Source organism: Phaseolus vulgaris, chromosome 4 (genome assembly GCF_051622355.1).
Source record: "Phaseolus vulgaris cultivar YP4 chromosome 4, ASM5162235v1, whole genome shotgun sequence".
Taxonomy (NCBI): domain Eukaryota; kingdom Viridiplantae; phylum Streptophyta; class Magnoliopsida; order Fabales; family Fabaceae; genus Phaseolus; species Phaseolus vulgaris.
The window spans coordinates 46,488,790-46,560,089 of NC_143501.1; the positions used below are offsets into that span (position 1 = coordinate 46,488,790).

General features: G+C 30.5%; 7 protein-coding genes and 1 long non-coding RNA gene across 21 annotated transcripts; 1 reads left to right on the forward strand and 7 right to left on the reverse strand.

The window, feature by feature from the left end:
• Positions 1-7,782: 7,782 nt before the first annotated feature.
• On the forward strand, positions 7,783-14,235 carry LOC137837856 (dehydrogenase/reductase SDR family member FEY). 2 transcript variants are annotated; one of them, XM_068647006.2, is made up of 8 exons: positions 7,783-8,185; positions 9,276-9,396; positions 9,666-9,783; positions 10,047-10,183; positions 11,305-11,406; positions 12,086-12,178; positions 13,535-13,607; positions 13,761-14,235. In XM_068647006.2, the coding sequence occupies exons 1-8, from the start codon at positions 7,953-7,955 to the stop codon at positions 14,018-14,020; spliced, it is 1,137 nt and encodes a 378-aa protein (XP_068503107.1). In that variant the 5' UTR covers positions 7,783-7,952; the 3' UTR covers positions 14,021-14,235. The 2 variants fall into 2 exon arrangements, with proteins under 2 accessions (XP_068503107.1, XP_090157706.1); XM_090301580.1 differs by lacking the exon at positions 7,783-8,185 and adding an exon at positions 8,437-8,849.
• Positions 14,236-14,861: 626 nt separating this feature from the next.
• Positions 14,862-16,133, reverse strand: LOC137838896 (Cupredoxin superfamily protein). The gene is made up of 2 exons (XM_068648106.2): positions 15,907-16,133; positions 14,862-15,247 (listed from the first exon to the last, which is right to left on the reverse strand). Exons 1-2 carry the CDS (start codon positions 16,085-16,087, stop codon positions 15,045-15,047), a joined length of 384 nt encoding a protein of 127 aa, XP_068504207.1. The 5' UTR covers positions 16,088-16,133; the 3' UTR covers positions 14,862-15,044.
• A 1,179-nt stretch (positions 16,134-17,312) lies between these two features.
• On the reverse strand, positions 17,313-21,825 carry LOC137837857 (kinase-interacting family protein). 2 transcript variants are annotated; one of them, XM_068647009.2, is made up of 3 exons: positions 21,547-21,825; positions 20,539-20,697; positions 17,313-18,615 (listed from the first exon to the last, which is right to left on the reverse strand). In XM_068647009.2, exons 2-3 carry the CDS (start codon positions 20,672-20,674, stop codon positions 17,660-17,662), a joined length of 1,092 nt encoding a protein of 363 aa, XP_068503110.1. In that variant the 5' UTR covers positions 20,675-20,697; positions 21,547-21,825; the 3' UTR covers positions 17,313-17,659. The 2 variants fall into 2 exon arrangements, with proteins under 2 accessions (XP_068503110.1, XP_068503109.1); XM_068647008.2 differs by lacking the exons at positions 20,539-20,697; positions 21,547-21,825 and adding an exon at positions 18,805-20,027.
• Positions 21,826-26,023: 4,198 nt separating this feature from the next.
• LOC137837858 (uncharacterized) lies at positions 26,024-28,679 on the reverse strand. Of its 9 annotated transcripts, XR_011085529.2 has the most exons (6): positions 28,371-28,608; positions 28,044-28,258; positions 27,843-27,937; positions 27,386-27,472; positions 26,654-26,769; positions 26,024-26,243 (listed from the first exon to the last, which is right to left on the reverse strand). It is a non-coding gene; the product is annotated as an uncharacterized LOC137837858 (long non-coding RNA). The 9 variants fall into 9 exon arrangements; XR_011085523.2 differs by having other exon boundaries at positions 27,386-27,937; positions 28,371-28,610; XR_011085526.2 differs by having other exon boundaries at positions 27,386-27,940; positions 28,371-28,610.
• A 4,085-nt stretch (positions 28,680-32,764) lies between these two features.
• On the reverse strand, positions 32,765-36,925 carry OCT1 (organic cation/carnitine transporter1). 3 transcript variants are annotated; one of them, XM_068647011.1, is made up of 3 exons: positions 36,715-36,925; positions 35,584-35,997; positions 32,765-34,349 (listed from the first exon to the last, which is right to left on the reverse strand). In XM_068647011.1, exons 2-3 carry the CDS (start codon positions 35,990-35,992, stop codon positions 33,115-33,117), a joined length of 1,644 nt encoding a protein of 547 aa, XP_068503112.1. In that variant the 5' UTR covers positions 35,993-35,997; positions 36,715-36,925; the 3' UTR covers positions 32,765-33,114. The 3 variants fall into 3 exon arrangements, with proteins under 3 accessions (XP_068503112.1, XP_068503111.1, XP_068503113.1); XM_068647010.1 differs by lacking the exon at positions 36,715-36,925 and adding an exon at positions 36,359-36,593; XM_068647012.1 differs by lacking the exon at positions 36,715-36,925 and adding an exon at positions 36,104-36,385.
• Positions 36,926-45,461: 8,536 nt separating this feature from the next.
• LOC137837860 (uncharacterized protein At4g15970) lies at positions 45,462-49,604 on the reverse strand. The gene is made up of 5 exons (XM_068647013.2): positions 49,140-49,604; positions 48,293-48,574; positions 46,570-46,935; positions 45,970-46,451; positions 45,462-45,827 (listed from the first exon to the last, which is right to left on the reverse strand). Exons 1-5 carry the CDS (start codon positions 49,251-49,253, stop codon positions 45,776-45,778), a joined length of 1,296 nt encoding a protein of 431 aa, XP_068503114.2. The 5' UTR covers positions 49,254-49,604; the 3' UTR covers positions 45,462-45,775.
• A 7,210-nt stretch (positions 49,605-56,814) lies between these two features.
• On the reverse strand, positions 56,815-60,662 carry LOC137837861 (uncharacterized protein At4g15970). Of its 2 annotated transcripts, none has more exons than XM_068647014.2 (3): positions 60,202-60,662; positions 57,692-58,054; positions 56,815-57,317 (listed from the first exon to the last, which is right to left on the reverse strand). In XM_068647014.2, exons 1-3 carry the CDS (start codon positions 60,409-60,411, stop codon positions 56,832-56,834), a joined length of 1,059 nt encoding a protein of 352 aa, XP_068503115.2. In that variant the 5' UTR covers positions 60,412-60,662; the 3' UTR covers positions 56,815-56,831. The 2 variants fall into 2 exon arrangements, with proteins under 2 accessions (XP_068503115.2, XP_090158052.1); XM_090301926.1 differs by having other exon boundaries at positions 57,059-57,196; positions 60,202-60,629.
• A 4,048-nt stretch (positions 60,663-64,710) lies between these two features.
• LOC137837862 (uncharacterized protein At4g15970-like) lies at positions 64,711-71,081 on the reverse strand. Its single transcript, XM_090301544.1, has 5 exons — positions 70,499-71,081; positions 66,515-66,880; positions 65,817-66,292; positions 65,312-65,411; positions 64,711-64,901 (listed from the first exon to the last, which is right to left on the reverse strand). Exons 1-4 carry the CDS (start codon positions 70,715-70,717, stop codon positions 65,351-65,353), a joined length of 1,122 nt encoding a protein of 373 aa, XP_090157670.1. The 5' UTR covers positions 70,718-71,081; the 3' UTR covers positions 64,711-64,901; positions 65,312-65,350.
• Positions 71,082-71,300: the final 219 nt, after the last annotated feature.

Consider the following 71,300-nt stretch of genomic DNA (forward strand, 5'->3'; position numbering starts at 1 on the left):
TGTGGTTGTTGAACAGAATATGATGTGGGTGTGTGCGAGATGTGGTGCAAAAAGTAGAAGAAATACTAATACACATTGGGTCAACAGAAGCTGTTTGGATGATATTGGCCCGTGAGGGCTAGACAGAACCAGAACCATAGGTCTCAGGATGCTGTTGCGGTTGCTGGAGGAGTCTAACGAGAGCTTGATATTGGGCCTGTGACAAGTGAATACCAGGTCCATTAGAAGCAGAACCCTCAATGCTGGTGGTGTTAGAACCAGAACCCTCAATGTTGGTTAGATCGTTGATGACATTGTTGGCGAGATTGTTAACGGCACCTTCACGCAAGTTGAATCGTGGACGACCCGGGTATCGGGGATGACCTGGTGGGTAACCGTGTTTCGCATAGCACGCTTCGATGGTGTAGCCGGTGCGGTGACAGTAAACGCATATCTTACTGTTGTTGCGATTACTGTTTGTTGGATGAGATTTTGGAGGTCCGCCGTCGCGCCCCTTATCGGAAGGGATGAAGCTGGAATTGATGAATGCGTTGGGTTCTACGTCAACAAGAGGAAGAGAACGTTAATCCTCCTGCTGCACAATCATGGAGAAAACATGAGAAGCTTGCAGCAAGGGTTCCATGAGAAGGATTTGGGAACGAACGACGGAGAATCGATCATCCAATCCTTTGAGAAAGCGAATGATGAAGTCTTGTTGATGATACATCTTGGCTGAATAGGTACATGGAAGGAAATGACGGTAATTATCAAGCTCTTCCCATAAAGATTTGAGGGAGGTGTAGAATTCTGGAACTCTGCAATACGAAGAAGGTCACCCTGAGAGAAACGTTCTTTAAGGTCATTCTAGATGGCTATAGCACTTTCAAAGAAAATCACACTTTGGGCAATAGGTTGAGACAGAGAGTTGAGCAGCCAAGACATGATTAATGTATTGCAACGTTCCCATGTTGGATACAAATGATCAGTGAGTGCAGGTTCAGTAACAACACCTGTCAAAAAAACCCATTTTGACCAGTGAGGACAGGGGTAATGGATACAGAATTGGGTCCTTCACTGGGATGGATATAATAAGGGTTGGAGGGATGAAGACTGGAATTTGTAATTCCAGGATCAGTAGAGTGAACCTCAGACATGGAGAAGGTATTTGCAGAGCTCTGATACCATGTGAGAAAACAAGGCAAACACAGAAAAGCACAGAGCAAAAGATGATGGAAAGGTTTGTTATATTATTCTGCAAACAATGTTCAGAATATATACACATTGTTTGTGTAAAGAAAAAAACAAAAGAGAATAACAGAAAAATACAGCTCATGGTACACCTCATTCTCCTTCTAGAAAGATCTAAAAAATTAGAAAACACTGCATAATAAATTGGGCAGAAATTATTTTGTTTGGACTGCTATAGAACTTTCTTTTACATTCCTCGATCCGTCCCTCTCCTCATGCCACGAGGATGGATGCTCTCCCTTGTCGTCATTCCCTTCCAACCATCGCGCCCGCTCCTGACTCTTCTCCCTCATCCTCTTACCGTTGTCCCGCTTCACCGTTAACACTCTCCCGTGAAACTCTACGCCGGGTCACAAACAATAAAACTACTGGGCCAGCTGAAACCGACATAAGAAACGTGGTGCAAATAGCGAAGTTGTTGGGCAAGCCGAATAGGTGCAGGTTTTTTAGAAAAAGAACTAGAACCATAAAGTAGCAACAACCGTGAAATGATGCAACAAAGTAATAAATAGAATATAAAGAAATCATGAAGTTTTGCAACCTCTTACACAATTTAACTAACATTAATAAAACTCATTATCATTAAAAACTTCATAAAGATCTATCCTATTATCTTTCTTCATAAAGATCTATCCTATTATCTTTCTTCATAAAGATCTATCCTATTATCTTTCTTATTGTATAGAATAAATTATGCGGTATCATTGCTTCCAAAACAGTGTAATCGTGGTTGAATTGAACACGAAGCCGCACAATACATGCTTCCATTGCTCGAAGTCTCTCATGTTTGATAAGCTGTCATCGTTTTTCAAACACCTTCGAAGGTGTCGTTTAACAAATGCACTATCTAAGACGAGGTGGTTCATCCATTTTGAAGTGCACCTGAATCACATGAGATCCTTTACTGGAACCCTTGACAAAATCTCCATCATCACTTCTTCGGGAAGAAATGCCAAACATTGAGATGATGAAGACATTTATGTGATGAGATGCACACAAAGAAAGAAGGACAAAAATCCTAATTTACACAAACGTGTCAAAGTTAATTTGTTCAGAGAAAAATTGCAGATCCTATAAGCAAAGAAACAAAAGATCTGGGTCAATATATATATTAAGAAAAAATATATCTTCTAAGTTTAGAAAAAATAATTTATTAAAAACACCAGAAAAAATATTTTTTTAGATAATCCGTTATAATAATATAATGATATATATTAAATTTAGAAATAAAATATTAATTTATTGAATTTTTGGGCAAGTGTAACTACTACTTGATTAAAGTTGAAGTTTAAAAAAGAGAGAAAAAATGTCAGTACAAAAATATTTAAAGAGAAAATAAAGTGATCTGAAGATATACTCAACCACATATATTAAAATCAATACCTTAGTTATCATATTGAAATATGTTACGTTACTTTTTTTTTTTTTACTAAAATTTGTTATAAATTACAAACTTATATGGTGTTTGCATTTTTTTATTTAATTTGTTTTATTAAAAATTCACTTCAGTTAAATATAAAAATCAAATAAGTTTTTGTTTGGTTTAATTTAATACAAAATTCAAAAATTAAATTAAAATAAAATTTCGGAGCTCTGTTTGAATTAGTTTTAAGGATTTCAGTTAATAACAACTTATTATTCTTTAGTAATTATTGTTATATAATTTCAAAAAAAAATTGTATTTATATATAAATGATATAATCCTATAAATATATTGTAATTACAATATAATGAGTAAAACTGCCTTTAAGAAATATGAAATATTTGTTAGTTGTACCGGGTAGGAGCTCGGTCCTCGAGTAGGTAGGAGTCAGCTCGACCATGGACCTGAAGTTAAGGTAGCGGTGTTGGGTCTGTTTGGTTAATGGGCCTATTTTTCTAATGATGTGCTATGATTTAAATTCAAGTTTATGTGTTTAAAGATAAAATACAAAAAGATATTTTCTAAATATATAAGATAAAATATAAAGAGATATTTTATAAATATATAAGATAAAATATAAATAGATATTTTATTTGTTTGCGTAAAATACGGATAGATGTTGCTAACCCTAAAAAGATAAGGAGACTTATTTTCAGTTAATATTTTCTTATATCAAGTGCAATTGTTGCATGTGCGGTTATAAAAAAAGGGTTGAAACCCTAGGTGAAGGTAAGCTGTTTTTACACACTACCTTGAGAATTATTGAGAATTATTGTTGTTTTTGTGAGCCTTTACTGACTTGAGCATCAGAGTGTGATCGACCGTTAGAACACCCTCTGTCTTAACAGGAACAACATCCAAACATTAAAGAAAGCACAAGTTCCACCACGAGATTCGCCCGCAGAAGTTTACCGCCAAGAACATTAGTTGTTAATTAACTTTTAAATATAACATTATATTTAGATATAGTAAGTAATTTGGTTTAGTTTTTAATTTTGAATCAAACAACTTATTTTCAAATAAGTTTTTGTGTAGTTTTAATTTAAAACAAAATCCAAAATTAAATTAAATCAAAATTTTGGAGCTTGAATTAGTTTTAACGATTTCAATTATTAACAACTTTTTAAACACGGTTTAAATGTCAAACATTTTATAATGAAAAAGTTATCAAATAAATAGAAAAATTATTCTTTTATATAATTATTGTTATATAATTTCAAAATTTTCTTGTATTTATATATAAATTATATAATCTTATAAATATATTATGACGTGTTTCTACATTAAAATACATATTGATGCAAGTAACTACAAATGTTAATATTATTGTTAGTAGAATAAATTAAAAAATATCTCAAAGTATGTAATTTTTTTTTGAAAATTCTAATTAGCATTGTTCTACCGTAAATGTAGGCAGTAATCATTCTTCCCTTGATTGTAGTTTCATGAACCTTTTATTACTTTTCAAAATTTTCAAAGATTAAATCAATATAATTGGCAACATATGGAGTTCAATATAAATGCTTCCTTTTTTGCATCAATAGTCTCCAACTGTCTTGAAATTTGTAGCATTATCAGCAACTACCTGCACTATATCTTCCTCACCAACAAATTATACTGCATCATCTAATATTTTAAATACTTTATCTACAATTTTTGAGATGTCAAAGGTATCTAATGAATAGAGAAACACAATTCCTTTAGGATTGTTCACCAAAAGTTACAAATTGAACGTCTTTTCTTGTCTATCCATTAATCTTTATACTCTTGAAGTTGTATATTAGTTTTGTCCTCTACTTGTTTCATAAGCTTCTCTTTGATATCGTGATATGATGGAGGTTTATAACCAATGTTATATCTACCAAACATGTCACACATTTTTGCAAAAGTTGGATTTCTAATAATATTGAAAGGGATGACACTTGTGTAAAAAAAATCAACAACTTGAGCATCAACTTTTTCTTTATCACCTCTCTTGTATATTTGATTTATAGTAGCTTGAACACCGTTAGTGGATTACTTTTAAATATCTTGCTAGTGCTACCACTTTGTTAACTCTCTTTCCCACCATCAATTTGTCAAAGGTTATTGAACTTTCTTTTCTTCAGTGAGACATCTTTAGCATCTGAGACAACTTTCAACATTAAAACTTTGATTTTTTTCTGGTTGATACACAAGGTTCAAAGTCACATCTAGTTCCGACAATATGATGTTTGAATCTGAAAATGCCTCCATTAAATATCTTTGAGTAGTAATTAGATTTCACTTTTTTTTCCGTTCCTTGAAACATCATTTTCATAATTCCATCCTATGTCTGTTATATTTTCCGCAAAATTCTTACTTTTAGTTGGTAGTGGAAATGTTGAATTTGTACCACCATGACCAGAATTTGAATCACTTCGAGAGATCTTAATTTTTTTTACTATAATATCAAATCAATAAAAAATAATTTATTCCCAAATAAAAAAATCTCCAACCAATTTGCCAAAAATAATAAAAACAACAATCTGCCCAAAAATCCTCAAACCCAACCTAAAAATAATCCTAAACCCAATCAGCTAAAAAACCCAACCCAATTTAAAAATCCTCAACCCTAAACCCAATATGCCAAAATTATGTTATTCTAACCAATATAATTTTAATTAATACATTTGTTTTCATCAAATGATTAAATTGTTTTTCAATCATTGTAACCTTATATAGGGATGTAATATAATTATTTTAAAACAACAAATTTCATAAGAGAGAAAAATAGAAAATTTTAAAATCTTTAGTAGAGATTGAGTTTGCTTTTTAGATAATTCTTGTGCTATAAAGAATGTTTATGAGTTTGTATTTCTATTGTGCTTCATTTGTAACAATTCAGGTGTATTCAACCCTTATTATTGTATTTTGTTGTAAAGTAGATTCATATAGGGTTTATGAATTGTGTGGCTAAGAGCGTGTGTGTTCTTGTAGGATTCAAGATCAACACTCTTGATTGTTTATTGTGTAAACCTTTGTGTTTGGTTTAGTGAATTCTCAGTAGTTTGGTGAGGACTGCATGTAGCTCTCGGTGTGAGAGTGAGCCTATAAAATCTCCTATACAATCTCTCTCTCACTATGATATCTATTATCTATTTTATTTATTACTTTATAATGTTCTGCATTTAAATCGATCGGTTAAATTCATGTAACAACTAGTTTATATTTTGAATATATATTTGTTGTGTTTTTTATAATCGATTGAAGGATAAATTAATTAGTTGATTTTATTAAGTTTTCAATCTGACTTCAGATTTTGCGAATTTTTTTGGAAAACAATTTCTAGGCCACCTATTTTAACACTAAGAAGGTTCATAGATAACATTGTTACATTTACTAACAAATTAGTAAAGAGTACTTAAGTGTGTAAACATCGAAATATGTTATCCCTCATTAGCGAGCCACCCTATGATCAATTGATTAATACTTATGATTTATTTGCCTAAGCTAGGAGTGACTTTTTAATAAAAAATACTTGCTTATTAGCCAAGAGTGAATTTTGTTCAACAAATAATTTTAAACGAGTTAGGAAAAAGTGACTATGATTCAAAATAATACTTGATTTTAGCTAGAAGTGACTAAGTGTCAAAGAATACCTAAACGAGGTTAGCTAGAAGTGATTACATTCCCAAAGAATACTCAAAGCGGTTAGTCAAAGAATGCTCAAAGAGGTTATCCTAAAGTGACTATGTTCTCAAATCATACTTGAAGGAGTTAGCTAGGAATGACTATGTTTCCAAAGAATACTTGAAGGGGTTAGTGAGAAGTGACTACGAGCTAATCAAGAGTTACTACTATATGAAACAATACTCGTATAGATTAGCTAATAGTGGTTACGGGCCAAAATATTACTCATTTTGTATTTCATATATTAGTCTGTTTAATGAAACTTTTGTTTGATTGAAAATTAGACATAGTATACTTTGTTAAACGAGTTAACATAGAAATATATTATGTATTTCTCTCTTATCTTTTTTATATTATATGTTATTAAATAAAATTAAATTAAAAAACATTTTCAAACAATTGAATTTGTTAAACTTAAAATGTCTTATTAATCTCAAAGAAACCATCCTTATTAAAAGGTCATGACAAATTGTTTATTCTATAAAATTATTATTTAACTACACAATATTAGATAATACCTACGAATTTTATTTATTTATTTTTAAATATGATCCAACTATCCTATTTCCTACCTAAATGCATAAACAATACAAATAGAAAACAACTAATATCAAATAAAGCTAAATTAGTTAAGAGAGTCACTTTTATCAATTTTTTTTTTAAATAAGAAAGAGTTACTCTAATTTCATAGCATATAACTAATTATTACGTGGAAATGTTAAAGAAATGGAAAAAAAAAGGAGAGATTGTGTTTTTTTTTTCTTTGCATGCAAATGTAATAGGAGACAAAGAAAAGGCTTTTATACTTTCAAATTGACTTTATATTGATCCCTTAAAAACCTTTTTAAATTATTCCTTCATAACTTGTAAGGAAATACACTATAACAAAAAGAAAGAAAAGATAATGTGAATTTATAACTTCTTTGAGATCTTTGTAGCTTTCTCTTGTAAAATAAAAACTTAATTTATCAAAACTCTTATAGTAGAAACACAAACTTAATTTATTTCTATGAAAACTCTAAAATGTCATTATTTATCTTTTGTTTTAATAATATATCTACCTTTTTATTCTGGTCAAAAATTAATGTTTGGTCTTATCTTATTACCAAACATATAAAAAAGAGAGTAAAACACTCATAGTAAATAAAAGAATAAGAGGGATGAGCTAATTAAAAAAAAAAGTGTAGGAAATATATGTAGTATCAAACTGAACAAATTTAATAAAAAATGTTCATTTAAGAAAGTTAATTTGGAGGATTATATGTAATTTTCCATTTTTAATAGAAAATTAAAGATTAAATTGAAACTATAGATTTTTTAATTTTAAATAACGAAATAATGAAAAACTATAAAATAAAATTATAGACTGAAACTTAATTAAAGGTATATTATGTTTATCTATGAAAATCTTCCAATTTCAGTAATTATTGAAAAAAAAATTTCTCAAATTAAAAAAGCCGGCACCGGAGTCATTTTGGAACTCGGGCGAGTCCACTCACCCGAGCCAAGTAAACAGAAACTCGTCTCTCACTCACGAATATACAAAGCGAAGCAAAAAGTAACATCATCGTCTCCTCCTGCTAGAGACAGATCTCAGATTCTGTACGCTAACGTAGAGAGAAGAGAGAGAGAGAGAGAGAGAGAGAGGGAGATGGCAACTACGACGTCGTCTTCAAGTAATGAAACGCCGGAGACGAAGAAGAAGAAGAAGGAGTGTTTGGGTTGGATAGAGTGGTTAAGAGGGTGGTTCTATTTGGTCTACGAAATGCTCTTTCAGCGCATCATGGCCAGCCATTTACACAACCCCATGCCACTTCCTCCCATCAACGACCTCACTTGCATTGTCACAGGCTCAACCAGTGGCATTGGTCTCGAAATCGCAAGGTTCAATTCCCTTTTAATTCAATTTGATGCTTTTAAATAATGGGTTTTGTTTTTGGCAGTAAAAACTCGAGCTTTGGAATTTTAATGAACTGGGTTTATCTGGGGTGGGCAGTTGTTGTGTGATAATTGGTAAAAGAGTGGTTTTGGGAAGTGGGTCTGTCTTGGTTTTGTGGTTGTAAAGGAAAGACCTTTGATGTTGGTTTTGGTGATAGGTTATAAATGATGTTTAACATTTTGGTTACTGTGAGAACTGAGCCTTATTTAGCATGGCTAGGTAGGTAGGCCCACTGTGGACTGGCTTGTAGTGGTTGTATAAGAGGTTCTCAATTGTTTCTTCGGGAGAATCTCCATCACTTGTTTGTCAGGTTCTCACTTGAGAACCAGGTGATCGTTTGGAGGAGGGTGACAACTTTCAATTGCAAGAATTGGTTCTTATTCAAGCAATCTGGTCCTATGATTTAAAATAGTTTAATTAATCTTTTGGTCCTTATACTTGTGCCAGCTTTTCGGTTTAAGTATTATTATGTTTTAGTTTCTATACCCGCAATTTTTTTATGTTTTAGTCCTGATGTCTCCATTTTGTGGCAGTTTTATACTGCTAGAAAACTAACAAGGACCAGTGCAAAAAATGGTTGGTACGGGGACCAAATCGAAAAGCTTTTAGGTACAGAGACTGAAGTTGACACAGATATAGAGACCAGAAGATATTAACCTTTAAAAAGTCATTTTCTGACATAATATAAGACAAGTGCTTAAATGATTTCATCGTTGGAGTAGAAAATTCTTAAATCTGATGAAACATGTTAGACCTGCTAAAAGTGAGTTAAGAACCTTCACTTTAAGTGTATAATTGGAGATACTGTAACTAGCGGATAACAATTCTATATTGATTTTAGTTTATGTGTATAGTTTGATTTATTTTAATTCAATTATTTTCTTTTTGTAAGTAATTGTTGAAAATAGGTAAGGTATATGAGTTTGGGTCTCTTCTTGGTTTAAATTCTAGATTGAACATTATGAAGTGTGAGCTTTTAAGTTTAGAAAAAAATGGATATGATGCATTTATTTCGTTGTTCTTCACATCGTGCAGGCAATTGGCACAGTCAGGTGCCCATGTTGTTATGGCCGTGAGGAACACAAAGGCAGCTCAGGAGTTGATCCAGAAGTGGCAGATTGACTCTTCAGGACTGAGTATTCCTCTTAATGTCGAGGTAACTTGTATATCCATTACTCATTATTGTGTGAGGAGCATTATATCAGCACTCTTGGAGCATGCTTTGCTAAATCATCTATGATGATTATGATCCATGGAATTTCTTATGTGTTTAACTGTGTTTGAATTAACTTATTCTGTTACAAGCTTTTATACATGACGCTCTAAAGAGGGATTTTGGTTGAATATTTGTTTTAAATGCTAAATAAGTTTAACAATGTGTTTCTGGATACTTATTGTCATTGACATTTCTTTTGGTTTATGAAGGTAATGCAAGTTGATCTTCTCTCGTTGGACTCTGTTGTGAGGTTTGCTGAAGCATGGAATGCACGCTCAGCACCCTTGCATGTTCTCATCAATAATGCTGGAATTTTTTCCATTGGAGGTTGGTATTTCTGATCAATCAAAGCCCGTTTCTGTATTTTAGCCTTTCTGTTAATCATTCTTAACCTGAAACAGCACCAAGTACTGGCTCTATCCTTTAATGATTTGAGTATTTTTGCAATAATTTTTTGGATTACCTGTTGAATTATACTCATCCTTTTCTTTTTCATCATTTGTATTGGCAAAATTATCAGAATTAACAATAATAACTTCTTCATTGATCACAAATGTAACTAATCCACTCACTTTTTTGTTCATATTCAGAGCCACAAAAATTTTCCAAAGATGGTTATGAACAGCACTTGCAAGTGAATCATCTGGCTCCTGCGTTGCTTTCTATACTTCTTTTGCCATCCCTTATTAGGGGTTCTCCTAGTCGCATTGTTAATGTGAATTCCGTTGTAAGTCTTTCGCTATTTGAGCATTATTATGTGATAGCCCCCATAGGGTTCAACCTGAATTATTGTCAATGGCGGACGGTGGGAGGCCAAAATTCAACCATTTAAACACACCACTGTGGTTTATGGCACTGCCATATAATCCATAAGTTTTCATATTATTATTGCCTGTGATTTATATACTATACTAATATGCATGAAAAATTATTTTTATTTGGGTAGATGTTTGTTTGACTAATTCAACATTTATTACTTGTTGGTTTTTTATACTTGATCTTCTTAAAATATAATCAGTAATCTAGAGCTATTCAGTTTGCAATGATGAGGAATTGAGGATTAATGCTTTCTAGAATTCAAATTTAGTAGCAAATTACTTATTATGAATGGTTAAGTTAGTTTAGAAGACATCTTTCTTCTGTTTAGGTGCATTTCTCGGGGTAGTGAATCCTGGTAGGTATGTGTTGACTCACTGTTTTGTAGTAAAATTTGTTTTACAGTTAAAAAAATGAGACACATGTAAACACTATAATATGTAATTTCCTTTAATTCCGAGTTACTTTGTTTTCTTGTATTTTTTCAGTATATTAATGTCACAAGTTAAACTTTCTATTTTGGTGTATTATCAACTTTTGCATGACTTTTTAATTAGCTTGAGACAACATCTTTGTATAATACTCTTGCTCAAATGTATCTTGCTATCCAATGCATAACTATCAGCGGTTTAGTTGCAAAAATATGTGTGTGATTCTTGCTCGATGAAATAATTTTGTACCAAAATTCCAAATATAAAATAAGCCTTATAAAATTGTTGATAATTGATTAATTGGTGTATTCCAAAGAATTAAAAATTGGATGCTTAATAAAAAGGAAACATATCAGATACGAAATGAGTGCAGAAATAAAGACTGTACATTGATGTTTGGCAGGTATTTAATATTCTCTATAATGTTATTATCTTTCTGTTTAACTGTTCTATGATTTTTAACTGTTGAATATTGATCACTTTTCTGTTGTGATCAATGTAAAATAATTCCTAGAAAATAAAGAATGTATTTTGTCATGATCAATATGACCCTAAGAAAATATCAGAGTGCTTTATTTTCTATTCCCCTCTTTTTCTGTAGATGCATCATGTTGGTTTTGTTGACACTGAAGACATGAATGTCTCATCTGGAAAAAGGAAATTTTCTAGTATGGTAGGGTACTCAAGCAGCAAGTTGGCAGAGGTAACTTGGTTTAAATGTTTTTGTCATTTCGATGGCTTCGTCTAACGAACTTTAGTGGAATTATGTGTAGTTATTTTTGTCCTGCTAAATCTTATTTACTTAGCTTTATAAGTTGTCAGCAATTAATTATTACTAATGTCCTTCTTGCATGTTAATATTCTTAGAATTAAAGCAAAAATAAGTATGCTATTGAATGAGTTTACACACACGTGTTTAACAACTACATGTATAATAATGTACACTAATTTTAGGATACTGAAGTACAAAACATTTATGGATTTTTTTTTTCAGCAAAACAAAACAATTATGGATTAATCAGAAAATTTGTAACATTAATGGGATATTTATTCATTTGGGAATAATTCTGTATTGTATTTTCAATGCTGCCCATCACTAATACATCAAGAGACTGGATATATATTGCATACTTAAAAGATAAATTTTCAGCATTTTTTACCTTATTATATTTGCATTTTGTTTAGTTTTTGATAGATGGAATCCATGTTCTTCCTGTATATTTCCTTTTGTGTTGATTCTTATAGTCTGGTTATTGATATTGACTTCTAAAATTTAGTCTTACCGATCAATGTTGCAAAATCACATGAAGAAGATGAATTGCTTGGTTTACCACTCATCTCGAAGTTGTGAATGAAACGAGACTTGGCATTTTCTGTTGCAGATTATGTTTAGTAGTATTCTTAATAAACGACTCCCTGCTGAATCTGGCGTCAGTGTATTGTGTGTATCACCTGGAATAGTCCAGACCAATGTTGTAAGTCTTTTGACAACTTTGAATGTATCTGGATGGAACATGTATGATTTTACTCTTAATCTTTCAATATTTATTTTTGTTTTTGTCTTTACAAATATTTGTCAAATTGAATATAACTTCTACAGAAAACCTTCAGAAATCATCTTTTGCAAGAGATTAATTCCCTGTTAATTTTCTCATGTCGTTTGCCAGAAGGAAAAAGGATCAGGAACATGATTGGTTATGAACATGATACTCATAGATGTATTGTGTTGATTATCTACCTATCATTGCGTTGAGCTAGAGCTAATGCAACTAGCAGTCTTATGGAACATATTGGCTTTTTTTGTTGGGTTGATGTTCATTTTAATGTGCATATGTATGTAGATGAGCAAAAATTAACTAGGGATGAAAATATTTCTTTAATAACTCAACCATTTGTTCTTTGGTAGAACAATCTTTATGTCGATTAGATTGCAGAGCTTGTATGTAACTTGAGGTTGGATAAATAAGACTCTGAGAGAACTGTATACAAATACCTAAGTCTAAATAAGTAAATTATATTATTCATCATAATTAGTGTTATGTTTTTGTTGCTTCATTTTCGAGTTCAGATTTCTGCTAGGGTTGTTTGGAAAAATTAGCTGATAAACAAAGTTGATAAACTAAATTTTAATTGAAAACTGTCTGGTTAGTTTATTTATTTTAAGTATTTGATCAAACTTACTAGTAAATTACCCGATGAATGTAAAATGACAAACATACATTAATGAGATTATATATATATATATATATGTATATGTATATATATGTGTGTATATTTTAATTTTGTGTACAAAAATATTCTTCTGCATAATTATAGTTTTAGATTTGTTAAATACACTCTAGGGCCCTCTTGGAATTATAACTTTATTATCATGATTTATTGCTGCTATAGCAAGTATGATTTGTTGATTGAAATAGCTGATTGCAAATCTGAGGAATTGAAAGAGATGACAAAATTGGGTTACCCAGCCTGATGCAAGCTGCTGGCTATATTTTGCTGGGCCAAAAAGGCCTGGTTTCAGTTTTGGCTTCTAAAATAATGTCCAAGCATGTTGAAAGCCCAATATTTTGGGCTCTTAGTGGACTAAACTTGAAAAAGGTTTTAGGGTTAATTTGGGCTCTAAATTTAAAGGCTAAACTATACATTCTATTTCTATCTGATTGTTACAGCCCTATCCTCCCATTTTACCATTACTCTGTAGTTATGTGAGACTTGTTAGTTTCTTTGTTGCATAATGGGATATATCCAGTTATTGATTCCTTGATTTTTCTGCATTATTTTATAAATCAAGCTTTTGTTTTTGCTTATATTTTCAACCCTATCTATTTCAGGCAAGAGATCTACCAAAACTGGTTCAAGCTGCGTATCGTTTGATCCCTTACTTCATCTTTAGTGCTCAAGAAGGTCTATTTATTCAATATTTTCAAACTAGAACTATAACAACTTTGCAATCCGATTCTATAATCAACTGTAACCATATATTTGATGGAATGTTTCGTAAAAGTAAAAGATATTCAGGACTAACTATGAATACATGTCACTTGTGCTGGAATGCAGGTGCAAGGAGTGCTCTTTTTGCTGCCACTGATCCTCAAGTTCCGGAGTATTGTGACATGTTGAAAGCAGACGAGTGGCCCGTTTGTGCCTTTATTTCTCAAGATTGTCGTCCGGCAAATCCATCAGAAGAAGCACACAGTGTTCAAACATCATACGAAGTGTGGGAGAAGACATTAGAGATGATTGGCCTTCCTTCAGATGCTGTGGAGAGGCTTTTAGACGGGGCAGAAGTTAAATGCCGTTATGGACAAGAACAGTAATCTAATTTACAATGATGACTACAAAACAGTTGATTAGCCGAAATGTCGCCACGTCCTCGCCCTTAATCTGTAAGGGCATTTACATTATTTATAGATAGCAGTGAGCTTTTTCATTCTTAGTATGTGGGAGAGAAGAACCCTTCTTTAATTTTGGACATCATATGTGTACATCCATTTTGATCATATTTATGCACTAAAGTTTCACTTGTTACTCATTGGGAGAATTTAACCAAACAAGTGTTTTTGGCCTTGAAACTTCTGATGGGCACGCATAGGAGTAAGAACTGAATTAGTAGGCACTATCTTGTTATAGTTATTTTGACCATTGTCATAGATTACCCTCCTAAATAAGCGAGTGGGTTACAGCAATAGTATTGCTTTCAATTTTAGAATGTTATCTTGCAATTCTTGCTTTCTCAAGAGTTGTAACCTTGCTTGCTCTTAACTTGTTTTATAAGCTCTCTAATTCATCAGAAATGTTTGGCATTTTTCTGTGAGTCGGTTAAAAATGATTGTTGGACATAGAGATTCTCCGTACCATGATTATAATTTTAGTTTTACCAAATAATAAATAAAGCAATGGTTTGATTACATCCTAGATCCGGTATCTGTGCCATGATGCAAGGATTAATGGAGGAACTATTTGATGATCATGGTTTGGTTTGATCTGATGACTTAGCCACCACTTTAACTTCTATAAAGTTAACAAAGTTGGGAGAAAGTATGGTAGATATCATTTTATCTTTTCCATTCTTTATATGATCTGTTTTTAGAAAGCTGATCTGATCATCTACTCGAATCAACAAGACTGTGTAAGGTAAATAATACAGACAACTTGACAAGAACAAATATCAGATGCTTAAACATCACTGTAATTTTTTTTTCAGTACATAGAATATAAATTCTGAAGTTGGTTGATTGAACATGATGATGATTCTATTCAAAGAAGAATCATAAAATGTGAAATATTATGAAAAGTAGCAATTAAAGCCACTAAAACACCAATATCCAACATGATTATCAGTCAAGGAGTTACATTGATGTGGAGTTTCTGCCCATTTTCGCAGTGATCATCAACTCCACACATGAACCATGCTCCTCCTTCCTCTAAAATTATTGAGTCATTGCCACTCGTGAACCTTTGTATATACGAGTCCTTTATGCAATTCTCATAAACTGTGGAATCAACTTGCAATACATTATGTAGGCTGCTTTCATATTTGAACACTGGTAACAGAAATAAACATAACTGTTAGTGAACATTTTCAACTGTCATGTAATAAAATTTTCAAAATGCCATTTTTCGGGAGAATATGCTATGAATGAGTAGATCTAGGTAAAATGTTTGTATTCTATTTTGCAACATCATTACGTTATTGACTGCAAATTTGATTTTAGTCTGTATGTAGTCATTTATGTTATCTTGACAATTTTAACAAATCTATAACTTTTAAACTTGAAATTAGTAAAAATAGGTATATAACTGTATGTTCTTAGATTACTTATAAAATAAAATCATGAGTTTTTAAAACTTTTATGAAGGGTTTTACTCAAAAGTATTAAAGTGTCTTTTGAAAGGTTTTTAAAATTTTAATGTTTCTTTCACATTAAAGTGACTTTTTACTCCATTAAAGAATGCATCACTCATAAGTCAGAATCATGTTTGACACTATTTTCAAAGACATCAAACAAATAAATTGGTGTTTTCCTATGCATAACCAAACATATTCTTGACAATAAAATGTTTTCAGCTCCTCTATATTATGCCCTAAATTTTACCACAAAAAAGAAAATGCCAGTAAAACAGGTCTAAAGAATGATAATACAACATGTGAAAGAGTATGTTATTGATATTTCTTATTATGAATGTGAAACTCTACCCTTACCTAGAACATCACCAACATGAAACTCTTTTCCATCACACCAGTTGTTGAAATCAAAGATGTCAATCCAACCATAACTGTCACCAACAATGAAATGTTCTCCCTTTGCATGGGGCACAATGAAGGTTATGAGGAAAAGATAGAACATGATTACACAGGAGTAATGATAAGCCTCAACACCCATCTTTTTTTTTTCCTTTTCTTCCTTTCAATGATAAGAGACTACAGCAAGACAAACGACCATAGGATAAGAAAGACCATAATTCACCAAACATTGGAGTCTCACAACATTCTGATGTCACAAATTAGGTAGTCACGTATATCGTGTTAATGTCTAGATAGTTAACAAAATATGTTAGAAAAAATGTAAGTTTAGCTCAAGTATTTAACATTCTTTTACATTATTGGCAAAGAAAAATAGTCATAAAGAGCATTGTTTTCATAATATAATTCAATTTATTTGTGCAAGATATATTATGGTTTCATAACCATTGTATGAAACACCTATCTACTACGTACTTCTAAATATCATATTTGTTCAAAATATTTCTTAATACTTTCAAATATCCAAATATCATATTTCTAACACTAAAATGGTATCCAATTAAAGTTACTTAGTTTCGTCACGATTTCAAAATAATCACATTTAAAACAAAGTATGGATAACATTAACAATTTAAGCTTTTATTATTTTCAACTAAAGTCATTCCTTTACGAGACGAATTACTCAGTCTCATAATTATTTCTTTTAATCCATTTAGTAATATTTCTTACCAATTGCACTTAGGTGCATAAACCTTCATATGTTTTTTTTATATTTTATTTGTTCAATTTATTCTATTATATTGATTTTACGACTAACTTAAGAAGAAATGAATGGAGAAAATTTCATAATTCACTTTCATTACGTAACGAGTGACATGAGTTTGTTATTATTTAGCTGTTTTGTGGGGTGTGAGAAATATACCTTTTATCATCAGCATGGAAACTATGACTGGTTTTGATGACATTGAAATTTGGAAAAACAAACGTTTGATAGAAAATGATAACATTTTACTGAAGTAGGACACTGTTTGAAAAATCGAAATTGGCACTTTGTTGGAAAATGAAACCTGAAAACATGGTATATCAACTTCAAATTTCAAAACACGCAATCAACCCTACCATATTAAAAGACTTGCCAAAATACAATTCAATGACGCAATCCAACACATGTTTCCAGCCAATCACTCCATAAATTTGGTTACATACCAAACTTCCATTTTTAAAGAGTTTTAAATGCACTGATATACAAAGAGTTGTTCCTAGTTATGGAATGCATGTTTTAAGTTTGATTCATTGAAATAAAACTAGTCTTATAGTTGAGTATTAAATGAGTGAAAAGTGAAAGAGTAAATGATGGTTAAAAATGGCATCAAAGTTGGTACTTGGAACTATTATATAGCTCTTGTATCACTTGTTACACCATTGATGAAAGATGGATCTAGTAACATAATATTGCAGAATTGATCAACTTAAATAGGGGAGGCAAAACTAGAGAGCCACTCTAGCTTTTACAAGATGATGTTAAGTGATCTACAATTAGTTTGTCAAGGATTTAGCTAGAGGGCCTTCATGCCTCATGTTGGAATGTACACCAGGGCTTATAAGTAAACCTAGTAACCTACTGCTGCTAACTTTGAAGTGCCAAAAAGTATGCATATTAACTTTTGATAGAACTTTTTGTGAACTCAAAAAAACTACCAGCCATCAATCATCAAGCACAGGTTGGATTAGTGCCACACAATAACAAATCCATGTTCTTCAGCTTTTTCCACAAACTAGGGGATTTCTTCCCGTCAAATCTCTTCCCAGAAGAATTACCATCTTTCCACTTGAACCTCCTAAACTTATCCATCTGAACACAAACCTCCAAAGCTATCCCCTCCTTCCCTTTGTTACCATCTTGACCATCTCTTCTCAGAAGTTTCTCATAGTACTCCTTGTTCCTCTTCTCCAAGCCATGTATCTGTGCTTGAAGATCTTCAATTTTCCTGTGTAGCATGTACACCCTATGATCCTCCCTCATCTTCAGCACACACTTTGCCAGCTCACCAGCCTTCCTCTTGATGAAAACTGACTCAGATGCCAGCTCTTTGTTCTCTTCCACCAAAGTGTTGATTCTATAACTCAAGCTGGCATTCTCATTCAACAGAACAATCCTCTCGGACTCCAACACCTCAAGAAGACTCTTTTGTAGCTCACTTTTCCTTGAGGACTCACAGTACCTCCTCTCCATGACGCCAACCTCGTGCATCAACAAGTCATACTCAACATTCCTGATCACAAGCTCGGCAACAACGGCATCAACATCAAGCATGGAGCTCTTAGCGAGAACCATAGGCATCATCACGTGTGAAGGATGTTGGTAGGAGATTGAGCTCTCAATATCTGAATCAACGTGGCTCACACCACTTGCTTCTTCCTGGTCAGAGAAGCCTTCATCAACAGTTGTTGAGACTTGGGAAGAGTGTCTACTATGATGCTTGTGTTTGGCCAGTGTTTGGATGTATCGATCAGATAAGGTTATGTAGCCATTGTACAAGTCCTGCAGAAGGGACAGTAGCTGGGGTCTCTTTTGGTAGTAGGATTCGGCTCTTTCAGCAAAAGTATCACCAATTTCTTCTTCTTCGGCTGAACTCATAGTCAACACTTTCATCCTCTCCTCCAATTCTGCCATCAAACACCAAGTTTCACATTTGCATTAGCACAACAATAAAAACAAAAGACCCTTCTCTCACTAGGTGAGGCTGGCTAAATAGATCAAACCACCCTTTTCAATGCAGTTAAAAAAAAGACCAAATGCTTTTTTGCATTAGTAATTACAAGAAAAAGAGCACAGAGAACAATGTTTTTCCTTACCCGGTTTACACAAGTTCATAGCTTCAGAACCATAAAGTTTCAACTAGAAAAAAGATTGACAATTGGGATGTACCACAAAGGAGGTTAATATAGTCCATATCCAAACTTGGTGGATGAGTAATTGAGCTCTAAGAAAGTGACATGCTACCAAACCATGACACCATAAAAGGGAACACTGACAAAACCCATAAATAATTCTGGTACGCAAGATAAAACGTTACAATACAAGGAAATTAAATAGTGCAGGGCTAAATTTGAAAACAGAATTTGAATTTGCAACATGAGTTAGCCACAAGGGTATGGCACATTGCCACTCTAGTGTTTGGTCTAGAGTTACATCTACTACCTCTAGTTTTGAATGCAAATGTCAAAATCATGTACTATACCTGACCATGTGCACTGTTGACAGAAAAGCTAACGTTCTCCAACTTTCAAATTTTCAAGGGTAAAGCCAATAAAGTTTAGGGGAATATGAGCACAGGCCACGAGGTCTACATGGAAAAGTCACCGTTACAAATGCCACCAAAATCTATTGTGCACTGCAGCAAGGCAAGTGACGTGGCCAGGAACCAATGAACTGTGTGTGTGACCACCAGGTCCATTTTAGTTTCAAAATTTGAAACACAAGATAAGTGTCCAAAAAGCACCGCAAAGGCCAAACAAAAGAACAAAAGGGTATGAGAAAGGGACAATGGATCAATCGCCAGAACAGAGACAATGGGTGTACAAGTCTAGTTCAAATCAAATTAGAAATTTGAAAACAAAAACACACCAAAAAGATAGACCTGTCAACAGCCACCTATACCAAAAAGATATAAACTTTATATAACTTTTTCTTCCCCACAATCCATGCATATGGTTAACACAGATAAAAAATGATAATAAATTCAATCTTTTGAAAATCTAAAAAAAAAATCAATCTTTTAGAGGCGCGTGAGAAAGGGCGCGTGGTGTAAGTGGTGTCTGATGATAAGAAATTGTAGGAAGAGAAATAATTATGTACGGCATTGTTGTTTCCAATGAAGAGTTGGACATTTGACAGTTGACAGGGACATGTCCTGTATGGGATTCTTCTCCTTCATTTCTCTCTTCTTCCTTCCATTGATGATGGCTAGAAAAAGGTTTCCACCGTTTCAACATAACTTGTAACACACCAAATGCATGTGATTTCATTTAATTCAGATTTCTTCTTCCTCACTTCATTTATTAGAGGTTTTTGCACCAGAACGATTCAATTTGGTTTTAAAACTTAATATAAGAGTTCCCCATTTGAATAACTTTGGAAAACTGTAGTCAATCTAAATTAAAAAAGGTTTCTTTAAAAAATTTATATTCATACATTCCAACACAAAATAATAAACTATAGGTTTAAAAAAAGAGGTACTTCAAAGCCTTTACTCGTAACCCCCTCACTCATTAAAGAAATTCCTTTTCATTCATTTAATATTAATATATATTACATCATATGATATGGCCCCCAAACAAGTTTTTGGTTAAGAATCATACTTTTAACTACTAATTTAAATACATTTTGTTATGGGTTAATATAACATTCTTGTGATTAATTATAATATTCATGTAACCAACATTAACTTTTGATTGAAACTCATTCCATTTTTAACTTGTTTACAATAGAAACAAAAAACAAAGAGATGGGACTTACAACATGGGAGTTTTTACTTAGTTAAAGCAAGTTTGGTTTTGTTGGTAGAGTAGGGTAAAATTAATGCATACCAGAAATGTTGGTGAGTAGCCAGGAGGGCATGTTATTGCTGGGAATGCTCTTGTCCTTGGACCCTTTTGTGGATGAGTGAAGCAATGTGAAATTTGAAATCACCTTTTCCTTGCCCATGTTAGGGTCCCTCACCATCAGTATCCTTGCTTCAAGCCCCCCTATGCATTGCAATGATAATACATTGGATCAAAAAACAACAGAATCTTTGAAAAAGGACTGTTGCCAGAAATAGAGGGTCCTTTGCATTTAAGAAGGATGAAAAAAAGCATAGAACAAAGAATAGGTGCAAAACAAAAGAAAAAGCAGACAGAAATTAAGAAGGTAACACAACAGAAACAGATAAACAAGCGCAGATCTCCATAGACAATGCTGAGCAACAAATTACCAATAAAGTATGGCAAAACCTCACACTGAACAAAGCCAAATTGTTTAAAATAAAGAGGAAGGGTGCAATCTTAACATTCGGAATATAGCAACAATCCCAAATCCCAAGGCGTTTTAAACCTGAGAATTCTGAGATTCGAAAAGGGAAATTTCCATTTTTAATTCTTCAAATTCCGTGGCTGAACCGGGAATCAATGAAGATCATGTGAACGACATGACGACCACAAAGAACGCCAATTTGAAGATTCAGGAACCAACAACAGAAGAATAATAACAAGAGAACCCATGAACAGTTTCTTAGCCTTATCATATTCTGTTTTCATGGCAGAGAAAAACAGAGGAAGAGTGAGAGAAAGTTGGAAACTTTTTAACATTGGCCATCAAATTTGAAAAATGAAACACACCCATTAAAGATCAGATACAGTGTTAAACAATGCAGCAAACGGCAATCTCATGGCCCTCCAGAATCACATTCATAGTCAAATAGTACTCTGCGAATTTCTCAGCAAAAAAAAAAAAATGAACTCACAAAATTTTAAAATACACAATAGAAGAAAAATCCAAGAACTGTAGCAGAATTGATGGACAAAAGGAGTGGAAGAAGAATAGAAGAAGAAACTCACTCTGAGAGGTGCAGGAAGAAGCTTGATATGCGCAGCTGAAGAAGTGCAGAGGAACTTGATTTGAAAGAAAGTTCTGAATGTTTATGTGAGTGATGATAAAAAAAAAAGAAAAGGGTTTGATAGAAAGAGTGGGACCAGAGGAATAGGAGTGAGAATCTTGAGTGTCACAGTCTAATAGCAACAACAAGTAGTCAAAAGCATTAACTCAAATCCCTGGAGGATAGTGTCACACTGTAACAACAATCTTAACCCAAAAATATTCCATTTTCTAAAATTTATGATAACTGATATGCTAGTTTTGGACTTTTATATAATTGATTTCTTAAGATTTGGTTTTGTCTTGATTCTGTGATCTCCTTCATGTTTAGTTATTTGTTTCCACATAATTATTAGGGTGAAGAATAATGTTTCATGGGATTTGGCTGAGAATGGTCGCATTTAGATAAAGACTTTTGTGTGTGTTGATGTTTGTTATGTCAAAAGATAACCTCGTATGGTTCTGAGGTACCCAGATTTTGTAGTTATCATATATCATATATCTTATATGTTTTACAATCTAATTACCTAATCTCACACACAAAAAACTACCTAAAAATATTTTCAAATTGTTTTCTTTTATATTTATTTTATTGCAAATCAGAATATACTGTTAATTCTAACAAACTCTCCTAAAACCAAGATATAACAGTTATAATTCTAACAAAAATACAAAATACCAAAATTGCAAGTCTTTGTTTTCCTTCCACAATTGATATTATGTAAATGAATTTGCTTTTGTTATTATGTGAATAAATGAGTTAATTAATCATGTGTTATGCAAATTGCACCTATGGGAAATGAATTCACAAGGATGAGTATTGAAAGATACATTTTTATTTATACTTAATCTTTTTTATTTTTCAAAGTGATGATGTTTTGCTAATAACTTAATATATGATTGTAATCTGTATTTTATTTTTTCAAATCAATTGGAATCACTTATAAACTTTCAAGTTCTCTCCTCCCTTAATTCAAATAATTTTATTTTTTTCATCCATAAATTTAATCTAAACAATGATTTATACATGATCAATTATATCTTGGAAATATATCTACATTATAATGGAAATATTTTATTAATAATAAGTTAAATATATTTTTCATCTCTCATAATCTTTTAAAAATAGGAAAAAATAAATAAATAAATTTTGTTAATTTATTTAACTTTTAATGAACGGATTATTTACATTATAATGGAAATATTTTATTAATAATAAATTAAATATATTTTTCATCTCTCATAATATTCTAAAAATAGGAAAAAAATTATTAAATAAATATTTTTAATTTATTTTACTTTTAATGAATGGATTTTCAGATGGTATTGTTAAAATGTAAGTAAGCTACTTGGAAGCTGATAAGGTAGTTTTTAGGTAGTTAAAATGTTTCATTAGAAGTATTTGATAAACTAGTTGATTAACAAATAAAAGAATGCAACCATGTAAATTTTATTATGTAAACGAAATTTATATTTTTAAGGTAAAAATATATTATTGTGTAATTATAATTTTATGTATTTTTAAAATAAAAAAAATTGTATTTAAATAAGTCGATGTGATAATTATTAATCAAATTTAATTTGTATTTATATTAATTCCAATTTTTTGACTTATCAATTTAAAATTTTGTTGCATTGGATTTTTTTTTACAATTTTTACCTTTGTGTAATTTTCATAAAGAATCATGTAATGAAACATTAATTACTTCAATTTATGATGTTAAATATTTTTTAAATTTTAACTACATAAAAAATTGAATTAAAAAGTAGCCCAACAAATATTAAAAATGGTGAAATAATTAATTGTCTCTATTAAAATAAAATAAGTAGTAATAGATAAAAAGATATTAAAAATGAAAAAAAAAATATTAAACTAGAACTGGTAGTAATGGAAGGAAATTAGATAAGCTAATTTACATAAGCTAAAATATCCTAAAATAATGGAAGACTAACGATTTTGTATTGGTCAAACTAATTTATAAACTAATCAAATAAATTATTAGCTAGTTTATTGTTCTTATCAAAATCTCTTATGTCATAAAATTTTATTATAATAAAAAAATTATTAAAAATAACCAATTTTTACATCACAAAACCAACACTACACATTAAATTTTCCATACAAATGCTAAGAAATTTATATAAAATGTTTATATATTATCCATTATGTAGATGATAAATTCGATTGTATCCTAAATCTATACATATATAAAGGGATTTCATCTTTAACTGCTCTCAAATTTTTTTCTATTTTATTCTTAGATTAATATTTGGTTTTATTTCATTATTTTGGTTAATGCGTCATTTTTTACTTTTTAAAAATATTTGAAATAGATTATCGGTTTTGAATTAAAAGATATTATTTATTTTAAAATTGAGTGAGAAGAAACGTGAGTGTAGTGACTAAAGTAGTGACAACAACTTTGAAATGTAACATCTTCTTTTTAACTTATTTCATAAATATTTTAACTCTCCACTTCTTGGATTAACTTCCACGATTCCCCTTTAATTGTTAACTCCTTATTTAAGTCCTTTAATAGTGCTCCCCCTTTAACTCGTTATTTTAAGTCAAGAAGAAGGCGAAACAAAAAGAAGTATTCTTCTATATGTTCTTTCCTTCTTTTTGTTAGTATGTTTCCTCTTAACAGAGAGTGAGAATGGTTCCGATGGAGTTATTGGAAAGAAGGCTTAACATATGCAATTCAGAGATACCATCACTGAGTCAGACACCTAATTGAAAGGGAGACAGGCGCAACTCCGTGACTCGATCATTAGTGCACGCTACTCCTCTCCAATCAGTGCACACTACTGTCGCTTACTAATGCCATAACTCCCCTTTCTATTTTATTTTTTTTTGGTTCTTTTATAATAATTTATTATTTACATTTTTGTCTCCTATTTCCTTTCTATCTTTTTGTTCGTTCTTCTATAATAATGTTCTTCTATAATAATTTATTATTTACGTCTCTCTCTTCTTTTTCTTTTCTATCTTTTTTTCTTTCGGTTGGTTCTTCTATAATAATTTATTATTTAGTTTTTCTCCTCTCTTCCCTTTTTATCTTTTTTGTTCGTTCTTTTATAATAATTTATTATTTAACGGTTAATAGATTTTAATTTTTTTAAAACAAAAAGAATTTAACAAAATAAAATAAAATAAATAGATACAAGTTTATTATTTGTTTTTTTAATTTTTTTTATTCGCTGTTAGTTTTAGATTTTATAGAAAAAGGGTATTAAGGTAGTGTTAAAAAGGGTGTTGTATTTTTAAAGATGTATTTTTTTGTGAGTATCATTTGGAAGTAAAATATTTTATTTGTTTTCACTTAATGGAGAAATTGGTACGTTAATGCAGAAGAGTGGAAAAATTGGTTACTTTTCTGTTTTAAACTGATATTCTTATTTATTAAATAAGCATATTTTTAATTTTAAAACTTTATTTTATTTGTTCTCACTTACTTGGCAGTAAAGTGGAGAGATTGGTGCTTTTTATTAGGGAAAAGTGGAGATACAACAAAAATTATTTTTAACGGGGGTTATATTTGGTGTTACTGACGGTTTTAACCCCCACTAAGTACGCTACCCGCGGTTTGCTTTTCCCCTGAAACATCCAACGTCGCTACTGTCAAGGGTTTTCCAAACCCCCGCTACTGTCAAGGGTTTTTCAAACCCCCACTACTACAAGGGCTTTTTCAAACTCCACTACTACTAGGGGTTTCCCAAACCCCCATTAATCCATTTTTTATGTTTTTATAAATGAATTGTTTTTTTTGTTCATTTAGTTATTTTTTAATACAATTAAATTCCAAAACAACTGAAAAATTAAAAAAAACAAATATTTTAAAATTTTATAATTGAATACAACATTTAATAAAGGAAAAAAAAACAAAAAAACAACTTAAAGGTAATCTAACATAAACATAAAAGTATTATTTTATTCTCATTCATGAAAATAGACATAAACAAGATTCTTAATTTATGCATGGAATGTTATATAATTAAACTTTTTACTTTGTTATGGCAAAATTAAATTTATCTTATTGAGAAATTTGGTCAATTATTAGGTCCCTATTCAATGTTTCCAATGCCCAATACAAGTCAAATTAGAAACAATTTTCTGATTTAGTATGCAATCTTTAAACATTGCAATAATGATTAAAATGTTTCATGTTGTTACCAGTGTAATAGTAAACGTGTAACATTTTTCATTTGAGTATAATTAAAAAATTTAATCAAATATTTATTTGTCTTAATCGGTTAAATGTGTGTAGTAGTTCCTACTAACTAAAATAATTGATTGTACATTTATTATATTTAAATTTCAGTATCTGTGACATAATCGATTTAACACATACTAATAAAAACCATACATCTTATATATTAGTTACCAATTTAAAAGTTAGCGATATGATAAAAAAAATCAGATATAATTAGAACCAAAGTAAGAAAGTATACTTTTCAGAATTGAATATAATTAGAATCAATACAATACATTCTAAAAGAATGAATAATTATACATGAAAAATTGAGATATCATAACAAATGAATCCATATAATCTGAACAAATGCTAGGTGAAAAAAATGTTGATCAAAATGGAGAAAAATGAAGGTCCCAGCTTGAACCTGAAGGTGAAGGTGATTATTAGTCTGGGAAATGCACCACCTACAATAAAGAGCTAGTTGCAATTCAGATGATGATTGCATCAGAAGAAACTAGAATGAATCAATCGAGATACCATATACAAGTAAATGAAAGATTGAAGGGAGAATTATTGCCCGAAAGTGTATTTCCAATTTAAGGAAATTACCAAAAGAATAGTAAAATAGTTTATATGTTGACTTAATTAACCATTCTTCTAGTTAATTCATCTTAAATAGATAATTAATTTACTAAAATATCTTAACATGCAGCTCCCAAAAATAAGTATTAGAAGCTAAACAAAAAAGAAAGACGACTACTAAACACATTAATTTGACATTGTCCTCCCTTAGGCACTATTATTACACAAATACATAGAGAGAATAGAAAAATAAAGGCGGAGTGGGTGGGTGGTTGTCATGGTAGTACAATACCTTAAAAGTTGTTATAATTCTTATTGCTCTCAAGTGCTTTTGCTGTTGCCTTTTCAAATTCTTCCAAAACAAAACAAAGATTTTCACTGATTCAACATCCCTTGACCTAAAATAACCTAACAATGAAAAAATACCACAATTAGCATATTAAATAAAATATTTCTTCCTTTAGGGTTGATTAAATAAAATGAAAATAAATCACATAAAAAGTATGTGGCATACTAATGCAATCAGACATCATTTTATTTATGCAATCTCTCAAATGATAATCATAATTCTGCACTCATCTCAAATGATAACCTCAAATTTACAGTTATATTTCCAGCTTTTGAAGAATGCAAAACATACCATAATCATAATCATATCACTAACATTACATTATTCAAATTATAAACTTACAATGTTCAAATCATCAATGTACAATATTCATATCATAAAATACATTAATAATTAAAATATCTTAATAAATGAATCTTTTAGTACACAAAATTATTACCGTTTAAATATCTATTTTATCTATCATAATTAAGGTTTTTATTTTTCAGTTTTAGTATGAGTGTATGACTTTAAAGTAGTCTGATACATTAAAGTAATTATTGTAAATTACTACATTTATAAAGTAATTACAGGACAGTGAAAACTATATAGGAAACAAAAGAAACTTTAGAAAATAATAGTTTAAATCAAATGTGGCAATAAAGCATCCAAGGACACAAGATCTAGAAAACAAACCTTCAAACAATTCACAACAAGGTGCCTCCTAGTTTGTGCGGTTCCATTTTAAGGATCGGATATAATAGAATGACGAACATCCTCTTTCTGCACTATATGAACAAGTAATTACTAAGTTAATAAATTGTAAAGAACTGTAACATCCAAGAACAAAGACGAGATCCATAAAAAAAAGTTGTTTAGGTAATGGTAGGCATATAAATAAGTCAAAATACAGAAAAATAGCATAGAAACACATGCAAACATATAAATAGAAAATAAAAGGACCTATTGAAATGAATATCTGAAAAATTAAAATTGCATTGCAATCCAACTGATATCACCAATACTCATATCAAATCATGAGTTTATGCATGTAAATCAACATCTCTACGGTGATAAAAAGACAGATGTGTTAATAGTACTTTCCAATCATAACCCTAACTCTACAAGTTTAAAATTTAAAGAAAGCAAAAACCTCATTAAGGAATTGGTCAATCCTAACAAGGTTGGAGTGGTTACTCCATCTGCATTGCTCAAGGAGGTTTCCTCCTTCAAGGCAAGATTCTGTAACTGCTACGCCAAACAAGCAAATCTGATTTAAAAACAGAGCAGAGAAATTCTAGAGAGAATAGCGTGTGCAAAGTTGGATCATATCCTATAAGCATTAGAAGGAAACCTTAAGGCACGTTGAAGCAGGGGACGCAAACACGTTCAATGTAGGGGAGACTTTGACACTGCAGATTCAACTTTATCGAGTGTAATCGCCACAAATTGGAGACACGTAGTTGCATGGTTAAACTGGTTGAGAAGAGAGGCATTCCATATTTGAACTTATTCTCTCCAACTTGAGCAGAGAAACGAAGCACCGAATCCCCAAATCGCACTGCAATTCTGAAATGAGAAATGGAGAAAATGAAAATCAATTTGAAAAAATAAACAGGGCAAAACGAAAACGAACACCGAATAGGAAAAAAGCAGAGTGAAGAGGAGAATCAATTCAGACATGAACATCAGAAATGTTGAATATCCACCATGAGAAGAATTGTGTGCCTTCGAAAACTGATTTTCTAGGGCACGAGCAGAGCGTAGTGTGTAAAAAACGCGAGAGGGGAGCCAACGGAGACATCTTCGGAAAGAGGTTCTAAAAGTGTGGTTTGCGAGGAGGATGAGGATTGAGAAGACATTGGAGAAGAGTAAGAGCAAGGGAGTGTAAGATGAAGAGATTAGCCAATATAATACTATAATTAAAATAATAAAAATACCTTAGTGAGCTTTACTAGAATAACAATATTCACACTTACTGGGGGTTTCAAAAACCTCTAGTACTTTTGGTCTTAGCATAGGATATAATAACCTCTAGCAATAAACCCCTTCTAAAATTAAATTTTTTTTGTAGTGAGAGGAGTGAAATGTGAATTTATGGACGGTTACTCTTTTTTAGACAAAAGAGTGATGTATAAAAAAATTGTGAAAGAGAAATAATATAAAAACATATGTTTTCAAAATCCTCCAAAATCTTAATTTTGAGATTCTAAAAGAGTGATATATAAGAGAACCGTGAGAGAGAAATAATATAAAAACATGTTAATGTCTCCAAAATCCTAATTTTGAGATTCTGAAATTGTATTATTGTTCTTCCGTCCCCTCAATATTTCATCACCGCTACTTTACCAGGTCTACGTCTCCTTAATGCTTCAAAAACCCTAATGTTAAGATTCTTAAATTGTGTATTGCTAATTTTCTTCATATTTCATCTCTTTTATTTATCTTATTTTAAACATATTTAATTAAAAATAAATATAAATATAAGTAATAAAAAATTAACACAAATAATAATATATTATTTAATTTGATTAAATTTTATATTTAATTATATAAAAATAAAAAATAAAAAAAATATGCAGATACACATGCGCGAAAGCGCATGTGTGCCCCGCTAGTATTAATAAAAAAATTATATAATTGATTAAATGAATTATATTATAAATACTTTATTAATATTTAAAATATTTACGTTGTATAACTTAATTTATTAAAATATAATAAATAATATATTAGAAAAAAAACATACTTAATCATGTTATTAAGTTTTTATTAAATTTTATTTTTTTATTGTAATAAAATAAATAATTAAAATAATATTATTAAATGATAAATAAAAGAACAAAATTGTCTATATATTTTATTAACATAATACTGTAGCGTTTTCAATTTGTTTTATTCTATATTTATTTTATCTGTAACAAATTAAACACCATGTCAAATGCTTTATTTTGGATTGAAAAGAGAGAAAAAAAAGGAAAGAGAATGATAATAAAAAGTAATGTTGTTTGGATTGAGAAAGGAAAAATAAAAAAGTAAAATTTTTGTAATCAATTTGATAATATATGAAGGAAATTGAATTAGTAATCACTTAAAATATATGATTATAAATTATATATTATTATTTCAACTCAATTACATACAATCACTTAATTTTTTTTCATTTTTTTAATATCTTTCTCTTAATTTAAATAATTTCATTCTCTATTTTTGAATATCTTGTTTGTTTTCAGGTAAGGAAAAATGAAAAAAGAGTTATAGAAAAAAGAAAAAAAAAAGAAAAAGAAGCACACTCATTTAGAAATAAAAAAAATGTAAAAATAAAAACCGATTAACACATTAAACGTTTAAATTGTGTTTATTATTTTAAATAATGAATTAATATTTTGTTTATTATTTAGGATGTTATCAGACACGAGTTGTACCCTAACTGGGGATATGTTAGAGATAATAATTATGATAAAAACCAAAGATTATTTTACAAGTTAACTTCTAACCATTGTTGAAGCGGAGAACTTGGAATATAATTAGATAACAACGTGTTTTTGGAGTGGATAACTCATTATACATTTTTCTACTGAATGCATCAGAAATCATGGGGCAAATTATATATTAGACATGTTTTAACAAATTGTGAATAACTTAAGTCCTATTTTTATTCATGATATTTTAATAATTATATATGTTTAATTCATTTAGTTACATAGAAAAAGTTGAGTACGAAAGAAAAGAAAATAGATACTTTTGAGATAAGATGGAGACTTAAGAATAGATAGATATACGAATAAGTGACTCGTATATTTAGTTTCGTTGAAGATCTCAATTGGTTAGAGATTAGTTCAAATTATAGTATATTATAGTATATGAGTGGGGATAACTTTAACTTTTATGAGTCAATTGTTCTGTGAGGTTAAATTGAACTTAAATTTGATTACTTTAATATGGTTTTATATAGAGAAGGAGAGAAAAACTTATTCATAAAGAGATAACGGATAAATAATATTTGTCACATTTTTAAGATACTTATCTTCAACCTTTTAGGTTGAACTTCATAGTTTTCAAAAAGCGTATAATTCTAAGACTTTGCAATGTCCTTCATTGAATATAATTAATGGATCAATTACCAAGATTCATGAATCATTGTCTCCTATTAATTAATGAGAGATTCCCAACACGTAAACATCAAAGGTCGAGAGACATAATCCAAGCTTAGCATAGTTAGTCTCTGAATACATCTAGTCGAAATCATAACACATTTTAATAACACAAAAAGGATTATTAAAGAATTTAATCAATCTACATTGTTAGTAATTAATCTAAAAAAAAAAGATAATTTGGGTCTAACATAAACCGTATTTTCGATAGGTTCTATAACACCATCAAAAGTACATTTTTCACTTTCTAATACTTATAACTCTAAATATCGAACATTGACTTCATCTTTTACCAGTACACTTTCCATTTTTATTGAGGACATTCCAAAATGCAAAGAGCACGAGAAATATCAAGTTAAGATTTAAATATTATTCGAGAGAAATTCTTCTTAGTTCTATAGATGAACTTTTTTTTAACTAACCTAAACTTGTTAGACAAACAAAACAAAATGGTAAATTAAACATAATATACTTAACTATTTCAAACTAATTTTAAGTACTAAAATGTTTATTATAGCTTAAAATATTTCATATTATAAAAAAAAAACTAAAACCGGACTATTAAATATTTTTACATATGTAATATATCATCATTTAAAAATAAGGTTGGATCTTGAAACAATTAAAACATATGAAATGTATTAATGTTGATTTTATCATATAATAAATCTTTATTATCATACAATAAATCATTTATATTTTTAAAATGTTAGTGCATATATGTTTATAATGTTTACATTACATTCATCCATGAATCAATAATATACAAAATAAGAAGACTCTCATCTATCACATCATCGTCCAATGTTCACATGAATCCTCTTTTTAATTAAAACGAGAAACAAATAAGATACAAATATTACAAAGTTTATATATAAATTTGTAAAGTATGAATTGAAACTCAATATAAATAACTTACATTTGGAGAGATATACTGCATAAGTCTTGTTCACCCTTCTACTTCAAATATTAATAACAATAACGACTCTAATGATACATTATGTCAATAATGTATTTTTAAATAAAATGTATTTAATTTTTTTTTCCAAGAAATCAACTTTTCAAATCATCACACAATAATATAACCATTAGTTATAATGATAATTAATTACATCAAACATGTAATCCTCATGATAAAATTTATTTAATAAGGTAGAATTTGTTTTCCACTTATATATTATTATTAATAATATTATTTAGTTTAATTTCTAGTTAATGTAGAATTTTCAACACACGTATGAAAATTGAGGAGAACCAATAATAAGTGGCATAGTTGGTCCAACAAACTCAATCTAAGAAAGTGACTCTCTATATAACGAGAATTTATGAGAAAGAAAGCGAATAAGTGAGAAAAACAACATAGAAAATAAATAAATGAAAGAATTGATATCCACCAAAGTGTTAAACTAGAAATCCTAGTAAAAGGTTAGAGAGATATTATATTCTATCTATTTAAATGAGATTAAAAGTTATTATCATACAATGAGATAAACAAATATTATAATACTACTTTTATAATAAAGATATTTTATGGATTAAATCTCATAAGTTTTACTTCTAAAATTGAAAAATTCTTAACATGATAAAATTGTTAGACTACAAATGTGAGAGAATTAATTATGATTTTTCTATTAATACATACATATGGTCTACATTTCCGCCATTCTCATAAAAAAAAATCAATGTATCAATGTAGTAAAAAGAGTGTCTTTCTAGCGTAGAAATGATAAGTTCTACTTTCATCACATGACTATTATCTATAATACTTTATCTTCTGTACAACCGGTCCAAAATTAGTTTATCTTAGATTTAAAATAACAAAATTGATACATGAATGTGTGAATCTTTTAACAAATTTGGTTAATTGGAAGACATAAAAATATAAATGTGATAAATGTTAAAGTGTGTAAAAACAACAACATTCAAACAGATCTTATGATATACTACACACTTTATAAGAATACATTACTCATCAGATGCTACAGTTATGATAGCAATTACACCAGAACACAACATGAGGCCACTTCTACACTGTGATTTTCATTGCTCCTGACTCCATCCATGGACCCTTCTACCCTATTTCTACAAGAGTTTAACTTATATACATTTTCAATGTAAAATATTTTCCATGCAGATATCTAACAAGACTTTACCTTATATCAGCACATCAGATTATGATGGCATGATAAAATGGTTAAATCTTATCAGATACATGCACAAAAATACTTTAGATTAATAGTGTATATAAATTAACATGAAGAGGTTCTTGAGCTATTGTCCTAGCTCAAGGGCACAATCATTATGAGACACCCAATTGTGTTTCTCTTCCTCCTCTTGCTGTTTCAAAGTCTCATAGAGAGGAGCATTTCTTGTCTCAGGTAGCCAAAGGCTCAAAACTCCACTAGAAATTGAAAAGGCTCCAAAGACAAAGAAAGAAAGAGATGGGCTCAAACGGCCCAGCACAACCAGCAAAGGGGCCACAGAAGCCCCCAACATTATGGCCTGGCGCAACATTGACACAGCAAAGTTCCTGACATTGGTAGGAAAAAGTTCCACACAATATATGTACAAAATATCAAATGTTGTGGAAGCCCCCATGAATCCAATTGCTTCAATGATCAACTGGGCCCAGCTACCTCCATGATTGCTGTGTACTTTTGATGTTTTTCCTCTGTGTGAAAAAAATGTGCATAGGATAGAGGACACTGCAGCTATGTAAGAGGACACAGATAACAACAAACGTCTATTAGTAAACCCCAGGAGAAAGGTACCAATCACCACAGCAGGAATCTCCATTAGTGCATTCAGTGCTACTGAGACATAAAGGTTGAAGTTCAAGTTTTCTACATTGAGTTGAACTCCATAGTAAACAAAGCCAACTCCAAAGCCAGCTAACATAACAGTGACCATTCTTATGGCTGCCCATTTTGTGGTCCAAAGGTTTTCTTTATTGTTTGGAGTTCTTTCACCACCTTCACTAGTAGTGCATGGTGCAACATTTGAAGATCCACTAGGATTGGTTAAAGTGAGGTTGGTGGGGAGTTTTTGCTTCCCATTGAGTCTTGCAAACCTGTCCAAAACCTGAAGGGCCTCTTTGGTTCTCCCTCTTATGAGGAGCCAACGTGGGGATTCTGAGACCAAAGGAAGGATTAAGACAGAGTATGCTAGTGGAAGAAGGGACAAGAGTTTGTACAAGCTCCTCCAATGTGTTCTGGTTGGATAGGCCACAAGGGGGAGTGTGAGGAAGCCTATTGTGAAGAAGAAAAAACCGTATTGGCCCACTTGGCCACGCCACTTGCGGCCTACTGATTCTGTGGTGAGCACAAGGCAGCATATGCCAATTCCTGACCTTGCAAAGCCATTGGTAAACCTGAAGAAGGCATAGGTCCAAATGTTTGGAGAAAGAGAGGTGGCAAAGGCTGTGATGGAAGTTAAGATGCAGGAAAGTTGCACTGATCTTTTTCTTCCTAACCATGTATCAGATAGGTGGCCATACACACCAGACCCTGCAACAAGTGCATGTAGATGATTGTTATTGGTGTTACCATTAGCAAATTTAGTTAGAGTTTCATATATGTGACAGTATACAAAAATTATACCTTCAATCAAGTACACCTTTTAATATGTATATACATCAATATGTTCTTAGATAATTAATAGTATAGAACTTTTTATGATGTCTTTGCCTAGAATATTTTCTCATTAGTTTTGTAACTTTCTCCCAGAATATGATATATGGTTATAGAGACTTGGTTTCACAGGACAAAAAGGTTAAATCATGGGAGAGAGAAAAATGTTATCATTCGTTTTAGAGTACGCAGGTAAAGTAACTAGAGCCATAGCCTTTGTATAGGACATGGCCTGAAGTGAAAAAAATGAACTGAAATGCTTTTTTTTTTCTCTCAGAAAAATTGAATCTATGTTTATATAAAAAATAGTTAAATGGTCATGTTTTGTAGGAAAACTGCAGGAAAATGACACTGGGAAGGAAAAATATTATTTTAGAAGTTATAATAGTTAGTATAGTGATTTTCAATTTTTCACAATATAGAACTTTTTATTCTGAGCACAAACGTCCACTACAAAGACAACCACTCATAACTTTTCATCCACTAAATTTATCCATAAATATTTGCTGGGCCATCATCATATTAAATACATTTTGCAGAGTTTTGACATATATAAATGGTTTACAACTATTTATCTAATACAGTTGCGTGTACTCTCTGTTTTTTTACTAAATTATGGCTAAAGTTGGAACTGATTAAAAGAGTTCTAAAAAAGAAGAAAGCAACCCTTATACAAACTAATACTGCAAGACAGATTGATAAAAAGAAAACGTTCTGGTGAGTGGGGCAGAGAGTGCACATGGTTGAGAGTAGTACATGAAGGGTAACAAAGAAAAATTGTCAGCATAATGTTTAACATTCAATTTACCATGACTAGTAGGTATACAAAACTGAATGAGACTTGTAAAAAGAAGTTAAACTCATCCATTTTGTGCATCAAAAAATTTGAGCTAATTAGACTAAAGAGCATGTTACTGCTATGAAACAAAACAAAATGCAATATGTATCATTACTTGATATTTAATGAGATTCACAACAAAATTATGAATAATGAGGCTTGTTAAAAGAAATGAAACTCATCCTTTTGATTCAAGAAACAAATGTATTAGATAGTTATTAGATAGAATGATACCATCATTGCTTTCAGAACAAGAGAACAAGGAGTATGTACCTATGAGAGAGCCAAGGAAGTAGACTGAAGCAGGCACAGCAGCAAGAAACCTTCTATCACATATAAGATTCCACTCTGCTATGATGGAACTGGTATGGCCACCAACCCATTCCCAAGTCCCTGGTACCAACTCACATACAGAACCAGTGCTGCTGCTGCTGCTGCTGTTGTTACAAAATCCACTTTTGCACCTCCAAGCAGAAGGTTGAGCATCACTGAAGATTGTCACCAAAGTACTCTGAGCATCAAATATCCATGCCAATGACACCAAGAGCACATGCACCAGCTGAGAGAACCCCAGGGACCCCACATATTCCTCCACCACCTCATCCACAGTGAGCTCAAGTTTGGCCTCACTCCCCTCCAAATTTGTGCCCCCCTTAACCAGCTTTTGCTCCTCTTCCATCATGGTTCCTACAAATCAAAGTAAAGGGAAACTTATCAGTTGCTACCTTGCTCCAAATGTTAGTATATTCACATGTATATATACACGCATACACACATATATTTTGTTGCTGACCTTACTCTATACTGAGGTTTCATTAAAATATTATAGGGTGACAAGACATCTAATCTAACACATCAAACCCCCCTTTTTGTGTATATAATAAATAAAATGTTGGTTTGGAAAATATGAGCCTAGTGTTTGGCCAGTGAAACAGTTTGGTGCATGCACTGTGTTTGGGGTGAATGGGAGTGGTAGTGGAGGGGATGCCAAATAGAATATACCAGATTCCAAAATTTTGATGACACACGTATGATAACAAAACAGCACCTAGCATATAGAATTTATTGGTGGGATAATGTGGAACAAAGTGATGGAAGATTGATGAATTATTGGTAATGGTAATGGATGGATCTGGGGCCCAGTATTCACATTTGTGGTGGTTGGTGGAAGAATGAAGAAGAAAAATAACTGGAAACCATGGTGAGAGACTATGCTTTCATTGCTGATTAATCTTTTATGTGGAGAGCTAATCAAAAGCAGAGAGTTAGTGATAGTTCAACACATGATCCTGAATAATATGTATATATATAACAAGCATGCATTTGAATAACTGAGTGTAAAAAATAACACATTAAAGGGTTCTGAGAACAGAAGTCTTGGTGTGAGATCTATCTCACTCACACCTTTTGAATGAAACGAGTGGAAGCAGGGCTAGAAAATTGAGAAGCTGTTCTTGAGATACTGAAAAAATGGCTGATATCTTGCCCATGAAACAAACCATCTTCACTGCATATTTAAATTGTTGAGGTAACTTGTTACTAGTCCCACATCGCACTTGTTATTTAGATTCCATAAATTTAGATTTTGACGCACTATTTAATAACTCATCTACGTAAATTGTTTTCATGATTTATATTCAATTTAAACACTCTTTAAGATGTACCTTTAATTGCTAATATGATAATATTTTTTTTTTATATTTTGTTCCTTCATAAAATACGTGATTATATTATTTATTTATTTAATAATTTTATATTTAAATTATTTTATTTATATTTTTAAATTTTTCTTGATTTATGAATAGTTATATTTATATAAAAAACTTACTAATATATAAGTTATCTACGGCATAGTTGTTATTTGTAAAATATTCCTAGCAGGCTTGTTTAAAATTACTGTCATATTTTTATACACATTTAAATAATCATCTCTTAAATTATTAAAACTGTAGTCTACGATAAAAAAAAATGAAAACTCTTTTACAATATTTTTTCAATAAATAAAAAATTAACCAAGATATTGTGATAAAATTATATATAATCTTAATGTGGAAGTGGTTGCATTGTTTCAAATTTAGTTTAATTTTAAATTTAATTTAATTAGATTAGATTAGATTGAGTTTATTTTTATTTAGTAACTTAACCAATTCAATTATAATTGGTTGAGCAATTGGGTTTTATCATTAAAAAACTTATCACATTTTTTTTGTAATGTAATAGGAATATTTATATGATAAAATAATTTTTTTAAAATAAAATAATAAAATAATTACTAATTTTATTATATATGTAGTCGGATTAAGTTAAAATGATTACATTTAAAACTTATAAATATATTATCCGAATTGATTTTAATTAAGTGAAAAAAAAATATAACTCAACTCACTTTATTCTTTGTGTATTTGAGAATAGATTTAATTTCATATTAGATAAGGTTCAGTCTCATTAAAATAAGACAATCTCTTATCTGGAATCCATAATAATGACAATATATTATATATTTTAAATGATTCAAAATTTATAATAAATTTTAAAATAATAACCATACATATATTCAATAAATGAACTAACCTAATCTGTATTTATTTCTCTGTACGAAAAGAAAATATCCCATTTATTTCCTACTCATAGTTCTGATTTTCTTAGCAATGAATTGATACAAAAGGAAAAGGTTTGGTGAAGTTATAATCCTAAAAATCATGAAGCAATTAAAAGAGCAGTTTTTAACATGAATCTTTCTTTCGTGTTTTACACATTTTCGCATTCTTTAAGATTTGGTGTAAAACTCTATTTTTTGGTTACTGCCAAAAGAGCCTTTATTTCACTTTCTTCTGTTCTTGCTCAAATGAAGGTAAATATTCTGTTTCTAGAGACTCCTCAGAACTATGAACACTGAACATGCATTTCAACTTCATATGGGTTGTGAAGCAATTTCTCATTCCACATCAATTTTCAGATATACCTTTCACGAAACTATGAATTAATTAGATGGTTAAATAGTATAATGTTACAAATATAAATTATAAATATAAAATTGTAGAAAAGGATGTGTTATATATATTTATGGAAAAGTATTTTGTTAGATAATTGTGATTTTCTATTTTTAATACATTTTAAAAGAACTTTTAGAAAAGTTTATTAAAGTAATAAGACATGATAGCATGCAAGTGATTAAAGAAGGTGAAAGAAAAGAAACATCTTAAAATAGAAATGATGATAAAAGGTATGAAAAGATGTAAGTTATAAGTTAATTCTTTTTACCAAATAAGTTTTAAGTTAAGAGTGTTCATTGATAAACACGTGAAGGTGAAGAGATAGAACAAATTATAGATATAAACTGGTTGTAATTGTTAAAATAATATTTTCCTTAACTTAATTAAATAATTTATAACTAGGATATTATAATGAGTTAGGATTTTGTTTTGCTATCATGGTATAAAAAAATGTTGATTCTCTATAATTGAAGTCTAACCTTCATCGTATGATTCATCATGTGTCGATTAACATTTCAATACTTAAAAAAAACTTTTAAGTATTCCAAACTTTATAGTTTTTTTACTGATATTTTAGGGTTTAGGGTTTGATATTTTCTTAGAAAAAGTCAATTTTGTCTCTAAGTTGGGTTAAAAAGATGGATAAGGAGAAATCAATAAGGGAAACTGATGAACTACCTCTTGTTTTTAAAGTTGAAGTGAAAGTTAATAAGATGACCTTCAAAATAGGTTAACTCAAAAAAAAGTAATGGTAATGACGTGCATCAATATCATAAGATTTCATTATTATTGCCGAATGAAAACGAAGATTAATTTAATTGAATTTTTTAGATTCAATCGCTCATTTTTATTAACTTTATGGGAACTACGGATTAGAGAAGGACTTTTTTGTTTGCCTTGTTGTCTTTATTTAATTTATTTCAATTTATTTAAATTCTCAATGTAATTGCTTAGGTTTTATTTATAGTTTTTTTTTTTCATGAGTTTGGTTTAGTCCCATATTTTTGTTTTTTTATTTTATTTTATGTTATTTTTCATGTAATGACACGTTTTCTTACCATGTGTTTTGTGTTTTATTAATGAAAAATTAAAGATTACGTGAAATTATATTTAATAGTTAGATTAATAAAATATAATTATATTAAACTATTAACCATATAATATTACGTAATTTGAATCACATTAGACTCTATGATGTGACTGAAATCTAGTGTGTGCTTCCTCAATTAAGACATATGAAAAAATTACTAGGTTTGTCAAAAATTGTGATAAGTTAGTTCATAAACTTATTACATAGATATTTTCGAGAATTCGAAATGAGATAATAAATTTAAAAGTTAATAATAAGGTTGAGCCAAACAGCAGTGAAGAAACGCCTTGAGGAAGATGATGGTGCACGTGATTGCTTTGCCCAATCGTGGTGAAGAAGCACTACGAAGAACGTGTCTTCAGCAGCGAATGAATCCTAAACGAAAAAGAAGAACATAATGGTAATGAACTGAGAAAGAAAAGAAAATCTATAATTCAGTGTATTTACTAATTACAAGGGTACATTATATAAAAGGACCAAACAGAGGGATAAAGAAAATACAAACTGAAAAAAACACAAAAACAAACTAAAAAACTTTATTAGTTAACTTTCTTAACTTAATGTGTAACTTGTAGAAACACATGGTCTTCAACTACAAACTCTAAAGGTTGTTTTCTTTGATCAACACTAGACTTCTACTTGCTCATGAAAGCTCTCATCTTATTTTGTATCAATTTGACTTTATTTATGATATTCTAAAATAATTTTGATCCTACTATCAAAATTTTCCTATTACGGTACCAACATAAGGATTCTTGCACCATATAGTGTCATATAGTTAGTATGATTATTTTTGTTAGGAGAAATTCACCAAATACAACATTTCATCTCAACCTCCCAATTATTCAAAGGAGAGATTCTTAACCTAAAATCATGGTCCATGAACCAATATAAAAGGTAATTAGCTTTAAAGAGAATTAATGTAGTATATGTTTTTGTTATCTATCAATATAAAAAGTCCTCTTTTCTTATATGAATTAAAATTTAAATTGATATAAAACGTATTATAAATTGGACTTTAAGTCTAACTCAACCCCATAAAACCGGCTTAATAAGGTGAGGTTTGCATCCACTTATATACTATGAAAGGCGACTCTAATCTCTAGTCGATGTGAGATCTCCAACACACTCCCCTCACGTCGAAACTGTCAACTCGTACGTGAGACTATATATTATGGGTGGTCCGATAGCGGGTGACATGATAGGCCCAACACAAACATTTGCTAGGATAGGCTCGAACTAACTCAACCCCATAAAACAGACTCAATGAGATGAGGTTTGCACCCACTTATATAATATGAAAGGCGGCTTTAATCTCTAGTCGATGTGAGATCTCCAACAAAACGTTATTTGATTCATATTAATTTTTACGTAATTACCTTAATGAGTGATATTATTACACCCATATTTGCACGAAAAGTTAATTAATATAGTATAGTAATTTTATAGATGAAGGGATTCTAGAAATAAGCAAAATGAACAAGATTTGTTTTTCTTTGTCACTCTAATGATGATTTGGTGCAAAGTTACGTTGAAGAGTGAGTGACGAAGTGATGATTTGTTGGGCACTCATGCATGCAATGGTGGAATGCCTACACTAATTAATTATAGTGCCAAAGGACGTGTTATGCAAGTCCATTATAATTCCATTATTGTTCCATCTTTTCAATTTATTAAGCTAAAAAACTCAGAGTTGGTATATGAGTAAGATAACAATCCTAAAGTGTTTCATTTGTTTATTCCTAGGCAATGTTCATACATTCAAATAAGGTGGTCTTAATGGAGATTATACCTCTTAATCATAACACTAGTGACCACAACAGAAAAATGTGCTTCTTGTCTTAATCACGGTGAAACTCATACTTAATTACGTAACTATATATAGAACCACTTATAAATTCTAACAGGAACCATAATTTATTGTAACTTCACAGCTACCCCCTTTTTTTTATCACGCATTAAAGTTCATTTAAACAAAGTTTTTTTTTTGTTTTTGAAAGTCACTTAAACAAAGTTATTGGATTACATCTTAAATCAATATGCATTAGTTGAAAGTGGAAGTACTACAAGTTGATAGCTTTTCTAACTCAATTATAAAAACGATTTATAAGATTAAATATATTATAAAATATTTTTATTTATAGTCGATGTGAGATTTTCAACACATCCCCTTACATCGAGACTCTCTAACTCGTGCGTGAGACTATATATTATGGGTGGTTCGATAGTGACCTGATAGCGGGTGACCTCATAAAACTAGCAAACTCTCACTAGGATCAACTCTAAATGACTATGATATTATATTAAGAAGTGAATTAAGCTTAACCTTAACCTTATAAAACTAATTTATAAGATGGGGTTTGCACTCACTTATATTATAAAATGTCCTTCAAATTGATGTGGGATCTCTAACATTTCGTTAATTAATCGTAGTTTTAGAGATTTATGTCTCATTTGATGGTATATTACACTATGCACTACAAGAAAATCATTAAATAGAAACCAAATTTAGAGACAAAAAAATAATTAGTTGCTATATTGACTAAATTAGTGACCATTTGAGACTAAAATTTTTTTGGTTTCTAAATTAGTTTTTGTTATTATTAAATAGTTTTTAAATTGGTATCTACCAAGGTTGTTGCTACCAAATATAGAATCTAGATAATTGGTAATTAAAATTTTGGTAGCTAATTAGATACCAATTTAAAAATTATTTAACAATAATAAAAACTAATTTAGAAACCAAATTTTTTTATAGTCTCTAATTTAATCAATATAACAACTATTTTTTTTTTCTCTAAAATTGGTGTTTATTTAATAATTTTTCTTATAGTGATCCAATAATTTAATTAAATCATGTTTTCATAAAATTTATGGTTGAATTGAATTTTTTCACACACATAAATATATATGTTTATACTTTTTTAGACTAATAAATAGTTATTTCATATTCTATTGTATATATTGATACTTTTTAATTTTTTTATAAAATTATTAATAATGTAATAATATATAGAGAGTAAATGGTTATTCCTAAGAGACATTTAGTAGAAATAAATTTAGTTTAGTGAGACTTAAACCCAATTTTTTTAAGTTTGATTTACTTTTGAAAAAATATCATTATAAAAGAAAGTTTTTTCAATGTTTCTTGAAAATATTTTAAGTCAAGTTTGATACAAAGAATTATTGTGGAGATATAGATCTAACTTATCTTAGTTGATATAAAATTTTAATGAAAAAATATCACTTTTTCTCATTAAAATATGGTAATAAATTAACTACTATAATAAAAATAACATGTTGTTATATGATTTATGAAACCTTTATATAAGTATTTTCAACAAAGTTCCTAATTATTCAAATAGAATTATTTGACTACTAAAAATCATAATTGTTAGAATTTATAATTCCTAATGATATGATTTTTTAATATGAAAACAAAAATCTAGTACCAAACATATGTAAAAGAGATATTTCATTATCCTTTAACTGTTCATTATAATTATTATATATAAAAATAAATGATTTAAAAAGAGTAAGTATAAGTTACATGTAAGTAACTTCTTCCTTATTTTTATATATGAAAGAAGATTTTTATTATGATGAAAATTTACATATAAAGTATTATTTAAAGAATATCCGAAACACATGTTATAACAAGAAAGAAATAGTATTCGAAAATTTAAAGTTCATTAATTGTTGGAATGATGAATACAACTTCAGTAATATTTAAAGTGAAATATCATTATCAAAGAATGTTAGAAAATTGAGAAGGCACTAGTTGGTTCATGGTTATCCCTTGGATGAGTCACGTATGATAGTTTTTTCTTTCTTTTTGGGGTATGTTTGTTTGGTGATGATTCAAACATAAGCAGTTCAAGGTGGCTGCTTCAGTATCTTTGATTCTTTATGATGTCAACGTTTTTATTTGTTTTTGTAAACATCCTTTTATTCTTCTTAAGAGACCACTAGTATATATACTTTATGTTTTATGATAGTTGGATACGATTATTAAATGTGATACAATTTTTTAATATTTAAATAATTATATATTAAAGTTTGAAAGTTAATATGATTAATTAAATGAAATAATTTTGTTTGTTGATACTTTATAAAAATGAACATTATTTAAAAGAGTTATTATTAACAAAATGTTCGCTCTGCTTAGAAATTACTTTATAATTTTTTATTAATAATAGAAATTATTGATGTAGTCCTATGTTGATTCCATGTAATTCTTTGTAATGTTTGATATTTTATGGTTTAATGTATGCCTTTTGTTGATTAAATGGATGAAGAAACTGAACGGAAAAGATGAATTTGGTTAGTAAATATAAATGCTTAGAAGAGGTTAGGCCAACTTTCAAGAGATTCTAAGCTAGACATAAAAACTAGTAAGTGAGCAAAGAAGACAAAATGTGTATAAATTTGGACAACATTCTTTAATCAATTATAAACTCATTTATAAGAGGGCTAACACTTCTATTCATAGTGTTAAGGGTAGAGTCAAGAGGGCTAACCTTGAGAATTCTCCACTCCCATGGTGATAATTGACTTCCTCTCATTGGAGTAAATCCTATCAAATGTTGACAAGTGTCCTCCTCTACTTGAAGAGAATCCTTTCTATCAAGGGATGACATATGAATCTTCATGCTTTCCTTGCCACTCCATGTTTTCTATTTGCACTTTAGTAATTTATTTATGCACCCTAGATGGTCTAAAGTTGCATTAGGTCCACGGAGGCCCAATTGTAACTCGTTAGACTTTTTTCTCCTATTTACACCCTACTCTAATTGGCCCAGTACATGACCCATGAAAATAAGCTCAATACATGGTCCAGGTACAATCCCAAATAAGGTCCAAATAAAGCCTATACTACTTTATGTCTTATTTGTTCTGCTAAACAAATGAGCCTAAACGGGTTTCCGTCGGCGAAGGACATCCCTCTTGAAACTGAAAACATATAGATTAGCAAATGAGACTGCCCACACTGAACACCAAATGCAGTGACTAGATGATCCTCCATCAATTACTTTCGATACTAAATATTTTTTAGTTCGTAAAATCACATCTAACTTAATCAATATAATGACTAATTATTTTTTGTGTTTAAATTAGTTGTTATTTAATGATTTTCTTGTAGTATATGATTACTTTTAAGTGAGTCATATTGAAGTGATATTTAAATACATGGATATGTGGATCTTTAGACAATTCGTTATTTTACATCTTAGTCTTTTTGTGCATTTAAAATATTTTCAAACAATCATTTTTATATATCCAAAGTTCTCATCACTCTTTCTCTATCCCCTCCTTTGGGATTGTGCAATTTGAAAACATGAAAAAAAATATACTAAAAAGAATGAAAGTTTTTTATTTTTTCATAACATGGAAGGAAAATTGTGGAAAAATGATGTAATTTGAAGATATTAGGTTGTGGGTATGGTGTGGTGGTGAGTGATAATGGTGGAGATTTGAGGGCTAGGTTTCAATTCATTTTGATTTTTTATTGGTAGTGGTGATTAATGAAGAATGGCGAGAGTAGTTAAATGATGGTACGTATTAGGAGAGGTTTTTTATTGTATGAGAAAATTATTTAGGGACTCTTAAGTCAAAACGAATTGAAATTTTTGAAATTTTAACATTTTTTTTAAAGTATACCATACAAAACGAATTGAATTTTTGAAACTTCTAGAGTATACATTTTAAAATCTGTTCAAAATTTAATATTTCTAAAAATTAATATTTTACGAAAATATATTAACATTTGAAGATTTAAATGACAATTGCATGTTATTTAAATTACTATTTTGGGCTCATCGCTGATAAAAAAAATAAAAATATTTTGGGCTCATTTATTTATAAAAGCAACTGAGGCCCAAGATGAAATGTCTGAAAAATAAGTGAGACTGAAATTGGGCTGGGCCCGGAATAGAATTATCAGAAGATTCATAGCCCAATTTTATTATTTTATTTTAAAATTTTATTTATATTCATTTTTATCAGTTAAATATAATGTTTTATTATTAAAGGGGTTGTAAAACAGAATTGAAAGAAAAAAGAGTCTCAAACAAAATTTGTCCATTACAACAGAAAACCCAATATACATTATACATCATATACATAATCTTATTGTGCAAAAAGTAGAGAAGTTTTCAAGTAATGAGGCATGAAGTTCATCTTTTTCACCTCTCTAAGACTCTTTCATCTCTCAAATCTCAGCATATCCAAACATTAAACTCCTATTCAAATGTAACATTTATTTTTGTTCATATTCATGTAATAAAATATAATATTGTAAATAATATTTAAAAAAAACTATTTATTATTTGATGTTCTACCTATAAAATGTGAGCAACAAGTGTGATCACACAACCTCTGTTTATTGTGGTTCCTTCTGCACTGGTATGGGATCTACTGGTATAGGAGTTGGACTGCATCATGTCAACAACAATGCACACATTATACAACACACACAAAACCATGTTCATTCGTAATGTTTAATGTAGGTACTCCAAAATAACTCATGTATCATGCACAAACATAAGAATGATTAAGAAAAGTGATTGAGATTACCCGCAACGTTGTGGTACTGTCCAAGAAAAATTTAAGTGTTCTCGATCATTGTCAGATAATGCCATATACCTCTTCCAATCTTCAAGCAGAATTTTGAGATCATTGACTTTGTTTTCTATGCCAATACAGCAATTGGCATGCATTGTTGAGACCTGGTTGAGGTCCTTGCTAGGTTCACAAAACCCTCCAAAGTACTTAGTGCTAAGGAACCTGATCTTCACCTTCATGTGAGCAATCAAAGGGTGCATTTTGACCATGTTGAACACTGCTTGCTCTCCAAATCCTGGGAAGTAAATCCTAGCGTTAATCCAGAACTTTATGAACCATATTGTTCTCTCATTCGATCTCATATACTTAAACCCTCCATTTGGAAAGTTGCTTATGTCAGAGGAGTTCCCATTGAAGAAATCACAAGCTATTTGGAAATCTGCATCTTCGTAAAATAGGCCGAAGGGATCTCTAAGCCACATTATATCAGTATCCTACAAACCAAAACAATCATCAAATCAAAAGGGTCATCAAAACATTCAACACTGAAAATTCTTAAGAAGCTTTTTCTTTCAAAAGAAATGTATGCACAATGAATGTGTGTGTATATACCGTGAACAGAAAGTTGTATCCCATCTCAAGGACAGAACCAAGGAATTTAGCTCTACCCCAAATCAGTTGTAGGTAGTTTGGGGACATGTAAAACATTTCACCAGTGAAATTTCCCTCTTTGGTATCAACTTGGTAACAAAAATTGTGTCTGGCAAGGCAACGAGCATGTGTCTTTGGGTCATACGTTATTACCACCAAGTGGTTTAAAAGCCTCTGTGTCTGGTTCCCTACGCGAAAACTCTCAAGAAAGAGGTCAAATATGGAACCTGGCTCTGCCCATGCATCGTTCAAAGTGGTGATTATCACTGTCTTATCCTTCATGGATGCGTTTCTGAGAATATTCTCTAATCTTCGGTTGGTTTCAGCCTGATTCATAAAGCCACATTACATCAAACACTTGGTAAGCATTTCACACAAGAAATTTATAGAACACTTCATATATAGTCCAATCCCTTCATAGACTGCAAGAGAATCAACCGTGCAGGAAATCAAATTATGTGACATGAATAATGCACAATGGTTAGAAGAAATCCAAAAACCTGTGCCATTCTCTTTAATGTGTGATTTCAAATTTAGAAAATTAGTAGTATGGTATGGGATGAATTTCTTTCTGAAGTATCCTATAATCATATAACAAAACTTCATTATTTCTTTCTTGAATATTAGATGAATCAAACATAAAATAACAGGTGTTCTTAACTATATGGTGTTAGTGTGAATTGTTTATTACTGGAAATAAAGTTTAATATGTCAAGGTGCTAATATTTCACATCTAAATTCACATTACAACTCAGTTTTTTAATTGATTAAAAACAATTGTTATACTCACTTTATTCACAATTCTCATATATTTTTTTATATTAAAGAATTATCTCTCACTAATTGTGAATGATGTACATTTATCAACTTTTTTCTTTTATTATAAATTTTAATATTTTCTTCCAGCAAATTTTCTTTAAGCTGTGTCCCGCAATTTTTTTCTCTCAAATATATATATATATATATATATATATATATATATATATATATATATATATATATGCTTCGTATTGATTGTCATCATTTCCTGTTTATCATCCAAAATCTGAAATTTACTATTAGCACTTAATTTCTCTTTTGTCTACTTGTTACTAAATTTTGAAAAAACAGCACATTTGAATATTTATTTCCCTCATTAATATATATTGTACTAAATATTTAACTCCCAAAAACAATATTGTGTCAATTAAATAATTATTCAAACAGTACAAGTTTATCCAAACAGTTCACATTTTAGTAGTTTATTTTTTTTTATTTTTAAATAAAAAATATAAAAAATCAAGTTTAGAATTAAAGTGAATTTTGAACTGTTTTAGAAAACGGTTCTATTTGAACAATTATTCAGTATAATATACTGTTTAGATAAATATTTGACACAAAATACTATTTGAGCAAGTGTTTTAATTTGGCTAAAATTTCTCTTATTATAAAGTTTTGACTTTTATCCTCTCCTAGTTTCATAACATCTGAAACCATTTCCTTAATTAGTGCTAACAATAAATGGATTAGGGTTTTAGGTTTTGTGAGATGGTTCTGGCACCACTAGTTGTTGTTTTCCAGCATGTTCATTTTTGAATAACTTACCATATATACCAAACACATAAATATCAGTTTTTATTGTCTGTAAAACTATAAAAATAGCATAACAACGTAAAAAGAAATAGAGAAAGAGAGAGAAAGTGACCTCCTTGGAGTCAACGGTGAGGTAACGTGAGAAGGTAGGAGTCTGAATGGGAGTTGAAGAGATGAAGAAAAACATGCACACGACAGCGAAGACAGCAAGGAACATGGTGAACTGCATGACCCATCTGACTGAGAGGTGATTACCAGGATTCCATGGATTGTTGTCTCCGGCAGCATTATTCCTCCCGGCGGAGGTAGGAGAGTAGTCCTTCATTGTTTCAAGAGCTGAATTCGGATGAGAAACATGACTTCCTTCATTCCTTGAAGAGGAAGAACCACCTTCCTGAACTTACCATCCATTTTTAATCATAATCAAATACTTCTTATACTCTTTTTTATTTTTATTTTATTATTATAAATTTAGGGATTTTTTTTAGTGTCATTATTCTTATTTTGAGATTGTACATTAATCTATTGGTTATTATGTATATATATTGCCTATTTTTGTGGGTGTATAGAAAAGCTTAGTTGTATATAAAAGAAATCAAAAGTTCTAAAAGTGTAAGCAAAAAAAGTAGAAATTAGCTATTAATTATAATTTAACCAAACTATGATCTCACAATAAAAAAAATTAAAATATTTTCACCAACATAAAGTTAAGTGAAGGCAACAAAGTGCAGGTGAAGGAGTTTTCTCCATCTTTATAGGTTGCATGCTTTTTGTCTAACCTATTAATATATATTAAGTTTGCATTCTTATCATCATTACATATTTTTTAAAATATTTATTTTGACAATGTCTATTGTTCTAATTACAGAAATTAAAAGGGTAAATTTAAAATTTAAAATATAATTAAAAGAGTAAAAATATGGTTAAACTTATAATAAAATAATGTAATGATGGATTACCTTGTCACGATCATGTCTAGGGATGAGAAACTGGCGATTAGAGTTGGATTCTGATCTACAATCGTCGAACCATTCAAAATCGACGATGGTGTATTCTGAACCACACTTTACCATTTAGAACTTTGAATATTTAGGATTTCCGATGATGCAAGAGATGAATTTCACACGTTGGTTGCTTTTGTTTTGATCCTTAATCTTTCACTGTGGCCAATGCTTCCTTCAGGGTGGTGGTTGACGATAACTTGAACCTTCAGAATGCCCTAAATTTGATGGTACTCCTTCATTGTTAGAAAACCAACATGCTCCTTCAAAGTTAGACTCCAATTCCATGCATGGCTTGGCCATATTTGAAAGATCGAAGATGAAACATTCTTACGCAGTGAAATTTTGTGAAGAAAAAAATGATCTCTGGAGGGATATTGCAAGAAAAGAAAGAGAGAACACTAAGAAAGTGAGGCTAGACGCAATGTTCTCACAGCAAAACAAATTGTTACGAATAAATTGAACAAGATTTCTATATTTAGCAAATAATTATAATCCGTTACTTTTATGTAATTAGTTTTGAGTAATACTAATTTGGATTATTATGACTCACATCTGGTCTGGAGTGTGAATAAAATATCTAGAGAAGATTAATTTTTGGATAGCATAATCATATAAAGAAATCACGATATTATCTATTTGAAAGAAAATTATAAAATAACTTTGTTGAAAGATGGTAATGATATTAAAACAAGAAATACTAATAAGACACTTTAATATTTAATTATATATTGAGCATGTAAATAAACTAATTCAATTTTTTATTGACTTTTTCCTTTCATCCGTAGCTTTATATTAAATATTAAGAAAACTATAATACAGTTTACTTGTAAATTCGTTTATTAGGTAAAAAAACATTGAAATTCAGAAAGTCGGACTAAAAACAAAATATATTTAACGGTTTATAAAATTTCATGCTTCTTTTATTTCTTCCAAAAGATTTTTACAAGCAGTTTATAACATTTTCTACACTAAACTTTATAAAATAAAATAAAGTGATAACTTAATAAGTACTAGTAAAATTAAAAAAACCACACACAACATTTTCTAATAATAAAAAAACTTGTGTTCAAACTGAACGTAGTTTTCATATAAATTCTTCGGCATGATGGATTAATAAAAAATTACATAAAAAAAATTGAATTTTAAGATAATTTATAAAAGTCAATAAACTTATTTTAGTAACAATTCCATGAACCATTTTCCAAAAGTATATACATAAACAACTCACCTAATTACATTTTTTATGAGAATTACTACTAATAGAGTAGTAGTAGTAGGTCAAATTCATGATATTTTGCACATAGTATGTTTTATAATATTAACTTTTTTACTCTATATATTGTATTTATTGAGTAACTGAAACAATGATTAACAAAACTAATTTACTTTGACTAAGATTTTAAAAGAATTTAGAACTCCCTAATTATACTACAACAACAGCATCGCTAGGGTTTTTGTTTCTATCTCTCTGCGAAGCCTGGTTCCTCCAACGCCAAGCCAGCAGTCGCCGCCGCGGTGCAGCAGCAGTCGCAGGTAAAGGCGACAACGAAGCAAGTACTGTGAGAAAGACGATGACGAACCCCAATAGCAGCAGGTCCAGGTTACGTAAATTAACGAAACCGAAACCCTATTGAAGATTTGGGGGTTTTAGGGTTTCCTACTAAAGGTTTTAAAATGGCGGAGGGCTCTGCGGGTTTCCTCATTCCATGGACTTGTTTGATGGATCGAAAAGTCTGTCCTGATAATAAAGTATATTCTATGACCGGTCAAAGGAAGACTTTTGCTCGGGTTTTGGGAAATACATGTGACATTCCTTTGTCCCAACTACCTACCCCTTGTATTAAGGGTGACATGATTGCTGTCCAGATTGATGAGGCAGATTACTTGGCTGGTCTTGAGGATTGCAAAACCCATCTCCATGGTCGGGTTATTCTATCTAAGGGGGATAAACCTCTCACACACCTGGATTTAACTAAAAAGTTGCAGCCGGTGTGGAAAGCTCTTGGACCATGGAAAGCAATTCCTCTTGGAAAGGGTTTCTATGAGTTTGAGTTTGCTTCTATAGAAGACATGCGATGGGCCCTCGGGATGGGTTCCCTGAAGTTATCTCCTGGTTTATTGAGACTGTTTGCCTGGACAAAAGACTTTGTCCCATCTACCATGAGGAGTACCAAAGCTCAGACCTGGGTTAGAATTTACCATTTGCCTTTGGAGTATTGGAAACCAAGGACAATATTTTCCATCGTCAGAGGCCTTGGTACTCCTTTGTCTTTGGATGAGCATACTATGAGAAAGAATAGGGCTATGTTTGCTAGAGTGCTGGTGGATATTGATCTGTTGTCCCCCCTTCCTGATCAGCTCTTGGTTGAACGTCCAGACTTTGCTTTTGTAGCTGGTGTGGAATATGAATGGCTCCCTCCATTTTGCTCTCATTGTAAGATGATTGGGCACGAGCTTGCTCAGTGCCGGGTGATCCATGACCAGGGTCGTGTTCCTGGGCCTCTACATAAACCTTCTCAGAAGACACCTTCTGATGAACAGGAACAAGGGAGGACCACGATTCCAACCCAACGTAAAGAATATCGGAAAAAAAATCTGCAGACGAAGCTCTTAGAAGGTCCCATGGATAATTTGAGAGTTGATGCTACTAGTGGGGTTAATGTAGGGTCACCCCTGGGGCACCTTGCTGATAAAACAGATGGAGGAGAGGATGATTTTGCAGATATGCCTCCTCTTGAGGATGCTTCAGATCATGATAGATCCTCACCCAAGCAGGGGTTGTCCTCTCCCACTTTGGATTCACTTGTTGTTATTCAAGCTAAGGACTCAGAGTCACACTCAACGATTCTTATTGATGATCATCATGTGGAGGCCTCTGCTCTTGTGATTGTACCATCTCCATTGCGTACTACCTCTCCTCGGAGGGCTAAATCACATGCAGATACTAATCCTAATGTGGAGGTCTCTACTATTGTGACTGTACCATCTCAGTCGCCTCATACCTCCCCTCGGAAGGCTAAATATATTGGGGATGTTAAAGCAATATCGTTGGTCCTTCAAAATCACTTTTCCTCTCTTGATGGTTTGGAAACTACAGATGTGGGAGGTAATTCTCATATTGGAGCGTCAACTATTCCGCCTACCATTGTTGGAATTAATTCTGATCATATTGAAAATCAGGTTGTTTCAAAATTTTGGGCTGACTCTACTGAGATGGAGGAGGATGATAGTGATAATGGGGAAGAAACAGTTCGCACTAAAAGAAAACCAGGGAGACCACCTAAGGGGACTGGTAAATCCAGGAAAACTGCTAAGGCAGTTCTCTCTACAACGTCGCAATGAAGGTCTCTTCTTTTTTTTGGAATGTCAGAGGATTGGGAAACCACAAAACTGTGGAGATGTTGCTTAGTTTACTTAACCTACATAAACCTCTCCTGGTTTTTCTTGCTGAACCCATGATGTCGTACACTACTGCTTTTGACGTCCTTTTCAAATCTGTCAATATGCATTTGGTGGCTACGTCTCCTATTGTTAATAAAGTTGCTAAGCTTTGGTGTTTGTCGGTTCCTAATCTTGTCCAAAATTTCTTGGTTAATGATCAATTTATCTCTGTAACTTGTCTTTGGCAGGATAAAAGTTTTAGCTTTGCAGGTGTTTATGGTGCTAACACATACTTGTCTAGACGATTTTTGTGGAGGGATCTTAGTTTCTTCACAGGGCCTTGGTGTATTCTGGGAGATTTTAATGCTGTGCTCTCGGCGGATGACTGTAAAGGGGGAGTGGCTCCTAATCAGGTTTCTTGCAATGAATTCCTGGATTGGATTAATACTAATGATCTTTCTTGTATGCCTTTTACTGGATCTTGTTATACTTGGTGTAACGGAAGGAGAGGGTTGCATAGAATTCACAGAAGACTGGATAAGGCTTTATGTAATGGAGTGTGTCTGGATGAATGGGATTCTTGTACTTATCAAGTTCTTGTTAAAAATTGTTCTGATCATTCCCCTATTCTTGCTAGTCTTGCTAGTAATTCTTTGCGGAAGGTTAGCAATTTTCGTTTCTTTTCTATGTGGCTTCAGGACACTTCGTGTATGAAGCTTATTCATGATTCTTGGGCTAATAAGGTTGTTGGTTGTCCTATGTTTATCTTGCAACATAAGTTAAAAAGGTTGAAACTTGAGCTCCGGGACTGGAATAAAAATTCTTTTGGTAATGTTCATAATGCAGTTCTTCTTAAGCAGGGTATCCTCCTTGGTATTCAAAAAAACTTAGAGACTGCTAGTTTGTCTGATAGTGATGGGCTTCTTTGTCAAGAAAAGATTGCTAAGGAGGAGCTTGATCATGCTCTTCACTGTCAATATTTGTTTTGGAAAGAAAGGGCTAAAATGTTATGGTTCAAGGATGGAGATCGAAATACAGCTTTTTTCCATGCTGTGGTCAAAAGGAGAAATAATTCTAGTGGGATTCATCGTCTACGGATTGATAATGAGGTTACGGAGGATCCTAAAATCATTGAGGATCATATTTTGGACTTTTATAAGAATCTTTATGCTGAGTCTATTTCTAATGTTCTGAATGCTGATAATATGGAAGATTTTATTGGTACTTATATTCCTCCGATGGTTTCCTCTGAGGAAAATATGATGTTGATTAAATGTCCTGATTTTTCTGAAATCAAGAATGCGGTTTTTCATCTTAACGGTAATAGTGCTCCTGGTCCTGATGGTTTTGGTGGTGTTTTCTATCATTCTTGTTGGGAAATTATTGGGACAGATGTTTGTAATGCTGTTCAACAATTTTTTAAACAAAATTGGGTTCTCCCTGGAATGAACAGTAATGTGGTATCTCTTATTCCTAAGATTCAGGGTGCTGATTCCATTAAAGATTACAGGCCAATTGCTGTTGCTAATTTCAAATTTAAAATTATTTCCAAGATACTGGCGGATAGGCTTGCTCTTGTGGCTGCTAGAATCATTTCTCCTAATCAATATGGGTTTGTGCAGGGTAGACAGATTCAGGATTGCATTGGTATTGCTTCTGAGGCTATTAATATGCTTTCTAAAAAGGTTAGAGGAGGTAATGTGGCTTACAAAGTTGATATTCATAAAGCTTTTGACACTCTGAGTTGGAAGTTCTTATTATTAGTTTTGAAACGCTTTGGTTTTCACCCCTCGTTTGTCAGTTGGATTAGTACAATTCTCCGTTCAGCTATGCTTTCTATCAGAATAAGTGGTAGTTTGGTGGGTTTTTTTCCCTGCAGTCGAGGTGTAAGACAAGGTGATCCATTGTCTCCTTTACTTTTTTGTCTTGCAGAGGAAGTTCTTAGTAGAGGTATTTCTAAACTTGTGAATGATAAGAAGATTTTAAATATGGCTAGTCCGAAAGGTTATCTCACTCCCTCTCATATTTTGTATGCTGATGACATTTTTATTTTCTGTAGAGGGGATATTAAGTCTCTTCGAAATTTGAGTACTTTTCTTAAAACATATGGTGATTTTTCTGGTCAATATATTAATAACTCTAAAAGTAGTTTCTTCACCATGGATAATTCTCCAAGATTTGTCACCAAAATTCAAAATAATCTTTCTTGTAGTCATGGTTGTTTGCCTTTCAATTATTTAGGAGTGCCTATCTTTGTTGGTGCTCCAAAGTGTCGATTTCTTCAACCTTTGGCTGATAAAGTCAAATTGAAGCTAGCATCTTGGAAAGGTAAATCTCTTAGCATGATGGGTCGGATCCAGCTGGTCAATACAGTGATTACTGGATTTCTAGCTTATAGTTTTAATATGTATAAATGGCCAGTTTCTCTTATTAAGCAAGTTGAGCAGTGGTGCCGAAATTTTATTTGGACTGGTGATATTATGAAAAAAGGTATCGCTACTGTTAATTGGGCGAAAATTTGTTCACCTCTTGAGGATGGAGGCTTGAATATTATTAATCTTCATCATGAAAATAATTCATATCTTCTTAAGCTTGCTTGGAACTTCGCTTATAGCAACAAACCTTGGTCTTTACTCTTGAAAGCCAGAGTTCTTAAATCAAAATACGAGTTTAGAATGGTTTATAGATCCTCCTCTCTTTGGCTTGGAATTAAACAATTTTATTCTATCATACTTGATTATACTTCTTGGACTGTTGGTACAGGTTCTTTTATTAATTTCTGGAATGATAAATGGTGTTCTACTACTTCTTTAGCAAATATTGCAGGGTTATCTGATGGGGCTAACATTCCGGATACAGTCTCTCAATTTTGGTCAGGTTATGATTGGAATATTCCTTTATCTTTACAGCAGATGCCGCATTTTTTTAATCATATCATGGTTAGAGAGGAACAAGATATTCCTAATTGGATTCTAGATGAGTCTGGTCGTTTCACTCTTAAATCGGCTAGGACTTTTTTCTTGGAACCAGGAGTTCCAGGTGGTTGGGGTAAGTTCATTTGGTCTTCATCTATTCCACCTTCCAAAACTTTAGTACTCTGGAAAATTTTTCATGGGAGACTTCCTACAGATCTGCATATTCAGAATAAGGGTTTGCATATATGTTCTATGTGTACGCTTTGTGAAAATCATGAAGAATCTATTCAACATCTATTTTTTGAATGTTCTAATGCATTACATATTTGGAGTTGGGTTCGACAGATTTTTCTTACTTCTCATTTCTCTAATAAGGATGATCTTCTTTCTTTTATTAAGAGTGATGGTAGTCCTTTGGTTAAATTGATTAAACTTGCTGTGACAACCTTTTCTATATGGATGATATGGCATATGAGGAATTATGCTAGATTTCAGGATAAGATTGAGGTTTCTAAGGCTATTTCGGTAATTAAAGATTTAACTCGTCTAGTGGGAAATTCGTCTAAAGCTTCAATGAAGAATGATATGTTGGATTTCAACGTGATTAAGTTTTTTGGTATTAAGACTCGTAGTGGGAAAGTTCTTCATCCTCTTCCAGTTAGATGGGAATTTCCTTCACCAGGCTGGGTTAAAATTAACACTGATGGGGCTGCTAGGGGGTATCCTGGTCTTGCTACTTGTGGAGGTATTTTTCGTGGGAGTATGGGAGAATTTATTGGTGCTTTTTCAGGGTTTCTTGAAGTTCAAACTGCTTTGGTTGCTGAGTTTTATGGAGTTATACATGCTATGGAGGAAGCTCAAAAGATGGGACTTACTAATGTTTGGCTTGAATGTGATTTTGTCTTGGTTTGTGCTGCGTTTACTGCTAGGACTACTGTTCCGTGGATGCTTCGTAATCGATGGAATACTTGTCTTAATTTCTGTAGGACAATCAGGTTTAGGGTTACTCATATTTTTCGTGAGGGAAATGCATGTGCTGATAAGTTGGCTAATTTAGGGTTCATTCATAGACAATCATTTCATTGGTATAATAGACTTCCATCTAGTCTGTTCTTAGAATTCTTTATGAATAGGTATAGTCTACCTATGTATCGTTTTTGTTAACATGTGGGTTTTGGTCTAGTCCCCCCATATTTTTGTATTTTCTTTCTTTTTCCTTTTTTTAATAATACTTTTTTCATGTGATGGCAGATGATTGTTGTTACTTGAGATGTCAGCCTAGCTGAGATGTCAAGTTGCATAGTGATGCCTAACATGAAAATTTTCATTAAAAAAACAAAACTAATTTACTTTACTTGCAACTTTGTGGTACACTCCAAGAAGGATGTGACTCTGTTTTATCATATTCAGACAACCCAATATACCTTTTCCAATCCTCTAGCAAGATCTTAAGATCATGGACTTTGTTGTCTAAGCCAACACAACAATTGGCATGCATTGTTGTGACCTCGTTGAAGTCCTTGCTAACCTCACAAAACCCTCCAAAATAACTGGTGCTAAGGAACCTAATCTTCACATTCATTGCAGAAATTGAGGGGTGAATTTTGATCATGTTGAGCACATCTTGCTCATTCAACTCGGGGTATGAACTCCTGGAGTTTATCCAGAACTTGTAGAACCAAGTAGTTCGATTATTGGATTTCACATATTTAAACCCTGCATTTGGAGAGTTATTTATGTCAGAGGAATTGCCGTTGAAAGAATCACAAGCTATTTGGAAATCTGCATCTTTGTAAAAATGTTTGAAGGGATCTCTAAGCCACATTATATCACAATCCTGCAAACCAAAACAAGAAACAAATAATAAACAAATAATTTACTTTATAAGTAGAGGTTTGCACCCTAAACCTATCAACTTGTACGTGAAACTATATATTATGTGTGGTTCGATAGCAGGTGACTTGTAAATTCAATAAACTCTCGTTAAGTAAACTCTAAATGACTATGATACCATATTGAAAAGTAGACTTTAAGTCAACTCAACCTTATAAAACCAGTTTATAAGGTAAGATTTACATCTATTTATATACTATGAAATGTCATAATATCTAGTTGATGTGAGATTTTCAATATTTTTTTTGTTATTTGGTTGATTGTGTGATAAGATGTTAAGTTTTTTTTTTGCTGAAAAACAAATGTATATGTACATACCGTGAACACAAAGTTATATCCCATATCAAGGATAGAACCAAGGAATTCAAGCCTTTTCCACATCATGTGTAGGTAGTTTGGGGTCATGTAGAATACTTCACCAGTAAAATTGTCCCCAGACTTGAGTTTGTGACAGTGCTTGTGCATAGCAAGGCAACGAGCTTGTGTCTTTTGGTCGTAAGTTATTACCACCAGGTGGTTTAAAAGCCTTTGTGTCTGATTCCCTACACGAAAACTCTCAAGAAAGAGTTCAAATACCGAACCTGGTTGTGCCCATGCATCATTCAAAGTGGTGAGTATCACTGTCTTATCCATCATACATGCGCTTCTAAGAACACTCTCTAGCTCTGGATCATAATTACCCTGATGCATAAAACCAACACAACATCAAACACTTGGTAATCCAAGTTCAAAATTCAGTGAAGAAATTTATCAAACACATGAGAGGCAAAGGATAAACACAATGCAATATCCTCATACAATGCGGAACCATCAAGAGTGCGAGAAGTGTGACAATATGAGATTTGTGTGACAAATAATAATGCACAGTTATCAGAAATTAAATCAAGATAATTTAAAAATTCTGCAGTGCCTATATTGCATGCAACAATGTCAATTGTCTTCTTTATAGTTTTAGTTTATTATATCACTATAGATGAGAATGAAAAGATTATTTGGTGAAGATTTGTAATTAAAGATTAGTGAATGTTTTTAATTCAAGATTGGTGAATGAAATTTGAGGAAGAAAAAACTTCTTCCTTTCTTTCGCTGTGCATGAGTGTGTGGTTTCTATTCTTCATTGTTGTCAACCATGGTTAGGATCTTAGTTTAAGGGGCAAAAGGTTCATGAAAGACATCAAATAGAAAGTGAATAAATATGTGTGCTATGAGGACATAAACAAACTTCTAAACATCAATGTAAAAAAATGGTCCCATCTATATACATAAATAACCACAAGATTAGTGGCACCCATATAACTATTTGGGGTGAAAATTGCACATATTCTACATTTGCACAACCCTCACAAATGTGCCAAGATGCTGCAATAAATAGAATGGTAGCTTACAGTGTGAAATTATCACACTACCATTATTGATGATGGAATCCACAAAATAATATCTCAAAAATAAATTGCATCCCTTTACTCCTCTTCTGACTTATATATCAATAATCAAAAAATGGTTTATAAAACAAAAAGATTTCTTTGACACGACAGTGTAAAATCATATTTTTGACACCACATTATAATAATATAATAATATTTAAAATTAAAAATAAGTTAAATATAATTAAAATATTATTTTATAGATTTGTGAAGTAAATGTATTTTATTGTTTGTAGTGTTAAGATATTACCACCTCTTATAAAAATGCAATCAAAGTTTGCCTTTCACACTCAGTTTCATATTTAGCTACAGTGAGATTCACTGTGTTTCACACATATATATATATATATATATATATATATATATATATATATATATATATATATATATATAAGGAAATTTAGCATGATCAACACTTTCAGCTTGAACTTTTTTTTTCCATCAAGTTATTGAAAATCTTGCATCAAATTATAATTAAAAAGAAAAATTATTTTTTCTTTAAATGTAGACTCACGTGAAGACGTAAAGAGATAAAACAATTTTAGAATTATATAGAGTCATATTACAGTTCTAAACTGATATGTTTATACGATCTCAAAATTATTTTAGTAGGTCAACATCTTACCAAAATTATTTTTCTTTCAAGTTGTTGTTGAAGGTTCTATCAGCACCCCTAACTACCATAATCAAGAGCATGTAATATTATGATCTTAGAAACAAATTAACATGCAGGTGATATTAATTACTTAAAAGACATCAACAATGAGGAAAAAAAAGTTTTGAAAAAGTTAAGACTTAATTCTGTTTTTCTCACCATAATTTATGAAAGGAGTAATTTCATTCTAATTTCAATTGCTTAAATTACATTATCACATTTTTAACATCAGTAATTAGCCAGATACTGGGAATATGAAAAATATACTTTATATAATTTAAAGGGTAGAGAACTAAAAACTATTTTCATTCTCTTATATTCTATTTGCACTATTATTCAGTGGATTTTAAGCCTAACTCAACCCCATAAAACCGGTTTATGGGATGAGGTTTGCATCCACTTATATACTATGAAAGATTCTCATCTGGAATCTCCAACACATCCCCTCACACCGAGAGTGACAACTCGTGTGTGGGATAACATATTATGGATGGTCCGATAACGACCCGATAGCGGGTGGTCTGATAAGCCCAACAAACACTCGCTAGGATAAGATCAAAATGGCTTTGATACCATATTACTTAGTAGACTTTAAGCCTAACTCAATCCCATAAAATTGACTCATGGGATGAGATTTGCACCCACTTATATACTACGAAAAGTCCTCATCTGGATCTCCAACATGCACCACCAATAATTCCAATTGAAAACACAAGTTGAGTAAAACATGGAGAGAAAGAGATATTGACCTTTGATGATTCATCAATGAAGTAGGGTGAGATGGGGAATTGAAAGGGAGAGACAAAGAGATAAACACACATCCACAACACTCCAAATCCACCTAGGAACATGGTGACTTGCATCACCCTTCTCACCAAAATATTGCTACCACCAGAAATCCACGCCTTGGTGCCGTCGCCGGCAGCATTTTCCATGGCGGCGCCGACGGTTGTGTCCATTGTTGTTTCTTTGGGGTGGCAAAGATGGTATTTATATCTTTAAGCTTCTTTGTTCTTCCCTCAACAAAACACCAACATGCACGTACCTATGTGTGTACAAAATTTAAAGATTTTTCCAAAGTTGTTTTGCGACTCTATTTTGAAGCTAACGTGATTTTATGAGAGAAAAGTGACGTGTGTGAAGTGAAAATAAATAACGTTTGGAAAGAAACTAGAGTTTCAAATGCATTACCATAGAGGAACTATGCCATGTGCCATGAATTATGTATTTTTTCTTTCTATTTATTAGCATTAAATTAGAAGGTACTTTTTTTTTTATAAGTCTCATTTCATAATATCACTTTCATTAATTATTTTTAAACTGAAAATCTTCTAATTGTTAGAAGTGAGAGTGTACTGAAATACTTTCAATACACTCTCGAGAGTGTATTGAAAAATATTTTTAGAAAAAGGAAAAAAAAAAGTATCAGGGTAGTGTTGAGAAAAATATATAAAGATGGGACAATATTATTGTTATCAATTAAATTAGCTATTTCTAAATATTATTGATGAATTAGGAAATTGATACTTATAAATAGAAATGGAGAAAATGTATTTTTATTACCTTGAGTTACAGATATTCAGTTTGTTTGAGTACACAGTTAGAGAGATTTGAAACAATTCACGGGAGAACCTTTTTATTAAATAAATTCCATATTGGTATTTAATTAATAAAATTTCAATTATTAATTATTTTCTATTTTAAAGTTGATAGGTAAATTTTTTTATAATTAATTAAATATTAATTTAAAAATAAATTATTTAAGAGACAATATTTTTTTCTAAAATAATATTTAATCTAATAAATATAGTAATTAATTAATTTTTTCTATAAAATTAATTTTTATTTAATGTATTTTTTAATAATAAAAAGTGTCCGAAAATAGTAAGATTTAACTATTAAAATTAGTTATTTATTACTTATATATGGTTGTAGAATAAAGATTTATGTTTCTCATTCATAAAAAAATAATATACCTTTTCCATTAAACACCCTTGTTATTAATTTTCATATAATAAACTCAAGTAAGATCAGGGTGTATTAGAGTAAAAGGGACAAAACTAAGATTCATATTCTAGTACACATGTTTGTATTTAGTGTGCAAAACATGTTTATGAAAATTAATTAAAAGAAAAAGTGAAGTGTAGTTAGTTTAAATGTAAGGAGATGGGAATTTGGAAGTTCTTGAGAAAGTGAAAATTGATGTGATGAGAAAATAGCATTGGGATGAGTCTAGTGAAGAAGGGTTGGCAGGCTAAATAATTTATCTTAATTAAATGCTTTGTGATGAACATGATATCATCCTTTGGAAACTTTTGGTTGAATCAAACTTAAATATATGAATGCACCAAAGTTAATCTTTTTTAGTTTGTCAAACCAAATCTTTATACATATAATTTTGGTAATATTTATAAAAACATTAACTTTTTGCAACTATAGTATTGGTACAATTTTTTTAATTTATTTATAAAACTTAAATTCACAATATTAATTCAGATTTTATTTTCAGTCACTAAATTTTTTATTAAATATAAACTAATTGATAATTAAAATTTTGATAGCTAATTAAATACTAATTTAATAATTATTTATTAATAATAAAAATTATTTTAAATATCAGTAATTTTTTTAATCTCTAAATTAATATAAATATAATAACTAATTATTTTTTAGTTTTAAAATTATTTTTTTAGTGCAAATCAAGATTGCATATATTATTTAATTAATATATTACTAAATATTGATATTGGTACTTATTACATAATTCTTTACATTTGTATCCATGATAATTTTCTTTTCATTTTTGATTACATAAATGCTATCTAAATTATTTTATCTAATTGTTCAAAATACCATATAAATTAATTTCATAACTAAAAACATAATAAAAAAATTCTAAGTTTTTGTATTAAGGATAAAAACGATAATTTATAAAAAATAAAAATATATTTAAGTCAACCTTTTATTTATGAGAAAAATTAGTTAACAAATTGTTAAACTAGTTTATTAAATTAAACGTATAAACCCAACTTAAATTTAAATTGACACAAGTAACGATGATATGGGTTCTCTTTAATACACCTCCCATATTCATTTATTCTCTTTTTCTTTTTTTCTCCCCTCCTAAGTAAATACTTTTATTTTATGAAGCCTCTTTTAACACAAGCTATAGGGAGTTGAAAATGCTTCATTTGACTTTTCAAGTAATAACAAATGTAAAAGGTTAGGCAAAAAAGTAAATTTACTATTTAATATCCCATTTATTGTAATTAATGACTTAAATTTTGAAGATAAGTTTTTTCATAAGATTTTTAGAAAAAAATATAATTCTTTTCAAGTTAGAACTAGATTATTTATAAATAATTATACAATAATTCTCTCGTATAATTTTTTTTCATTTTCTTTATATTTTTTAAAAGTAGTGTGAAATTCCTAACATTTTCTTTTTTACCCGTCCGTCATTTTATAATAATAAATTATTTAAATGTAGAACACACTGTATATCAATTTTTTTTTACTATGCAACTATTCATAATTTTTTAATAATAACTTTATTTTAACTACTTAATTTAAAAATTATTTAAATAAAAATTAATCAATGAATATTGAATATTATACCTACATCATTTACAAAAGTAGAATACTTGTACATACCTAGGATATGAGTTTTCAACCTTAACCATAACTAAGTATTATACAGACAAATTTTAAATAGCATTGTACAAAGATTGAAATAATGTTAACTCCTCTTCTCTAGTTTATTGGGACACAAGAGGAAGAGAATAGATTGGTCTGTGATTTTTTAAATTTTTATATTATAAGTAAAATATTGAAATTGATTTATTAAATTAAAAAAAATAAATTATAAGTTAAAATATTACAATTTTAAAATTATTTTATTTAAAAATATGGAAGATAGTGGTATATAAATTATAAAAATCTATAAATGAAATTATTGTAATTAAATAACTTACATATAAAAATAAAAGTAACATAACTCTCATTTTGTGAGAATTAACTTTATCCGCAAATATAATTTAAAAATATATAAAGTCAAAAATTTATTTATAAACAAATGATAAGGCGTCTGTATGACTGCGTCTTTTAATTTTATCATAAATATATAAATTCGTATTTTTTAAATATTATTATAAATTTATAATGTAATATTATAATATAGATAAAAAAAATATAATACATGTAAAGAAGATAGAAATATTAAAAAAAAAATTGAATTTAAATTAAATAAAGAAATAGTTTTTGCAGATGTAAAAAAAGTAAAGAAAAAAAAATGAGAATATAAGTGTGTATCTATGAAGCTCAGACACTTTTATTAAATGATGTGTCGGTGTCGGATACTCATATCGGACACCGACACTCGTATGACACTTGTAGGACACGTAGTTGGATTTCTAACAATTCTAGTACAGTTCTAACACAATTTTAAAAAGGAAAAATACATTAATTTTTTAAAGACTCAAACTTATTGTATAAATTTTTATTATGATTATAAAAATAAGAAATAAATAATTTTAAACTAGTCATGAAAAATATTTTTTTCTCCAAAAAATAATTTGGAACATACTTGTGCAAATAAATTTTTATTGTCAATTTATATAATTCATAATTATATAATATATAGATTTGTGTTCCTGTGTCTTACATTTTAGATATTATACGTATTTTTGTGTTCGTGTCTGTACTATAGGTGTGTATACACAAAAGATCAAAAGAAAAAAAAAAGTAGTACTTAAAATACCTTATTTAACAAATACTATAACTGATTATTTTAATTTTAAAGGGGAGGAGAAGTTATTAAATTGATAATTATTAATTTTTTAAGGACAAAATTAAAAAAATTTATTAAACTGATATATTAAATTAAGTTATTTTTATGTAGATATAATTGTATACTAGAAAACGGTTATGAGAGAATTTCGTTTTATATTTTTATAAATTAAGTATGCATAGATACTAATTATTTAATTTATTTATAAAACTCGTAATCTTTTTAAATTTCTCTTTTTTTTCAGGTCTTTTCTCAACTTTTATAATATCGATTCCATTGGAAACACCATTAAATAACAAAAGGGGTATTTGAGTAAGAAAAAATAAGTCTGAATAGTAGGAAAAAAGATTTTGAAAAAAGAAATTAGTTTTCTCTAGATATAATTTTACAATCAAAGGAATATTCAAGTAAACTGTAAATTTTAGAAGAAGAAAAATGAAAAAAATGTATACTAAATAAGAAATGGAAATTTGACTAAAAAAACAATTGCAAATTTTATCTCTATATTTGAGAGCTTGAACAAAACAAAAGTTTTCTATGTTCCCTGCTCTTTAATAATGTAATGTACTGCTACTTCTGTTCTACAAATTTCTTTTTTGTAGCATTTGGCAACCTTAATCTTTTGCTGTGATCCCAAATTTGACTCAATCATTCTCCAACCTTCAAAACCAATTAAAAAATGTAACCAAAACAGTACAAAAATATTCCATAAGAAAAAAAAATATAACATGCTCTTATATTACAATTAAATCTTTTAAGTAAATTTATAACTTACTCATATCTTAACTGCAACTCACTTTCATAATAATTTACTTCTATGTTCTGTTTAGAGTTCAGACGAAAATAAATTATCCAAACAAAATTAACACACATGATATTCCTATTTCTTTGTTCTGAGAAAATATAGACTTTTTTTAGCAATTTTTTTTTCAATAATTTATAAAATTGACATGTTTCCTCCTAAAAATTTCTTATTTATAAAGCAAGAAATAAAGTAAAAACAAAGTGATGATACTTTAATAATTATCAGTAAAAAATTTAAAAAACAAACACAGACAAATTTCACATACCTCTTTTTACATGCATCAAACAGTTGCAGCCAAAGTCTGTCACAACTTTCTCCCTTTATTCTTCTTCTGATTCCTTTCTTTGGAACGTTCAAAGGACGTCCTGAATGATGTTAACAATGTGAAAAATTATACAAAACAGTGGCAGAAAGTGATGTCCATTAATCAATGATAGCAACATATATTGAAGCCTCCACTACACTATTTGTGGCAGAAAAACATTATATATACACAGTTTTTTAAAAAGTTTCATCAGATAAATTGACATGTTGCTAATTTTTATTTGTACCTGTCATATATATGTAACTTCATCTTATCTAACAACTCCCAAAGTCAATTTTAGTTATGATTCTTCTCACGCTTAATATGCTTTTGACTTCATCTCAGTGGAATTGCATATATCTAATTTCAACATACGTCATACAATAATTTTGTAGACTATTTTCTCTAAAAAATTTACTCTATAAAATCAATATTGAAAAAAATGAACCAAAGTTATTTCCATTACCTGCAGCTTACACTCCAAGAAGGATGAGACTGTTTTTTCTCATTTTCAGGCAATGCCAGATACTTCTTCCAATCCTCAAGCAAAATTTTGAGATCACTGACTTTGTTTTCTAAACCAATACAACAATTGACATGCATTGTTGAGACCTTGTTGAAGTCCTCTGCATGCTGACAAAAGCCGCCAAAATAATCAGTGCTAAGGAACCTAATCTTCAGGTTCATGTTGGAAATGAAAGCACACTTTTTTATCTTGTTGAGCACATCCTGGTCATGCAACTTGGGGTAGGCACTCCTAGAGTTGAACCAGAACTTGTAGAACCTAATAGTTCGGCTACTTGATTTCACATAATTAAACCCTCCATTTGGATAGTTGTCTAAGTTATAGGAATCACCATTGAAAAAATCACAAGCTATCTGGAAATCTGCATCTTTGTAAAATCTCTTGAAGGGGTCTCTAAGCCACATTATGTCAGTATCCTGCAAAGACATTAGATGAGATTAATCTCTATGCATAGACAATGTAAAGAGTTATGGTTTACACATATCAGACAATTTCTAATAGATTGACAGTGCAAAATTTCTTTACATTGCTAGTGCATGTCTTACTTTATCATACTAAATCCTCATAGATTGTAGTTGTGTGGTGTGCATTGTGAAGATTTTAACAAGCTACTTTTGCAAATAAAGATGTATATATACCGTGAACACAAAGTTGTACCCCATATCAAGAACAGAACCAAGGAATTCAATTCTTCTCCACATCATGTTTAGGTAGTCTGCGGTCATGAAAAATGCTTCACCGGTGAAATTGTCACCTTTAGTTTCAAGATGATAACAATGCTTGTGCAAAGCAAGGCAACGAGTATGTGCCTTTTGGTCCCAAGTTATTACCACCAAGTGTTTCAAAAACTTCTTTGTTTGGTTTCCTAGGCGAAAACTCTCAAGAAAGAGATCAAATATGGAACCTGGCTCTGCCCATGCATCATTTAAAGTTGTGATTATCACTGTATTATCCTTCATAGATGCGTTTCTAAGGACACTCTTTAGCTTTGGATCGTATTCCGCCTGATGCATAAAACCAAGACTTCATCAAACACTTGGTAACCAAAGTTCACATTTTCAGAAGAATTTCATCAAACACGTAATAGGGATAATAAGACAAGTGAAAGCTAAGCTAAACAACTAGTTTCGAATATGCTTGTCAAAGAGATAAAACAATCTATTCCCTTTCTAGAAAACAGAGGCATAAAAAAAATGTCCATGATGTTCAATAATCTGACATTCATTTATGAGTAAACTCAAAAAAAAGTGGACAAAATGTACAAGCAAGACAACAAATAGAAAGTGAATATACCATATACCATATGTCCAATAGGGACACAAACAAAACATCTAAACATCAAAGTAACAAAACGGTCCCCTCCTTTTGCACATATGACCACAGAAGTAGTGGCACATATGGCCAATTTTGTGAAAATTGTGGAAAAATCCCACATTTGCAGTGAACTCGAACCTCACACCAATATGCAATTATAGAAGAGTAGCTCAGTGTGTGAAATTATCACACTACCATAATAGATTTTGCCATCCACAAAGAATAATATCTGAAACAAGATCACAACCCTTTATTCCTTTCCCACTTATACATCAATAGTGAAACAATAGTTTATTGCCACCATGGTTCATGGCCTTTTTACCTAAAAATGTAATTAGGATTTTCAATGTAAGAACTTCTACACACTCTTTACGTCGATACCGGTAAATTTATACGTGAAACTATATATTATGGATGGTCTGATAACAAGTAATCAGATAACGTCAACAAACTCTCTCTGAAATCATATTGAGAAATATATTTATAAGATAAGGTTTATATCCACTTATATATTATGAAATGTCTTCATCTCTAGTTGATATGATATTTTTAACAACTGATGAAAATTTCTTAGTTATTTGAGAAAATTACATTTGCAATTTAATCTCTCTAATCTAAATCTAAACGAATGATAATATGATGAAACATGAATGTGAACAACTTAGCATAGTCAACCATAAGTCTTCATTGGGACAACCATGTGAACAGCTGGTTATGTCTGTGACACTGTGTTGCACATGCTAGACCAATGTTGAGACCATGTATATTATTGTGACCTTAGAAAATGCTAATTAACTAAAAAAATGCTAATAATTAAGAAAATTGAAGTCTGTTGTCGCTAGCTTAAATAACAAAACAAGAGGTCAATTTATATAGTTGAAGTTTGTCAATGGTTTTCCATTAATAATTTATTCTCTTCTTTGAGACTGAACAAAAAAGATATTAATGCAAGTTTGGTGATATTTTCTTTCAAAGGACATTTCTTATTATTTGCTTATAAAACTGACTTTCCATAAACTAGGTGTTTTTTTTATGATAAATCATATAAATATAGTTTCTTAGTTTAAAAATTTTAACTAAAAAATAATAAAGCTAGGATAAATTCTTCAACAGAAAATAATATTTTTATAATGGCTAAAGTGTCATTAAAAATTCCATAATCTGTTTTCAATATACAATTTCAAAATTCAAATATCTTTATGACCAAATGGAACAGGATATAAGATATATAAAATAATTTAGCTGTTAATATATTTAATCTTTATGAATGAATCAAATGAAAAAGAAAATTACTGAAATTTTAAGATTTAAATGTTAAAATCAATTATCAAGGCTGGTTTTAATAATACAAAATGTCAATTTATTTATTTTATTTTCTTTGTTTCACTTTATATTTTATCTTTTATAAATATTTTTAATAAAAATATCACTTTTAAATACTTAAAATGAGGTCTAACTAATATATATAATCTTTCCATCTCATATATGATATATCTGTTTGGGAGTTTTGTTCCGTCTCAATACTAAAATATTTTAATCTTTATGTAAGGTAAAAAGAAAAAGTTTGATTATCAATAAATTAAAAACCATAAAATTTTAAATACAATCTTTAAGGTGCTTATTATCAAAAGTAGAACACACAAATTCGTACTATTGAATTGAATACATATTAATTGTTTTTTAATCTATTAAGTATTCAAAAACCTGTCATTTAGTTTTTCTATATTAAATGACTGATACTCAATTTAAAAATACTATTTTTTCAATACTCGAGATCAGAAATTTAATAGGTACATAACTAAAAAATTTAAAATTTAATTAAACCTTAAATTTATTAAAAATTGAATTTAATTATTGTTTTTCAACAGTATCTTTTCTCAAGCAAATTACTTACACAAAACTACAAGTGTTTTTGGCTCTTTTAATAATTTTTTTTTTATCATAAAAGTTCATTTAATTAATGATTTTCTAAATGTATATTACCTTAACAAAATTAATACGACAATCACTATCTCTAGTTCTTAACAAAAAAATAGAAAATGTAGAAATGAAGTAACATAGCCAACCCAGATTGTTTATGTGCATTAGTTGGCACTATTTTATGCCCTATGAATTAGATTATAGAACCAAAATTCCCCATGAGTATATCTGTTTTTTTTTCTTCAAAAGATATCTTGTAGAGAGAGAGAAGAAACAAGTCACAAAAAATTATTAATTAATCAATTAATGTCATCAATGTTGAAGTGTGAAGTTGACTTTTGAAATTGTGCTAAAACACCATCAAACACTCAAACCAAAGGGAGAGAACTATTCCAAAACCAAAACAAGAAAAAGAAAAGTAACCAAGTTCACAATTGCAATTTGCAAGAACACCTCTTATTTCAAAAGCATAGCTGTGAAAATTAAAGGCATAGGGAGTAGGAATTTTTTACCCTATAAGCTTGCTTCAATGGCCATTAGGGTCATAAAGAAGAGAGAGAGAAAACTTATCTTCTTCTCAACTCACAAAATGAAATGGTGTCAAAAATTTACCATAAATCAAAAAAATTTATGCATTGAGTCCACTGAAAAAAATGCATGTCCAATCAGCAACGGTAATATTTTAGAAGTGGTCCCACATGCACACCACTGCCACATTTTTTTGTTGGCTCCTTTTTCCTCATCAGTTATAAATCCATGATCTTTTTCTGGTACATCTTTCTAAGAATCTCGGAATTTTCAAGTAATAATAATACATAAATGTCGTGTTCATTTTAGCTTTGGAACTTCATCAAATCCAAACTAACAAAAAGGGTTATCTTTTCACTCATCAATTACCCTTTTGGATGCCCACCCATGGCAGTTTAAGGGAAAGAAACAAAAAGAATGAAATAGTGAGTACCCCCATAACAACATAAGCACTCATAAAGCATGTTTTTTTTTTTTTAATTTTTTGTTCAACCTTGGCTTCAAGAATAAACCAAATTGACCCACAAGCAAAAAGTTTGATCAACCCTATCAAAAACCAAACTTGAACAGCATAAATTGGAAAAGCATCAAAACCCAAAATTAAAAAAATCAACTTTTTTATTGGTTGCTAGACCAACAAACATCAAAATCCAAAAAACACCCAAAATTCACTCCTTTCATTCTCCTCCCTTCACCACCACCAATAATCCCAATTGCACAACACAAGTTGGCACACAAACATAGAGAGAGAAAGGAGATAGATATATATATATATATATATATATATATATATATAGAGAGAGAGAGAGAGAGAAAGGAGATAGATAGATATAGAGAGAGAGAGAGAGAAAGAGACTAACTTTTGCTGAGTAATCCATGAAGTAATGTGAGAGGAGGGTAGGAGATCCAAAGGGAGAAGCAGAGCTATAGAGAAACATCCATAACACAGCAGACCCAACAAGCACCATGATGAGCTGCATGACCCTTCTGGCCAGAAGGTGGCTTCCACCGGAATTCCACGCCTTGATGCCATCGCCGGCGACCTTCTCCACGGCGGCGCCGGGGGAGGATACCTTCATTGCTTCAAGAGCTCAATTGGGGTGCCAGAATCAGTCTCTTTCACTTCTTATACACAACACACACTAGGTGTGTCTTTGAACAACCTTTTCTTCACCCACAAAACACCAACATGTTTGTGTCTGTGTTGGAGTATTTACAAAAGTTAAGGAATAAGGATTTTTCCTAAGATGTTTCTGAAACAGTTTAGGAAGTCACATGATCGTGAGGGGTGGAGTTGGTGGTGTGTTGGAGGAGAAGGTATTGTTATTAGCTATGATCTATGAAGGAAGGGTGCGACAGGAGAGAGACATGGAAGAGGGAGGAGTGAGACTCATCAAGTTGCATCCAATGGATACGTATTCATATTTTTGTTCTTCTTTATTTATCAATTTATAAACTAAATAATGGAAACTTGTTTAAAACTATAAAACACGTATACAATTTAATATTATTATTATTATTGTTAAAATAGGTTTAATTAATTACTCCTTTAAATCTTAACGCAAAACGCGCTAATAAAATTAAATATTAACTGCTAATATTTACTTAAAGAAACCTTGTTTTTAATATTTTAGTTTTTAGTTACAAAATAAAAGAAATTCA

Excerpts from the sequence above, each read along its gene's own strand:
- LOC137837862 (XM_090301544.1), bottom strand. The coding sequence starts at position 70,717 with ATGAAGGTATCCTCCCCCGGCGCCGCCGTGGAGAAGGTCGCCGGCGAT. Across the intron at positions 66,293-66,514 it reads GGTACAACTTTGTGTTCACG|GATACTGACATAATGTGGCT; the intron begins GTATATATACAT and ends ATGTCTTTGCAG. Across the intron at positions 65,412-65,816 it reads TCTTGGAGTGTAAGCTGCAG|GACGTCCTTTGAACGTTCCA; the intron begins GTAATGGAAATA and ends AACATCATTCAG.
- LOC137837861 (XM_068647014.2), bottom strand. The coding sequence starts at position 60,411 with ATGGACACAACCGTCGGCGCCGCCATGGAAAATGCTGCCGGCGACGGC. Across the intron at positions 58,055-60,201 it reads TCATTGATGAATCATCAAAG|GGTAATTATGATCCAGAGCT; the intron begins GTCAATATCTCT and ends TTTATGCATCAG. Across the intron at positions 57,318-57,691 it reads GATATAACTTTGTGTTCACG|GATTGTGATATAATGTGGCT; the intron begins GTATGTACATAT and ends TTTGGTTTGCAG.
- OCT1 (XM_068647010.1), bottom strand. Across the intron at positions 34,350-35,583 it reads CTTCCTTGGCTCTCTCATAG|GGTCTGGTGTGTATGGCCAC; the intron begins GTACATACTCCT and ends CACTTGTTGCAG.
- LOC137837857 (XM_068647009.2), bottom strand. The coding sequence starts at position 20,674 with ATGGTGAGGGACCCTAACATGGGCAAGGAAAAGGTGATTTCAAATTTC. Across the intron at positions 18,616-20,538 it reads GCTACTCACCAACATTTCTG|AATTGGAGGAGAGGATGAAA; the intron begins GTATGCATTAAT and ends GTTTGATGGCAG.
- LOC137837856 (XM_068647006.2), top strand. The coding sequence starts at position 7,953 with ATGGCAACTACGACGTCGTCTTCAAGTAATGAAACGCCGGAGACGAAG. Across the intron at positions 9,397-9,665 it reads GTATTCCTCTTAATGTCGAG|GTAATGCAAGTTGATCTTCT; the intron begins GTAACTTGTATA and ends TGGTTTATGAAG. Across the intron at positions 9,784-10,046 it reads TGGAATTTTTTCCATTGGAG|AGCCACAAAAATTTTCCAAA; the intron begins GTTGGTATTTCT and ends GTTCATATTCAG.
- LOC137837860 (XM_068647013.2), bottom strand. The coding sequence starts at position 49,253 with ATGGTAAAGTGTGGTTCAGAATACACCATCGTCGATTTTGAATGGTTC. Across the intron at positions 46,452-46,569 it reads GATACAACTTTCTGTTCACG|GATACTGATATAATGTGGCT; the intron begins GTATATACACAC and ends TTTGGTTTGTAG. Across the intron at positions 45,828-45,969 it reads ACAGTACCACAACGTTGCGG|TCCAACTCCTATACCAGTAG; the intron begins GTAATCTCAATC and ends GACATGATGCAG.
- LOC137838896 (XM_068648106.2), bottom strand. The coding sequence starts at position 16,087 with ATGGGTGTTGAGGCTTATCATTACTCCTGTGTAATCATGTTCTATCTT. Across the intron at positions 15,248-15,906 it reads TCATGTTGGTGATGTTCTAG|TGTTCAAATATGAAAGCAGC; the intron begins GTAAGGGTAGAG and ends TTCTGTTACCAG.